This window comes from Schistocerca americana, chromosome X (genome assembly GCF_021461395.2).
Source record: "Schistocerca americana isolate TAMUIC-IGC-003095 chromosome X, iqSchAmer2.1, whole genome shotgun sequence".
Lineage (NCBI taxonomy): Eukaryota > Metazoa > Arthropoda > Insecta > Orthoptera > Acrididae > Schistocerca > Schistocerca americana.
Genome location: NC_060130.1, coordinates 985,024,421 through 985,096,509, shown reverse-complemented (window position 1 = coordinate 985,096,509; position 72,089 = coordinate 985,024,421). Strand labels below are relative to the sequence as shown.

General features: G+C 41.9%; 1 pseudogene; it reads right to left on the bottom strand.

The window, feature by feature from the left end:
• Nucleotides 1-22,701: 22,701 nt before the first annotated feature.
• On the bottom strand, nt 22,702-22,864 carry LOC124557436 (annotated as a pseudogene).
• Nucleotides 22,865-72,089: the final 49,225 nt, after the last annotated feature.

The following is a 72,089-nucleotide window of genomic DNA, read 5'->3' as shown; positions in this document are numbered from 1 at the left end:
AATGGAAAATATTTAATTCTGTAGTAATGCAGGGAATGAAGCCATAGTAATTTCAATGTGCCATCCTCCAAAAATTTCCATGGTGATCCCAATAAAACTTGAATATTGATCGTATCTACAATAGTCTAGGATTTACTACTTAAGTGAAATTCACAAGTTTTGTAACAAAGACCTCAATGCTAAAATATGTACGTTTTAGTCGATCTTAACTATCGACATTTAATATAGAAGCGCGTCATTAAATTGAGAAATGTTGTAAATATCAACTCTGTAACTTTATTTGTTCAAGGATATAGTAAATTTAATTTATCAGTATTTTCAGTTGAGCATCCGATCATCGTTTCTTCCACACAAAACACCCCAAAAAACGATTCAAATGTCTCTGAGCACTATGGGACCTACCATCTACGGACGTCAGTCCCCTAGAACATACAACTACTTAAGCGTAACTAACTTAGGGACATCACACAGCACCCAGTCATCACGAGGCAGAGAAAATCCCCGACCCCGCCAGGAATCGAATCCGGGAACCCGAGCGTGGAAAGCGAGAACGCTACCGCACGACCACGAGCTGCGGACACCGAGCCATGACAGCATAAGAAGTTTTTCAATCATTAAAGGGTAATAGAATATTTGTTGTAAAGTTTAGTGCATTATAGTTACTTTTGTTCTTTTTTTATTTATGAGAAAGCACATTGGTGCAAGGCTACTGGCCGTGACATCAAATTTAAGAAGGAAATTGTATTGGTTTTATGTAGAAGAATTTAACGTTTATTGTGTAATGGATATAATTGTTACTTTATTTAGAACGTGAAAGTGATCAAGCTTAAATTATTTCAACATGTTAAAACGTAAAATAATATAGAATAAGCTGTAGCCCATCAGATGGACGGCCTCAAGAAAGAGAACTGCCCTAGTCAGTTGAGCGAAATAGTTCGGCGTGCGGGAAAACGCAGCCGGGGACGGGCAGAGGGACAGTTCGGCTGGAGACACCAAATGGTATAGTTCGGATTGAGACGCAAAAGCGGACAGTCGGTCTTTAGGCAGGTAGGAAGCGTTGTGTGGTATCGCGGGACTTAGTCTCTGAGTTGTGAGCAGCCGCGCGCCTGATGTGAACTCTAACTTTGCGCGTAGATAAATTGTGTTTCCCGATGAGATTGTGAATGATCGAACCGTGTCAAAAGGATATGCGCTCGAGTGTAACAGTAACTCTAAATACGACCAATTTCGCTATTAGTTTGCTTTCTGAATAAACATTATTCTAACTAAATCGCAACTGTGTGGCCTACATCAGTAATGGGTCGTTAATTTAGTTCGCCATATTGTTATTACTGTTATTATATGTTCTGTTAACTTTGTATTTCGTAAACTGGCCATCAGCCAGACAATTTAACCAAAGGGTCAAAAGTGTTTAATGTAGGGCGTGTAAAGCGACACGTTGCAGTTCAAGCCAAGACATTTCGACGGAGAAGAACCGCATGTGAGCCCGAACATCTTTGGGATGTTAGCTCGAAACTGGGGGCGCGTCCGCGATAGGAATTTGGAAAGTGTTAGTTGAGCGATAAGAATCCTGCAAAGTGATGGAAGAGGATTGGATTTTGGGATGTGTTAGTTGCGAAATATGATGTCTGGAAAGCTAAGAATTGGAGTTGAATTCCGCGAAGTGTTTAGAAAAGTATTATCTGAACTTCGATAGGCAAGACCTCTCGCAAAAGTTAAATGTGAGATCCGTTCAGGACTGATTATTAGGTTTCTTTAATAGTTTTGAAATTGCAATTGTAATTCTCACAGTTAATGACATTCTGTGAGCTAGATCCCAAGTCTGTGGCAGTTTAGGCAGTTTGCGTGGGGGGTCTGAGCTAGGAAATTTACAACAGTTGTGTGCACCGAATTTTAGCAGTGGTTAGGAGTGATAAAAAAGTAACGCGGAAGAAGATGAATCACCTTACCACAACTGCCATAGACGGTATTTTTCTTTAACACTGATTATCATTATTTCACTTACTTTCATCAACTGGAAAACTCAGAGAGAGTCGAGCCCATACGGAGACTTACCAGCAACCGTTATTCCCGGGAACCATTCGCTACTGAAACAGGAAAAGGGGGAGGTGAAACAGGCACATGAAGTACCCACCGCCACACACAGTGAGATGGCTTGGGTAGCATAGCTGTAGATGCAGATGCAGAATGTAGTCTTATTACACAATATTTATGATTTATTACACTGCTAGTAACACAAACAAAACTTTTCACTGTTTACGGTTATCAGTACGGCCTACACAATGTGATCAAAAGTATCTATACACCCACCAAAACATACAGTTTTCATATTAGGTGCATTGAGCTGCCACCTACTGCCAGGTACTCCATATCAGCGACCTCAGTAGTCATTAGATATCGGAAGAGAGCAGAATGGGGCTCTGCACGGAACTCACGGACTTCGAACGTAGTCAAGTGACTGGGTGTCCCTTGGGTCATACGTCTGTACGTGAGATTTCCACACTCCGAAAGATCCCTAGGTCCACTGTTTCCGATGTGATAGTGGAGTGGAAACGTGAAGGGACACGTACAGCTCAAAAGTGTACAGACCAACCTCGACTGTTGACTGACAGAGACCACCGACAGTTGAAGAGGGTCGTAATGTGGGTTCAAATGGCTCTGAGCACTATGCGACTCAACTTCTGAGGTCATCAGTCGCCTAGAACTTAGAACTAATTAAACCTAACTAACTTAAGGACATCACACACATCCATGTCCGAGGCAGGATTCGAACCTGCGACCGCAGCGGTCGCTCGGCTCCAGACTGTAGCGCCCAGAACCGCACGGCCACTCCGGCCGGCGGGTCGTAATGTGTAGTAGGCAGACATCTATCCAGTCCATCACACAGGAATTCCAAACTGCATCAGGATACACTGCAAGTACTATGACAGTTAGGCGGGAGATGAGAAAACGTAGATTTTATGGTCGAGCGGCTGCTCATAAGCCACACATCATGCCGGTAAATGCCAAACGACGCTTCGCTTGGAGTAAGAGCGTAAACATTGGACGATTGAACAGTGAAAAAACTTTGTGTGGAGTGACGAATCGCGGTACACAATGTGGCGATCTGGTGGCAGGGTGTGGGTATGGCGAATGCCCGTTGAACGTCATCTGCCAGCGAGTGTAGTGCCAACAGTAAAATTCGGAGGCGGTAGTGTTATGGTGTGGTCGTGTTTTTCATTCAGGGGTCTTGCACCCCTTGTTTTTTAGAGTGGCACTATCACAGCACAGCCCTACATTGATGTTTTAAACACCTTCTTTCTTCCCACTGTTGAGGAGCCATTCGGGGATGGTGATTACACCTTTCAACACGATCGAGCCCCTGTTCATAACGCACAGCCTGTGGCGGAGTGGTTACACGTTAATAACATCGCCGCCCGTAGTACCCGTTCGGTTTGAGGCGTCATGTCACGGACTGAGCTGCCTCTCCCACCGGAGGTTCGAGTCCTTCCTCGGACATGGGCTTGTTCTTAGCATAAGTGAGCTTACTTTAGTTTAAGTAATGTGTAAGTCGAGGGACCGATGACAGCAGTTATGCCCCTTAGCAATTCACACACATTGGAACATTTGATAACAATTTAATGGACTGGTCTGCACGGGGTTCCGGCCTGAATCCTATAGAATACCTTTGGGATGTTTTGGAACGCCGACTTGGCCGGCCGGAGTGGCCGTGCGGTTCTGGGCGCTGCAGTCTGGAACCGAGCGACCGCTACGGTCGCAGATTCGAATCCTGTCTCGGGCATGGATGTGTGTAATGTCCTTAGGTTAGTTAGGTTTAAGTAGTTCTAAGTTCTAGGGGACTGATGACCTCAGCAGTTAAGTCCCATAGTGCTCAGAGCCATTTGGAACGCCGACTTGGTGCTAGGCGTCACCGACCGGTACCGATACCGCTCCTCTGTGCAGCACTCCGTGAAGAATGATCTGCCATTCCTCAAGAAACCTTCCAGAATCTGCTTGAACGTACGCCTGCGAGAGTGGAAGCTGTCATCAAGGCTAAGGGTGTGCCAACACCATACTGAATTCCAGCATTATCAATGGAGGAAGCCACGAACTTGTAAGTCATTGTCAGTCAGGCGTGCGGATAACTTTGATCACATAGTGTATCTGCTATGAGCATGTGTTTGATATACTCTGTAAACAATCACTGCGCGTCTACAGTGCCCACCAACGAAACAGCTACTCGTATGGGTAAACGAAGCGAAGCTGAGGTGGTACAGAAGTCCGGAGAAAACCGAAGTTGCCTTGTCCCTTCTTCTATTTTCCATACTGCAAATTACACATCGGTGTAAAACGATGTAATCATTAGGGATAATGATTATGATGAGCGTTTATTAGTGTAATAACGTGAGTGCATCGTGTGCTCGATCGACCGGCTGACTCATTAAAGCTGTTCTCTTTGCGCCTTAATGGTGCGGTCTCCCGCACCTGCATCTGCGGCCGACGATAATTATAAATACACCTCTCCAAATTGCTCGCTTATGGCCACGAATTGAGTTAAATCATCCTTCACAATTATAAGCCCTGCGGATGAAGTAAAGACCTACTTCGTGCACGTCAAAATGACTACCACTATCCTCTAACACCGGAAATTGTGTCGCTAAGGAAAAAGCAATCGACGTTTTCGTCTGCTGCGACCTTTCTTGCCGAAGTGGTAGAACGAATGGTGTATTTCATTTGTTCTGTGTCGTCATGTATTAGTTAAATACCTTATACTTAAGAAACTAGTTGATATATTGGTTCCGGGACTGGATTTGTATTTGAGTATATATTTTAGCAAGTAGGTCAGCGGCTGCAGTTCGAAAACACATCGCGTACATCGTCATTTTTTCGGCTTTGGCGCGTCCTTTAGCTGCCTCAAAGTTCATGGAAGTATGTTCCGTCTCTTCAACTTAATGAAGGGCAGTTTTTCTCTTCTCTTTTTTGCCACACGGGTTCGTTCTTTTATTTATGAAGCATATTCAATGGCTCGCAATAGAAGTTTGTTTCTATGTATATAATTAAAGAATAATGTAGTATTTAGTAGTATGCTACTATATTACGTTTTCTCAAGTTATTCCTTTAGATCTCAGGTTATAAACAACTTTTTTCAGCACAAATTTCGTTTGACGATTTCCATTGTTGCTGTTCCCTGGAATCGTTGGGATATTACTATAGACAACGCTTTCTACACTGAGGCGACAAGTTCCGGAGGATAGCGACATGCACATATGCAGATGGCGGTAGTAACGCTTACACAAGGTATAAAATAGGAGTGCATTGGTGGAGTTGTCATCTGTACACGGGATATTTCTGTGAAAAGTTGGCCTACGTGATTATGGCCACAGCACGGCAATTACCATCCTTTGAACGCGGAATGATAGTTGGAGCTGGACGCACGTGACATTCTGTTTCGGAGTGTGCCGAAGCTACCAAATGTCAGGGATAACCTCTCACCACGGCAACGCAGTGGCCGACAGCCTTCACTTAACGACCGAAAGCAGCTGCGTTCGTGTAGAGTTGTCAGTGCAAAGAGACAAGCAACACTGCGTGAAATAACCGCAGAAATCACTGTGGGACGTACGACGGACGTATCCGTTAGGACAATGTGGTGAAATCTGCCTTTAATGGACAGTGGCAGCAGACTACCGCCACGAGTGCCTTGCTAACAGGACGGCATCGCCTGCAGTGCTTCTCCTGGTGTCGTGATCAAATTGATTGGATCCTAGACGACTGGAAAACCGTGGGCTGGTCAGATGAGTAACGATTTCAGCTGGTAAGAACTCATGTTAGGGTTCGAGTGTGGTACAGACGCCACGAAGCCATGTTCCCAAGTTGTCGACATGGAGCTATGCAATCTGGTGGTGGTTCTACATTGGTGTGGGCTGTGTTTACATGGAATGACCTGGGTCCTTTGGTCCTACAGAACCCATCACTGACTAGAATTGTTCGGATACTTGGAGACCATCAGCAACCATTCTCGGACTTCATGTTCCCAAACAACGATGGAATATTTTATAGATACGTACTACGTCATGTCACCTGGCCACAGTTGTTCGCGATTGGTTTGAAGAACATTCCAGACATTTCGAGGGCCACCGAGATTCCCCCATGTGAATATCATCGAACATTTATGAGACTTAATCGAGAGGTTGTGCACAAAATCCTGCACCATCAACAACTTTCCCATTCATGGACGGCTGTAGAGGCAGCATGGCTCAATATTTCTGCAAGGGACTTCCATCGACTTGTTGAGCCCATACCACATCGAGTTGCTTCACTACGCTTGGAAAAATGAGGTCCGAGACGATGTTAGGAGGTATCCATTACTTGTGCTTTTGTCATCTCTGTATATAGAGTCCAGAGTGATTAAGTTCGGAGACCGTGCTGGCCAATATACTGCTCGTTGGCGACGAATCGATCTCACAGACCTTAGTCTAGAACATGACGTGCAAGCAACGCAGTACGTGCCGGACGGCCATCGTACTAGTATCATGTAAGTATTCTGGTCCGTAATGGTAATTGCACCAGAAGACGATGCAGAATTCGTGTGATGAAGATGAAATATACCTTGCCATTTAGGTTACCATAGACGAAATTATGTCCAATAACTTGCAGAAAGCATATGAAACCAAAAAATTTTTTCCATTAACGTTGATGTCCCAAACGTCTACGTCATTGTGGGTTTTCACAGGACTAATAATGCACGCTCTTTGTATTCCACTAACCTTTCTTTGAGAGGAATGAGTTATAGGGAGAAATACCATAGAAGAAGACGTTCTGACTGGAGAGTATTAGCTGCTGTGTACACAAACAAAGATATACATCGTTTTGGAAACCATTCTGATACTCGTCAATCCATTACAGGATTGGCACCAACTTAAATTTCATTTATAAATGATTTAAATTCATCTGAATCTCATTCCTAGCCAGTAAATTAATAAATATTTAATGCTGGTAATAAGTAAGCTCGGCGACAGCAAGATTTCAGCTAGCTAGTCCTATAATGATTCCTTCTTTCTTGTAGTGGTGGTTTTACATGTGATATTTTCTGTAGTTTACATCTGATGGTGATGAGCTAAGGCAAAAAGAAATCTGCAGCGCAGTGACTTGGACTCCGATCAAGCACCCCTGGAATTTTCGGCATAGCTTTCAGAGGTGACAGCCAGGGGATGGGGAGAAGTGTCCAGTCATGGCAGGTACAACGCTACTGGCCAAGCTCTGTTTAGCTCGGGCGCCTGGGACTCGACTTCGGGTAGTTGTTCTCGTATTTTGTCTTGCACAATATGAGATCCCAGTCTCTGTCCAAAGAGCCATAAGAAATATCATGATAACCATTTGAGCTTGTGGAGATATTCGGCTATTACAGATTGTGCAATCTTGTCAAAACAAATTTCTAAAGAACTTCGTTTCCTTTTTCGCCAGGCCTGCAACACAGGACACGTCATAATACGACATTCTGTAATAAATAATCACAAATAAGATAAAATAGTTCAATTAGTAATGTTTCTTTTTTACTGCGAGCCTGTTCGGCTGTAGCGCCATTCTAAAGTAAATCTCTAGAGGTTACATTTGGAGAGTCAACTTAGTTTATAAAAGATGTACAGTTATGCTCAAAAGTATCCGAACGACCCGAATTGCATTTCGCCTGATTCGCATGTAACCCGCATAAGGCAGCTGTCAAGCAGGTCCTCTAATCGCTCCTTGGTACAGTCGTTTGACTATTGAAAATGGTTCTAACATGTCAGCACTAGAATACACTGCTCAGTGTCGCAATAACACAAGATGAAAAGTTATACCACGATACTACAAATATCAGGGAAAACCTTATCACGGATAAGACTGTCCTTAAGGCTTGAAAGCTCACATTTATTACAATAAATGACATACCCGAAATGTTACCACTCGCATTATTACTTCAGATAGGGAATGCACGTAGTAAGTTCGTCGTATTCTCGATTTCCGCTTCAAAGTAACACACCGTACTTGTTATTTAACACAAAATGACATTAAAAATTTAAGTTATTCACGAGCAGCTAGTTCAGAATATGTATGAACTTCAAATGACACGACGAACCTTCGCGTTCTGCATATGGATTCAAACCCAGCTCATGCAGACTAAGCAAAGATTTCGCGACTGACGGAAACTAACAGTCATTCCTGATTAGGCATACAAAGAGTGATATACCTCGATTTTAGACAGGATAAGTTAGAAAATATCAGCTTTAAATTACATAACGTAAACATTTTTAACAGACGCGAATTCCTACCCACCATCTCTTGTCCCTGTTAAGGAACTACGAGAGATGTTAAATATTGCTTCTTCACAAGTAACTTACTTGAAATGCTGCGAGGTAAAGCTTTGTGTTGGAGAGGGATTCGCACCCAGAAACTAATCGGATATCAATTGCGTTTTTTTAAAATAGGAACCCCCATTTTTGTTACATATTCGTGTAGTACGTAAAGAAATTTGAATGTTTTAGTTGGACCGCTTCTTTCGCTTTGTGATAGAAGGCGCTGTAATAGTCACAAATATATGGCTCACAATTTTAGACGAACAGTTAGTAACAGGTAGATTTTTTAAATTAAAATACAGAACGTAGGTACGTTTGAACATTTTATTTCGGTTGTTGCAATGTGATACATGTACCTTTGTGAACTTATCATTTCTGAGAACGTATGCTGTTACAGCGTGATTAACTGTAAATGCTACATTAATGCAATAAATGCTCAAAATGATGTCCGTCAACGCATTTGGCAATACATGTAACAACATTCCTCTCAACAGCAAGAAGTCCGTCTTCCGTAATGTTCGCACATGCATTGACAATGCGCCGACGCATGTTGTCAGGCGTTGTCGGTGGATCACGATAGCAAATATCCTTCAACTTTCCCCACAGAAAGAAATCCGGGGACGTCAGATCCAGTGAACGAGCGGGCCATGGTATGGTGCTTCGACGACCAATCCACCTGTCATGAAATATGTTTTTCAATACCGCCTCAACCGCAAGCGAGCTATCTGCCGCACATCCATCATGTTGGAAGTACTTCGGTATTCTGTCATGTAGTGAACCATCTTGTAGTAACATTGGTAGAACATTACGTAGGAAATCAGCATACATTGCACCATTTAGATTGCCATCGATAAAATGGGTGCCAATTATTCTTCCTCCCATAATGCCGCACCATACATTAACCCGCCAAGGTCGCTGATGTTCCTCTGGTCGCGGCCATCGTGGATTTTCTGTTGCCCAATAGCGCATATTATGCCGGTTTACGTTACCGCTGTTGGTGAATGACGCTTCGTCGCTAAATAGAACGCGTGCAAGAAATCTGTCATCGTGCTGCAATTTCTCTTGTGCCTAGTGGCAGAACTGTGCACGACGTTCAAAATCGTTGCCATGCAGTTCCCGGTGCATAGAAATATGGTACGGGTGCAATCGATGTAGATGTAGCATTCTCAACACTGACGTTTTTGAGGTTCCCGATTCTCGCGCAATTTGTCTGCTACTGATGTGCGGATTAGCCGCGACAGCAACTAAAACACCTACTTGGGCATCATCATTTGTTGCAGGTCGTAGTTGACGTTTCACATGTGACTGAACACTTCCTGTTTCCTTAAATAACGCCACTATCCGGTGAACGGTCCGGACACTTGGATGATGGCGTCCAGGGTACCGAGCAGCATACATAGCGCACACCCGTTGGGCATTTTGATCACAATAGCCATACATCAACCCGATATCGACCTTTTCCGCAATTGGTAAACGGTCCATTTTAACACGGGTAATGTATCACGAAGCAAATACTGTCCGCACTGGCGGAGTGTTACTTGATACCATGTACCTTTACGTCTGTGACTATTAGAGCGCCATCTGTCACAAAGCGAAATAAGTGGTCCAACTAAAACATTCATATTTCTTTACGTACTACACAAATATGTAATAAAAAATGGGGGTTCCTATTAAAAGAAACGCAGTTGATATCCGTTTGACCAATGGCAGCGCCATCTAGCGGGCCAACCATAGCGGCATCTGGTTTCCCCTTTCAAGCTAGAGGAGTTTCGTTCTTTGTAATTTTTTCGTTTGATGCATAGTTAGTGAGATATTTGGCCCAGTCACTATCAATGGACCACCCTGCATATCGGATAACATGTCAGTGCAGCGAAATTTCATTTGTGTGTTGCGCTTGGTGCAAGAAATATTTGTCGTTTGCTTGCTTCTGTGATAGGTTTCACCCTACTGAATGCGAGCAAGCTCACGAATAGACTGTCAATAATTGGAATTACGCAATAATACAATTGAAATATGTACTTTTGCATTATGTATCCCGGTGAAAATAACTGTAAATAGATTATATGCCTACTTACTTGTTACTCGCGCTTCTCGATGCTTTCCTCAAAAAAATGAAAATAAAAATAAAAATAAAGAGAGAGAGAGAGAGAGAGAGAGAGAGAGACAGAGAGAGAAAACAAAAATGTATTTCAAATATCAGCTCGGTGACGCCATGTTCGTCTCGTAATGTAAAGCTAGGATAGTTGATAGGTAATATCTCGTTTTACTTGCGATATGTATGGCTACAAGATTCTTTCTCTTCTCTCTGCAAACAACCAGAAGAGAATACAGTTGCTTATTTTGTTGATCGCTAACAATTGTCTGTAAAGCAATAAACATCCTTAACAGCTTTCCTATCACTCATTGCTGCTGATGCACATCATGAATGGATCAGTATGAATGGAATGCGAGATGTTTCATCACGGAGAATATAGACATATATCTCGGCGTCTTGTGTTCACGGTAATATGAAAATCTCAGTAAGAGAAGACGACAACGGGATACCGGTGATGCAGGCAATACTACCCAACTATTTCTGTCGACTTAACAGCATGACGACAGACAAACTGGCATCTCAGTTTTGTATTTTGATCATAATTCGTTAGCCTTCTTGCTACCTCGTTCTAACACCTCGTGGCAGCAGGCTTAGTATTTAGCTTTTTGAACACCAAGCAATTACACACAATGACAGTAGATGGAAGGATACAAAGAAACAATAAAACTCATGAGTGTGGATCCAGTTTTTCATTAGAAGACTAAACAAGAGGGAAACATTACGAAAGCAATGAATACACTGGTTAGTATACATTATTTGTATAGAGCTGATGATGAAAAAGCGCAGATCTGGACAGTGCCTGCATCTGCACTTTATTTTCTTCTTGATGGGCATAATTTTTAGTTTCTTCTCTTCTGAATTTTCAAATGAAGTGATCATTACGTGGCACAGAATAATTAGTTAACTTTGTTTCTTATAGCTTTTATTCGCACCAACATTTTTTCTACATTCTCGTGCAATTCATGAAATTCTACTTGTATGATCACAATACTGCACATACATGCAATCGATTTCGAGGTGCAAAGAGTTTGTTATCTTACTTTTCGTGACAGGTGGGCAAAGTTGATTTCCAAAGACTTTTTATTGTACTGAAATAATTTTTTGTCATAAAGTAACAAGGTAAGTGTTTTATTCGTATATATTTTGTGGGAAACTGTAATCGTGATGAAAGATTATACACCTGAATTTTTGACACAACTGGTAGGAGAAAATGCTGCATATTAACCCGCGCCTCCTCTCCGTATTCTCCTATGACACACGCACGGGAAACTCCTCACATACCGCTGCAGAGCTGTTCCTAGCACAACTGCGTATTGGCAACATCGTCACAAATATTTGGCAACACTGTGACAGTGCAATCACTTCTGAGTATGGTACTGAACTGACTCGCTAATTTCACTTGATATTCCCTTTCCATTTGAATGACTCACGCTATATAATCCTCATGTAAACAAAGACACTGAGACAGAAAATTCAATTTTTTGGATAAAGAAATGCTATTATTTACATAAGTGACAACTTTTATTACCTTTCGCAATGCGTTATGAGGCTGAGCAAGCAATACCATGATGAGAGTAGCTCCGTGGTACCACCCGTGTCTTGTGCCGCAAAGGCTAAATGAGTCGTCAGTTCTAAACGTGGTAGGGGCCATCGTGTGTGAGCTTTTTTCTGATTTATTTCATGGAGATGCGAATTTCCAGAAAAAATTCTGTAACAAAATCAGAAGAAAACCTTTACACATCAAGGCCTCTTGGTAGCTCTACTCAGTAAGCTGTGTTAATGGTCATAGATCTCAGCTTTCTGACTGCCAAGCTACTTCACAATACAAGCGCCTCTGAAGAAATTTGAATCGACCGTCAACGATACGAATTTCAATATGTTTCTTCACTTAAGACTCTCATGCCAGGGTGTTAAGTATGAAGGAAATGAACCTCTTGATTACTCTGTTCTAAATTTTCACAGTAGCAAATAGGAACTCTCTGCAGACATTTGCTAACAGCTCCTCTAGCAACTTACTTTTTCTCTGGGTAGCTTGAAATATGGGCAATTTTGTCACCTTAAATCCAATTGAATATTTTAAATATCACTTTTGAACAGCAGTCACTTAACAAGCAATTTTTCTGAGAAGCTATAGAACAGGTTCTGAAAGGTATTGACACAATGTTCCGCATCCATTTACGATAGGGAATCAAAGAAAGAAACCAAACACATTACATTGGATTTACTCTCTGTGTCTTGACTGACACATATGAATCCATGACAAAAATCTCCTGTGAAAGGAAAAAGAACAGGATGTGACGCTTTAATTATAGCGCAATGGATCAGAAACAATTAAGTTAATTCTGTGCCACGTTGATGTATTGCATACTAGTGTAATAAAATACTCATAAAATAAAAACAGTTTTTTGCCTCTATTGCTATCGAGTGTGAAATACAAATCGTAGACATATTTTATGGGTCATCACTCAACAAGATTAAAGCATTTTACACCGTCGAGAGTGAGGAGTGGAGCAGACGTTGTCAGCAGAAGGCGAGGCAGCGCAGTGCCTCAGCGCCCGCCAGTAAGCAGCAAATGGGTCGTAGAGAACTCAAGACATGCAGTGTTCAGAGGCAGATGGTCGGCCAAGAAATCTATCGCTAAAATATTGTTGAACCAAACCGTTATGACCAATGTGACAGTAAGCGAAATATATTGTAGATTCGCTTGAATTACACTCATAGCTCCAGCACCGAGAAGAAAGGGGCGATAAAAATTTTCGACGTTTGCTTTCGGTTGCCAGACATCGTATTAGCTAGTCCCACGTTTTACCCCAAGACTACGGTCATAGTCAAGAATGATGTATTCAAACTGCAGTCAAGACTTCTTCCGGGAAGTGCCGCAATCTACAGTGTTGCCAGATCGAGTACATTGCCGGACATAGAATTTTGAGGGGAACACGACTGTACTGTCCACCTTAAGTGAACGACACAGCGGTCAATTATTTTGTCTGAGACTGTATCTACAACACATATTGCACGCTGAAGACCCAGAAGAATTAAAAAAACAAAATTAGTTTATGAGAGTAACGTTAACTATAGCGTTCAAAGTATTCATAGTATTGTATACGTGTGTGTGAACGACTTCCAATGCCAACTCAAGGAAGACAAGGATTCACAGCCTAGCTTCAATATTATAAATACGCCCCAGTTTGTGGATGAACTCAGGTTGACAATCATTTCGAATATTTAGCAGTACTGTACGCATTGGTTTTAAACTCGTTTTCAACCAATGATTCCCACAGCTAGAGGAACACTACTTGTTATTCGTCTTAGACAAAATAATTATGAAGTGCTGTCAGACGAAAAATCAACTGGCACAAACTGTGGGAAGTTTGTTTTACAACTTCGTACCTGGGTAAAGAGCTTTTCTTATTTGAGATGCCTGTGAACTTTGCTGCATAAGACGATTTAAGAAGAAACTAAATTCCTTCACCTACGACGATGTTTAAAGAAATCGTCTTAAAGGCACTAAATCGTGGTTTGTGAATCGTTTACCGGCCGTACTCTGCCGCATTTCGCTGGTTGGAAGGCATAAAATTTACTGAAAAATTTTACAGAAGGAAAAGGGGGAAGAAATATCTGCCACTGGAAGGTCATGTTGTTTTATTTCAATGATTACAAAAATGGTTCAAATGGCTCTGAGCACTATGGGACTCAACTGCTGAGGTCATTAGTCCCCTAGAACTTAGAACTAGTTAAACCTAACTAACCTAAGGACATCACACACATCCATGCCCGAGGCAGGATTAGAACCTGCGACCGTAGCAGTCTCGTGGTTCCAGATTGCAGCGCCTAGAACCGCACGGCCACTTCGGCCGGCAAATGATTACAAAACCAGGTAAAACGAACAATGAGGTTGTCAGTATAAGCACATTACTGTTGTCAGTATGATGTTGCACTGCCCAGGGCCTGTAATGATAAACGGCCCATTTAGGTCAATGACCAAAAGGCATTAAATGTTCTTCAAGCACATGTGTTCAAGCAGTGGTATGAAGAAAATGATAGTAATAATGACGGTAATAATCGAATCATCCGGTATCTTCACACTTCACAGTGGATTTTCTCGAACTAAGAAATTTGCTGAATTAATGAAAATTTCAAAATGGGTTCACATCGAGGCTAAGATGCCTAAAAGAGTTTTTACATCCTGCTGACATGAGAATAGCAAAATCTCCGCGTCAGAAGCTTGCTTCTAGTTCACCATATAATAGACTCGCATTTTTTCCACTGTGAATAATTTTGTAATCTAAGCACATCATCCGCTACAGCACACTCCTGGGGCTGGGAAATGTGGCCACAATGGTCTGGTGGAACGAACTGTCACAGGTGCAATGCGTGGGTTCAGGCATTTACTTTTAAGAGGCACAAACCGATTTACTTTAGCTCTGGTAACCTCAAGAAAAAGACGTTATAATCCAGAATCCGCATTAAACATCACGTTCCTTCATTCCCAACTGAACAGAGCCGGTTTACTTTGGGAAATGACATAAGCGGAGGTCATGGTAAACACAAATACTGTCGCCAGTAAACGTACATTAGAAAATTTTATTTTATTTGATGAACCGATAGCCTTTTAAAGGAACAGGGCTCTTAATTTAACTGTACTTCATTGAACTAGAGACGTCGAAAAATTTGGTGCTGGACTGTGATTCGAATTCGTATCTCCTCTTTCGAGGATCTGAATCTCTCGGAACAGTATAGTTCAATCGTTTTGTTCCCTTTCCCAAGACTGCAATCTTCTCTAGGTCTCCTCCAAAGGTAAGTATGTGTGTCTCAATCCTGATCTAGTACAAAATTATTAATAATTTCATTTCAAGCCCTATCATGTGGGCACCGGCGTGCTAGTGAAAATTAACTTGCATTTTTAATGTCTGTTCATGTGTTGCCAACAGTCGCAATAGGTGTCGTTATTTCTGGTCACGCACACATCTTACTGTTGATGAGTAAGCAATTGATACTTCGTTGATGATAAAGAAGGACGGTAGCTGTGCGGTTCGATTGTCGCTCAGGCGCAGAAATTCAAACACCTAGCAGCTGGTAAGAAAAACCGATATGTAACATTTGATTTTACTTACTTAACAATCCGATTACGTGTTGGGTTCGTATCTCCGTCACAGAACTTCACATAATGCGCTTCATCTTTAAATACATGCACACTTTGTTACTTCTGAATGGAGGTATATCAGACATCTTTCGTGGTTAGTTAACATGGACGAAAGGGTCTTGATAGGAATCCGGGTTTCTTACAATAACTGTCGTCTTTTATTTTCAAGTTTGGATTTGGTTACTGATATTGGCGAAAATTTCAGTAATTCATGACTCTTCATGGCTAGTCATCACTATGATATCATTAGATCAGATTTGATTAGATTAATACTTGCTCCATATATCATGTATACGACATTTTGTAATGATGTGTAATGTGTCATTTTAATGAAAGATTTATTTACACACCATGATTCGATTTCTTTACAACAATTCTTTACTCTCTCTCTCTCGTTCTTTTTTATTTTTATCTCCCTCTCCCTCTCTCTCTCTCTCTCTCTTTCTCTCTTTCTCCCTCTCTCTCTCTCTCTCTCTCTCTCTTTCTCGCTTCTCTCTCTCTCTTTCGCTCTCTGTCTCACCCACACAAACATTCCTTTTTGATTTTCATATGTTTGTTGTGCTCGACTATCGGTGAGGCACGAGTCACCAGCTATCGTTAGTTCCCAGCCCGTTGTAGGATCACATCGGTTCGTCTTCTTCCTGCTGATGCTGTAACTGAGATTTGGCAACAAGGCAAGGTATGTTTTGCAACTCTGATCGACGAGTTACTTCCTGGTGTGCACCGAATTGAACGTCATTTCTATTGAATAATCTGCGTTATTATCGCTTGAGGTGTAACAAAAGATTGTAAATTTACGGTTTTGAGCCCAGGAAAGTCGTTGCACGTGGAAATCGCAACTATTCTCGTCCTTTAAATAGCGGTTTACGAGTTCTAGCCACTGTTGACCTCTTAAAAGGAAGCCAAGACACATACCACTTCGCCCGCTCTGTGATTACGTGCTGACCTGTGAAAAAGCGTCTATTATGGTTTGCCGTTCTAGTCTTGCTAACTGTAACGTTTTGAAGCCTTCTGTGAAAGAGCTACAAGCAGTCAGATCAAACATCGATAAGGAAATTGTGAGAAAGTACACTACTGGCCATTACAATTGCTACACCACGAAGATGACGTGCTACAGACGCGAAATTTAACCAACAGAAAGAAGATGCTGAGATATGCAAATGATTAGCTTCTCAGAGCATTCACACAAGGTTGGCGCCGGTGGCGACACCTACAACGTGCTGACATGAGGAAAGTTTCCAACCAATTTCTCATACACAAACAGTAGTTGACTGGCGTTGCGTGGTGGAACGTTGTTGTGATGCCTCGTGTAAGGAGGAGAAATGCGTACCATCACGTTTCCGACTTTAATAAAGGTCGGATTGTAGCCTATCGCGATTGCGGTTTATCGTATCGCGACATTGGTGCTCGCGTTGGTCGAGATCCAATGACTCTTAGCAGAATATGGAATCGATGGGTTCAGGAGGGTAATACGGAACGCCTTTCTGGATCCCAACGGCCTCGTATCACTAGCAGTCGAGATGACAGGCATCTTATCCGCATGGATGTAACGGATTGTGCAGCCACGTCTAGATCCCTGAGTCAACAGATGGGGACGTTTGCAAGGCAACCATCTGCACCAACAGTTCGACGACGTTTGCAGCAGCAAGGACTATCAGCTCGGAGACCATGGCTGCGGTTACCCTTGACGCGGATGGATCCAGGTTCTGTTTACAGCATCATGATGGTCGCATCCGTGTTTGGCGACATCGCGGTGAACGCACATTGGAAGCGTGTATTCGTCATCGCCATACTGACGTATCACCCGGCGTGATGGTATGTGGTGCCACTGGTTACACGTCTCGGTCACCTCCCGTTCGTATTGACGGCACTTTGAACAGTGGACGTTACAAATCAGATGTCTTGAGACCCGCGGCTCTACCCTTATTCGATCCCTGCGAAACCCTACATTCCAGCAGGATAATGCACGACCGCATTTTGCAGGTTCTGTACGGGCCTTTCTTGATACAGAAAACGTTCGAATGCTGCCCTGGCCAGCACATTCTCCAAATCTCTCACCAGCTGAAAACGTCTGGTCAATGGTGACCGAGCAACTGGCTCGTCACAATACGCCAGTCACTACTCTTGATGAACTGTGGTATCGTGTTGAAGCTGCATGGGCAGCTGTAGCTGTACACGTCATCCAAGCTCTGTTTGACTCAATGCCCATTCGTATCAAGGCCGTTATTACGGCCAGAGGTGATTGATCTGGGTACTGATTTCTCAGGATCTATTCACCCAAATTGCGTGAAAATGTAATCCCACGTCAGTTCTAGTATAGTATATTTGTCAAATGAATACCCGTTTATCATCTGCATTTCTTCTTGGTTTAGCAATTTTAATGGCCAGTAGTGTAGTTTCGGCTCATAGTACAATGGTGAAAGACTTACAATGCTGCACAACATGTAGCTCCTCTTTCCGCTGATGACAAGCAAATTTTGGGTTTCTAGGAATACATAACTTTATTTACCCGTATGGTTTCTTTTAGTGTTGTTAAAACAATAGTAAACATGAGGGTGAAATTAATCGTCAACGATGTATGTGAATTTTCTGATGTTATCTATAGCATTCTGACAATGCACATGCAGTTCATTGATCACATGCATGTAGAAAACTTTTTCAGAGTTACAGCTGTCATACAAGGTTTGAAGAAGAATAAAATGCCACTACCACACGACAGCTAATGGAGAAAATACTTTTCTTACGTATTTTGCCACGTTGCGCTCTCCCCATACATAACACAAAAGTTTCGAGATGCATCTGTTGCCTGGCCGTCTATTAAACCTGGAAAGAACAAAATGTCGCAGTAGTTGGTCCTTTTTCCACATGCGACTATTTTTTTTTTTTTTTTTTTTTTTGAGAAGTGAAGGGAATTAGGTTCAAAGTTCCATTAATCATACAATGCAGGCTTTTGCGGCGGGTGTCGTCTTCAGTTGAAACTTCCGGGCTGAGAGGCCGTGGTCGATGTATTAAACTTCCGCCTAACGCTTCGTCTCCATCTGCGGGACACATCTTCTGAGGTCGTCCAGCTACTGCCACTGAGGCTCCAGGTGTTGTAAATCTCTATTACTTCTCTATACATGCGCGCATGAAAATGGAATGTTCGTGCTAGAACGCTTGTCTCATTAAATTTAATTTCCTGGTTCCCATCTCCAAAAACATGCTCAGCTGCGGCCGGTTTTTCGATGTGTCCTAAGCGACAGTTTCGTTTAAGTTCGGGTAAGTTGGTGTTTACACTTCTTTTCGTTGTTCCAAAATATGCTTGTCCTCAACTGCATTCAATTTTGTATACCCCAGGTGTTGCTACTGGGTGTCAGGCGTCTTTTGCAGTTCTTACTGCTGCGGTTTTGCTAAACACCGTAGATTATCACAAGAAGATTAGTGACGTTTTGGATCAAACTACGTATAAAAAGCTTCAGAAGGATCCTACAACCAAAATGTGAGAGTTACCAATCAACTGGTAAAACAATCTTCTCTTTATATATACTAAGATGGTATTCTTTCGGACATGTCCGAAAGAACAGATACCATCTTAGTATATATATATATATATATATATATATATATATATATATAGTTACGGCTCACCGGCCACTTGACCACGTTCTACTTCTGTGCGAATGCGCAAACAGTGCCGAACTCTTACGGGAATCGGCAACGCGATGCGAATAATGAATATAATGGGCGGGGGACACTACGAATGTAGTGCGGGACAGTAGGTTGAGAATGTGGGTTTCGCGGGAGGCGTGCCAGAGATAAATGCCTGCAGTCGCGCTATCCTCTGTGTCCTCGGTGGCTCAGATGGATAGAGCGTCTGCCATGTAAGCAGGAGATCCCGGGTTCGAGTCCCGGTCGGAGCACACATTTTCATCTATCCCCGTTGACGTATGTCAACTCCTGTAAGCAGCTAAGGGTGTTCATTGCATTGTAATCTTCTCTTTCTTCGGATGATAAAAAACAACTCCGCAAAACGGAAGCTTATCCACCCAGACTATATGGACTCTCAAAGGTACATAAACCACAGGTCCCGGTGAGACTCATTGCGAGTGCCATAGGATCTCCAACACAAGAGGTGGCCAGATATCTCGCCTGCTTGCTGCAACCATACATCGCCAGAACGGACAGTTACATTAAAAACTGGGCGCATTTTATTGAAAAACTGAGGGAGATTAACGTCAGCCCAAGTGATATTCTTGTGAGCTTCGATGTAGTGTCACTGGTTACCATTGCGCCTCTAAACGAAGCTATTTCATATATAGAAGATATTTTTCTGACTGACATAATGGCTTTAATTAAACACTGCCTGACGACAACATATTTCCTGTACAAAACGAATTCTACGAACAGATCGACGGGGTGGCGATGGGAAGCCCTCTCAGCCCAGCTGTTGCCAATTTATTTACTTACTGCTATGGATATGATTCGTTTGATGGGGTGGTAATCAGAGGTGTTGGAGAGAAATTTTTCAGTGTCCGACATTATGCTACGAATGTGAGTATACTTTGTGACTCCCATCCGCATAGGAGGATATGGCAAATTGTAATAAAATCAAACCGAATTTATAAAGAGTTTCAGGTAATGATTTTCCTCGCTTCTGATGGCTATTTCCTGCTCTAAGAAACAGTATTTGCATCATGTGATGTAGGTAGTGTAACAAGGTTCGCAGTATGTCTACAGGTATATGACCCTCAATGATGCAGAAATTGAGAACCAGAGTCATTGGCTGAGAGTATCGCGAGATCGATGCGAGTAGGCATTTTGCTGGCGTGGCAGATTGTCGATAGTGATGGTTTGGGCCATGAGTAATTGGTTAAAATGCGTTGATATTGCAGAAAACCCGTTAAAATTACGAAATTGATAGAGAATACCCAAACTGTGGATGAATAAGGGTACTTACGTACTCACCTGGGTGCACGAAAATCATTCCATTCCTCCACTGGTGAGATTGACTGCTGATAGTCCATACTCTATAGGTTTAAATCCTGCATAATACCCCTTGTTCCACAAATCGTTATGAATTCTAAGTCATAAAAATAAAATACGCAGTGTTCAAAGATTTGGTGCTCATGATGACCATCACCTAGGACGCCGAAACAGTGATGATATACCTGGGTGCGGTATGCCCTGCCAGTAAGAGGATTAAATGCTCTTGGTTTCTTCAAAACCGAACTCTGAGTCATCTGCTACCCCGTCACTGTGGAACATGAGTTTAAAAGTAGAGGACACCATGCAACATCCAGCTTTAAAAAACAAAACGTGTGACGGTGTATAAAGCCATTGTCATGCACTGCTTGGGTGTGTTGCATCAGAAAAACAATGTATGAGATTGCTTACAAAATAACAACACACAAACCCTCTCTTTTGATTGATAGTCTGTAGGATATGGTCCTCCTACATTACAGGTGACAAAAATGTACACAGGTCTGTGCAAGCGACTTCGATCACTGGCCACCTACTCGAATGGACTAGTACGTGTATATTTAATAGGATCAGCATGTTTACTTGATGTCACCAAGCAGGCGGTATTTGTTTTCGATATATCGGATGAGAGAAATTCAGTAATATCTTATCTAGTTTTCTACCAAGTCACGTTAGTGAAGTTTTTATAGTTCGTAATTTTACTCCGTTGTACCTTATAAAAATAACGAGGAGAGAGAGGGAAAGAGCGAAACAGAGAGAGAGAGAGAGAGAGAGAGAGAGAGAGAGAGAAAGAGAGAGAGAGAGAGAGGAAAGGAACGAGAGAGAGAGACTGTGATGACAATCAAGTCTCTGCACCTTTGCACTGTCATATTTGTGACACAGTAACCATAGGAAGATTATAAGGGAAATAAGGACATGTGCAGGGTGATATTTATAGACATTTATTCGATAGCGATGAATTGTAGGTGTCACGCTTCTGAATTTCCTTGTACAGTCCGTGTATACTGTGAGTGGCTGTGAATTTCTTCCTGTACGTTAGTCTGCTGTTTCTCTCGTTGTGATACCCCTCTACCTACTCAGTGATAGGTGGAGGGCCACACAGTCTTCTAACTAATGGAACACCGCTGTTGGAACGTGATGGGATTTCAAGAGAATTAGAAGGGATCTGTGATTTGGTACAGGACATATCTTACTCGTGGAAGTCATGTGGATTCAAGATGCTATATATCGAACACTGGAAGATTCGTGACAATACGGCAGGTAAACAATACCCTGCCGAAAGGGGAGTTGAGGGGTGAGCTCCATACCGCTTCTTCTGAGTGCTGTGGGCAAACATATTACAGCTTCTCACATACGTCTCACAAAGTGACTGCAATGAGAAAATTATGAGCTAATAGGAATATTTTTAGGGAGAGACAATAAGCAGCAGAAGTTCCATCTTTTGTTTGCTCGATAAATAAGAGGCAGCATTCCTCCATGCGTTCTTTGTGTCTTTAAAGGGTTGGAGTGACATCTTAATAGGTAGACTAAATTTACGTCCAAATCTCTATGCTTACTTCGCAAGCCATCGTTCGGTGTGTGGCGGAGAGTACCATGTACCACTACTAGTCATCCATTTCTATTCGAATAGCAAGTAGAGAGACGGAAACAGACTTTCTATATGCCTCCTAATGAGTGATAATTTGCCTTATCTTCATGGTCCTTACGCATAATGTATGTTGCTGGAGGCAGAGTCCTTCTACAGTCAGCTTCAAATGTCGGTTCTCTAAAGTCTGTGAATAGTGTTCCTCGAAAAGAACATAGTCTTCCCAACAGGGATGGCCGTTCAGCTACGTGGCGAGTGTAATTATTCCCCATGTAAAGTCATTCCCACGATCAATGTAGTTAGCTAGCCAATCAATTTGATATCAATGACGTGCCGCTGGATGGGTGGAAGCGAGGACTAGAGTACCACCAATATGATTTAGGGGTAGGAACGGTAATCATGCTTTTTTTTTTTTTTTTACAGTGAGATCATTTAACGAAATTTCAATCTTCCACCTACACAGGGAGAGTTGACCATCGTAATATAATCAGCATTATTACCGAAAATATTAAGTGATACGTAGTATAAACCTGATACTTACAACTGCTCTGTGCTGTTACCTTAAGAGGCATTGTATGTGATGAAGCATTTGGTTACTTTAAGAGAGTTCGAAAGGGAGGAAGCATCCTGTGACGGAGGTAGAGCATGCTGTTAGTATTCCGTCATGAGCCAAAAATTAATTTAATATTCTAGTCCCGTGATGCAGGATGTAACAGATATTAAGCTGATTAGAACAGAACTTTTTACCTGATGAGAGAATACTTAGAAGAAATATAGAAAATGGCTCTGAGCACTATGGGACTTAACATCTATGGTCATCAGTCCCCTAGAACTTAGAACTACTTAAACCTAACTAACCTAAGGACAGCACACAACACCCAGCCATCACGAGGCAGAGAAAATCCCTGACCCCGCCGGGAATCGAACCCGGGAGAAGAAATATAGACTAGGCCATACTGTTACAGGATTTTCACAACAAGTAATGATAATTCAGCGACGCGAAAAAGCGTGCATGCCCCGATTTCTTCTGTCTTCAAAAACAACTCGTTTAAAAGGCAGAAATTTACATTTTGCCTGAGAAATTCTCGGTGTATGGTCAGCAACATTGCTGTCTCGATTTGGTAAAATGGGATTTTTAAACTGGGGAGAGTCTATGTCGGGGTGGAATTTGAGTTAGTTTCAATTAGATGTATACATCCAAGGCTCAAACGTTTGTCTTGGAGTGCACTGTTGCGGGTGGCACGAGTAGGCACAAGGCCTCGGTCGATGGAAGAACCAGAGTGGAAGAGGAGCAAATAGCACTAAGGGTAGATGACACATCAGTAACCGATGGGCATAGTGTGGCAAATCTATTTAACAAGTACTTTATATTCGTTACTGATAGAATGGGATTGTCAGGATCAGTAAATAATGCCCTTGAATATCTGAAACTAGCCTTTGCAAATAGCTTCAGGTACATGAATATGTCACTCACTTCACCAAAAGAAATAACTTCCATAATAAAATCTTTAAAAACAAATCATTCTAGTGGTTACGATGAATTATCAACAAATTTAACTAAGGCATGTTCTTGTGAGTTTGGTACAATTCTAAGTCACTTGTGTAACCAGCCAACTATAATTGGGACATTTCCTGACTGGCTAAAACATGCAGATGTTAAGCCTCTATTCAAGAAAGGGGATAAAGAGATACCATCAAACTACAGACCAATTTCACTTTTGCCAGCATTCTCAAAAATTTTAGAAAAAGTAATGTACAGGCAGCTTCTCAACCATCTGACCACAAATAACATATTATCAAGAAAACAGTTTGGATTTCTGAAGGGTTCTGATATCGAGAAGGCTATTTACACTTACAGTGAAAATGTACTTAATTCATTAAATAACAAGCTACAAGCAGCAGATATTTTCTGTGATTTGTCAAAGGCATTCGATTGTGTGAACCACAACATCCTTTTAAATAAATTACAATTCCATGGTGTCACGAGTACTGCTGCAAAATGGTTCAAGTCTTACCTCGCTAACAGGTAACAAAGGGTGTAAGTGCAAGGGACTAGTGAATTAAGACATCAGTCATCATCAGAATGGGAAGAAATTACATGTGGTGTCCCACAAGGATCCATTTTAGGGCCATTGCTTTTTATTGTGTACATTAATGATCTGCCATCAGTTTCACTGCCAGAAGCAGAGTTCGTTTTGTTTGCAGATGACACAAGTATTGCAATAAATAGTATGTCGAGTGTAGTTCTAGAAAGATCTGCTAATGATATTTTCATGGATATTAATAAATTGTTTAAAGCCAACTCACTGACATTAAACTTCGAAAAGACTCACTATATGCAATTCAGAACCTGTAAGAGGTTTCCACCCAGCATATGCATAAAGTATGAAGAAGAACAGATAGATGAGGTTGACAGTCTTAAATTCCTGGGATTACAACTTGATAATAAATTCAGTTGGGAGGAGCACACCACAGAACTGCAGAAACGCCTTAACAAATCTGTATTTGCAATTCGAGTGTTAGCAGACATAGGCGACATAAAAATGAAAAAGCTTGCATACTTTGCCTACTTTCATTCCATAATGTCAAATGGTATAATATTTTGGGGTAACTTTCAAGTCAAACAAAAGTTTTCAGAGTCCAAAAGCGTGTAATACGTATTATTTGTGGAGTAAATTCACGGCTGTCCTGTAGAAACCTCTTCAAAGAACTGGGTATACTAACTACTGCCTCTCAGTATATTTACTCCTTAATGAAATTTGCCCTAAATAATATATCTCTTTTTCCAACAAACAGCTCAGTTCATACATACAATACCAGGAACAAAAATGATCTGCACAAGGACTTAAAAGCACTTACTTTAGTTCAAAAAAGGGTCCACTACTCAGGAACACTCATCTTCAATAATTTGCCGGCAAACATAAAAAATTTAGTTACAAATAAAGATCATTTTCAAAGGAGCCTGAAAGACTTACTAGTGGCCAACTCCTTCTACTCCATTGACGAATTTTTTTAATAGAAACAAATGATGTATTGTATATATTCATACCATTAGTATTGTTATTTCAGCTTTAAAAATATATTGACATGTTCTACATCTACAAGGGTCTCCTCAGCACGGATATATGGAACGAAAAATTAATCTAATCTAATCTAATCTAACTTACCCTATGACAACCGATTAGATGCAAAGAATGCTCCGACCTGTCGGTTCGTCCCTACGACCTCTTGGACAAGTCTCGGCGGCAGCGCTCTTTGCGTGGCTGACTAGGGAAGTAACCAGTATGCAGGGTGAGCGGCGACAGAAGCGGACTCCGTGTGGTGTGAGAAGATTCTATATGACAGGTGTTTGCGCTGGACGATTATTCCGACCATGCAAACTATTCGGCTGACTGCTTGGTGACAATCTCTCTGACCTCTGAACGTTCGGTGGGGCCGGCGTGTGGTGTTGCGAATGGGCGTGCAGCTGCAGACGTGGCTGATGCGTGGGTGGGACTCTGAAAACCGTCGCCCACGTGACGAGGCACCGACTCGGCCGGCGGCACGGCCGCACAGCCCAGCAGTAGGCGGACATTGCTCTCATCGCGATCGCGGGTGTCTGTGGCAGGCTGGATTTTTTCATCAGATGTCTTCAGTGAAAACATTGTGGTGGAGGATGGTGCTTGTGTGGTAAAAACGTCGGTGCGTACAAGATCTCGGATATATGAAGCTCTATGATCTATTCATGGTGGAAATTTAATTACTTGATTTCCAAAATGTCTGTGTGTGATTCTAAGTCGTTGAAAATATGTTTTATTGCGAAGAATAATCATCATAAGCTGGTGGTGAGTGTCTATTTGATTACTATAAATTCTGAGACAACAAATTTCATAAGGTAGTGCAAATGGACTATTTACCTCTATTTTTGATATGGAAATTGCGTCGGCTCTCCCTTTCTCCCCTGCATTAGCCAATAAAAACACAGCATTCTGAGGAGAGACGAATTACTCCGTCTGCGTGTTTGGAGACGTTGATTCACACACACAAACAGGAAGCAGTCTCTTGAGAGAGACATAGTCAGTAAGCGAGTCTGGAACTCCCCGATCAACAGAATGCCGCCACATTATGCTTTGCCTGGGGCCATGACATCAAAGGAGGCCGACATCCGGTTTGTTTTCGGTGTTATTTACTATCATGATCCGTATTTAGGACATTGGGCGGTTTATTACGCCGAGCCTGTGAAGGAGTACTTCGAAAATGGCTAAGCTGGTCGAATGCTCAAGTGCTACAGTCGTGAGCATCTACGGAAAGAGGTAGAAGGTCAGTGAAACTACCACTAGGCGCTAAATGATTGGACGTCCACGACTCTTCACAGAACGTGCGGTTCGCAGTCCTGTCTGCTCGTAAAGTATGACGGATGGTGATCTGTGTCACCTCTGTCGAAAGAGCACAATGCTGGTGCATGCACAAGTGCTCATTGTATATTACCTAAACATCTGACTCTGCTGCGGGACCCCTACGTGTTCACTTGTTGGCCCAACGACATCCTCAGTTACGACTGCAGTGGGCACGGGATCGTCGAGTTTGGATCGTGGATCTATGGAAAAGCGTCACTTAGCAGGATGAATCACATTCCTGCTGCACTAGGTCGATGGTTGTCTCCACAACGCTGTCACCCACGCGAACGGCGGTTCGAAATGTGCACCGCACCAAGATCGCTGGCTGGTGGGAGTAGTATTATGCTGTGGGATACATTCTGCTGTGCTCGCATGGAACATCGAAGACACATTCACAGCTGTGGACAACCTGCATTCCTTCGTGCCTGATATCTTCCCCGCCGGCGATGTCATTTGGCAGCACCATAACTGAGGAGTCTCAAAGCCAGAATCGTGCTGCGGTGGTTTGAGGAGCATGATAGTGTACTCACGTTGATGTCTTGGCCATGAAATTCACTTGGTGTGAATCCAATGGAATCCATTTGGGTCGCTGTCAGGTGTAATCACTGCGTACACAAATCAGCGGCCCACTGTTTAAGGATATTACATGCCTTGTGCATGGACACCTGGTGCGACATACTCCCTTTAACATACCAACAAACATTCGAATCCATGATACGCAGTACAGGTGAGGTATTGCATTACAAAAATGGACCAACAAGTTATTAAGCAGGTGGTCGTGATGCTGTGGCTTGTCAGTGTAGTTGACTCCTAAAAATATGATTGTTTACATGCATTAAGTCTTTCTGCCAATTCCTGTTACCATTATAGTCTACTGTTAACGGCGAAGGACTCAACAGGCTTTCTACTCGGATGTTCCAGAGGCTAGCCCTGACATTGGCACATCCTTAGGTTCCCGAATTTTCAGTAATAGTATCCCCTACTCGATGTCCACTTTCCATTACTGTCGAATACCCTAGCAATCTGCGCAACTCTGAATCCGACCCTACACCGTCCTCAACAAGAACTTTCATGTTCTGCCTTCTTACTTGGCAATATCGGCTATTCTTATGAGTCTTCTTGTGATCAAAGTTTTCGTGGTCGTGCGGTAGCGTTCTCGCTTCCCACGCCCGGGTTCCCGGGTTCGATTCCCGGCGGGGTCAGGGATTTTCTCTGCCTCGTGATGGCTGGATGTTGTGTGATGTCCTTAGGTTAGTTAGGTTTAAGTAGTTCTAAGTTCTAGGGGACTGATGACCATAGATGTTAAGTCCCATAGTGCTCAGAGCTATTTTTTTTTGTGATCAAAGTTTGTATCTCCATTGATTCCATCTTTATTCGGTCTATAGCGTTCTACTCATGTAGTCTTGTCCAAATGATCTAACTGTTCCACAGAGCTTAAGATGAAACTGGATTTAGATCACTCTTTAACAATCATCTTCTCCCTTACGTATGTAGGCATGCTTCTGATGAGCATCCGAATTAGGCGAATCTCGTAATTGATTCATCCACTAACTTTCTCCTATTTAAATACCACTCGCAGGGTATTTTGTATACCCGCCTCAGTATCTATTGTAACTCGAATGTAAACTTCTGCTGCTCGCCTTCTGACCAGTATTTGTTTTTAAATTGTTGTAAAAAATCTGACCAATTCTTAAAATCATGTTTGTGAAGTACCGTGCAACTGGCCGCATCGGACTTTAGACATCGATCACAAACCATATTTTCTTGCTATTGTCCCACGTATACGGCAATTTTCCCTCAAAAATCCTAAAAAATTTTCCTGGGTGTGGTTCTCCTTCTGGTTTGTAACTCGGAAACCGGTTAGCCATGTAGGTACTGTTAGATAAACTAAATTCCTCATACCATTCGTTTGGCAAATACAGTCTACCCTTCTTATGTTGGCGCAAACCCAGCAAACCGTTTTTGCATGTTACAGATTTTGCTGATTCTGTAGTACCATTCAAACAATCAAAAACGACTTTATTGCCACTCTTCTCTACATTAATATTACTGTCAGTGTAAGGGCTCCTAGTCACTAATATGTCCCAAACCCGTTTACACTCTTCCTGGAAACGCAGCTCTGCCCGTTCCACTCGTCCTAGCAGTGCTGCGTTTTCTATTCCGTGATCCTCTCTGCAGTATGAACACTTTCCGCTACTATTAGCTTTTAACGAGCTTAACAGTTTACAATTTACAGTAACTTGTACTTTTAATTTCTCTTTTTCTTTATGTTAGTCCTCTACACGATTAGTGATTACTGCCATCTCTCCACTCGGAGACAGTGCCTGTTCATCGTTGCCAGTAGAAGCGTCCTTAATACAAGCAAGAAGTTCATTACTTACGCGGTCAGTTTGATAGACAATCTCTTAGAGGTGAAATACATTACTTTAATTTTATCCAAATTTTGCAGCTTAAAACGTGACTGTATTCAAAACATTGGAGGTATGAATTAAACAACGCCTTCAGTCACAATTTTTTCGTGCTTTATTAACTGCACGATGCATTTCGGACCCTGTGGATCCATCGTAAGGTGTAATTTGTCTTAATAAATGTTTTATTTCTTCTCCTGAATGAGGTGAAGTGCATATTCCTGTCACTAAAAGGCGTAATGTTAAGTTACGAATTTCGTAAGTCGAACGCGGAAAATATGTGCAATGTTGTCGAAAATGAGCAGTGTAAACTTACCACATCATCTTAGGAAAGCATTTTTAACGTTTTAGTACCGGCAAACATTCTTTTCTCCGTCGTTTTAGTACATGTCACTTCATTCAAGATGTACTTTTGCACACACATGCTTATAAAAACTTCACAGATGTTTTTGTACATGGTGTTGTCAAAGATGAATTTATTCGTATTGCTACAGATATAACTATGAAACAATTGACATATGCAAGAAATACCTTTAGAATAGGTTTTTAAAATTACTGAAATAACTATGGCTTGCAAAATCTGTTTGTTCATTTAACATAGCTTCTGGTTTCTTGATTTTGTGGCGGTATATCTCCAGTTGTTCTAACAGACTTACATTACTGTTACCAATTTCATCCCGAACTATGAATTTCACACTCGCAATCTCCTGCATCAAATTAGGAGTATACTCTTTCATTCGTGACTTCTGTTCTCTTGACTCGCGATTGTGGTCTTCTGGTCTGGAATGCGTATTCGCAGCCTGAGTACTTAAGCTAGATAATACAGATTTTAAGCTAGTTAATTCTGATTTTGTCTCTGAACTCAAATTCTCTGTTTTCCTATTCATTTCTTCATTTGAAGTCTTCAGACGTGTTATATTGTGATTAATTTCTACGCTAGAGGTCTTTAAACTGATTATATTCAGGGTTAATCTATACGTTACAGGCCTTTAAATTGGTTATTTCTAGATCAGTCGTACCTAATTCTTGGCTGAAACTGGTCTGGCCTGGTTTATTATTCTAACCTAAAAAAATGTGTTTGAAATCTTATGGGACTTAACTACTAAGTTCATCAGTCCCTAAGCTTACACACTACTTAACCTAAATTATCCTAAGAACAAACCCACACATACCCATGCCCGAGGGAGGACTCGAACCAGCCGATTCTAACCTACAAAGGCCGGTCACCCATATCGACTACGCTATTTTCTGACTAATTATTGTGAATTGAAAATATATATCTCTTCTCCATACGACACACAGTTATGGTAAACCATCGGTCACACTGACAAAGTTAAGCCAGCTTCTCTGACACGGTACAGGACAGTTGTATTGTTTGTCAACCTGAATGGCCCCCACCGAATAAACTTATATTGACGGTGAATTGGTTCGTGGTGTAGCTTGGAACCCGCCACTAGCTGAAGTTCCAGTAGGCTGTTGCTACCCGATCGCCACGATCGGTTCTCGTCTACCGCGAAGTCAGTTCTTGGATCAATCCCAACAGGAAGCGTTGCTCGATGTGGTTGACAGTCGGCGTCTAGCAGCGGGACGCGGTGACGCCGGGAAGCTACTACCTAGAATGCTAAATTTCGGTATCGACAGCTCGCAGCTGCTACCACACCAACGCCGCATCTCTCAGTCGCTGCTCGCTGCATCGGCTGTGCCCGCTGCCACCACCAGCATGCAGCCGTCACTCGCTGGCCGGATGACGAATGCAGTAGTCTCCATTGCACACACCTACGCTCTTCTCCACTCTTGCGTCAATCAATGTCTATTCTAGCTTTCCTTGTTGTCTCTCTGTACTCGTGAGCTTCTTCCCTGCGAATTTGTGCCCGCACATCCTGTCACGATCGCCACGTGCAGCACCCTTGCCCCCCCCCCCCCCCCCCCCTCTTTCGGATATTATTATTTAAACCGACAACACCGGTATACGTCTTCGCTAGCATTTAGATTTATTTCGTGAGTTTGTGTAAGTTTTTGCTATCGATAAAATCTTCACAATTTAACTGAACCTCTCTACTATCGACTTAAACCCGTCTCGTTCATGATGGCGGGGTAACAACGTCTTAAAATTCAGACAACAGCGCTGAGCAATTCTTGTCGTGTATATTTGCTGCAATAGCCTCGTCACCTTTATAGTCTATGACTGCTTGTAATACATTCAGGAAGACACATCCTGATTATATTCTTCTAAAACGACAAATTCTCAGTGCTGTATATTGTCGTTGATAGTCTATTTGGCTACAGATGTTCTGCTCCGCTGGTCGTATTTCCCAATTGCGACTTTCAGTATGAACACTTTCCTATCTCAGAACATAGTCCTCTTGGGTGACGACGATAAGCATCTGACATAACAGAAATGGAATCACCTGAGTCAGCTATCACCGAGACAGGTTGGCCGTCGATAACGACTTCTCTAAGATTTACTGATGTCTTTGTTACTGTATTACACGCACAATTTGCATCTGTGGCGGCCTCACATCCATAGATGATCACGTTGTTCCGTTTTCCTGAAGTCGGTGGCTAAGCGATCGGCTGGTACATCTGTACAGCGGTGGGTATGGTTACGGCGTGTTGAGCAGGGGCCTTGTTTAGGATACATCGATGAGCTTCGTCAACAAGTCGATTATAATTGTCTTCAGCTGAGCGGCGTGAATAAAACTGTTGCGATGGTTGACGACTGGTGGCGTAGTAGTCGTCAAAAAGTCTTCTCATTCCGCAGCAACGTACAAACATGTCCAGGGCGTCCACAGTGGAAAGATACCGACGTGTTTTCCTCAGTCCACCAAAGGTCTGTTCTGCGACGGCCGGCCGGGGGGTCCGAGTGGTTCTAGGCGCTACATTCTGGAGCCGCGCGATCGCTACGGTCGCAGTTTCGAATCATGCCTCGGGCATGGATGTGTGTGATGTCCTTAGGTTAGTGAGGTTTAAGTAGTTCTAAGTTATAGGGGACTGATGACCTTAGACGTTAAGTCCCATAGTGCTCAGAGCCATTTTTTTTCTATGGGACGTCGTGTTTGGCGTAGATGTAGATTGTACCTGCTTTGGTTAGGAGCTGGGTTGTCGTATTGTGGGTGCAGTCCTAGCTGGCCGATTCCATTCTTTTTGGAGCGTTCGGCTGTTAGCGAAGATTGGTGCTATAAATCAATACACCTCTTTTTCAAAATTATCTATTACCTCCTGACTTATGGGCTCGACGTTCGTGGTTGCTACTTCCTACTTGCTCGATCCGTTTACAATCTGGCACCACTTGAAGAATGCTTCAGATTTTGTGACATCCATTATCAAATGAGTTTCATATACGTCTTTTGGAGCTCGTTTCACCAAGTGTGACTTTTTTCGTATTCTGTCATATACAGGGTGAAATTTTCCGGAATGAGATTTTCACTCTGCAGCGGAGTGTGCGCTGATATGAAACTTCCTGGCAGATTAAAACTGTGTGCTGGGCCTAGACTAGAACTCGGGACCTCTGCCTTTCGCGGGCAAGTGCTCTACCAATTGAGCTACCCAAGCACGACTCACGCCCCGTCCTCACAGCTTTACTTCTGCCAGTACGTCGTCTCCTACCCCCCAAACTTAACAGAAGCTCTCCTGCGAACCCTGCAGAACTAGCACTCCTGAAAGAAAGGATATTGCGGAGACATGGCTTAGCCACAGCCTGGGGGATGTTTCCAGAATGAGATTTTCACTCTGCTGCGCAGTGTGCGCTGATATGAAACTTCCTGACAGATTAAAACTGTGTGCCGGACCGAGATTCGAACTCGGGACCTTTGCCTTTCACGGGCAAGTTTCTGCAGGGTTCGCAGGAGAGCTACTGTTAAGTTTGGGGGGTAGGAGACGAGGTACTGGCTGAAGTAAAGCTGTGAGAACGGGCGTGAGTCGTGCTTGGGTAGCTCAGTTGGTAGAGCACAATGAAAACACTTTTCAATACGATTTTTTCTGTAGAGACAAAAATTTACACAAACAAGTTTTAAATGGGTAGCTCAGTTGGTAGAGCACAATGAAAACACTTTTCAATACGATTTTTTTCTGTAGAGACAAAAATTTACACAAACAAGTTTTAAATCTTTTACCAGGACAAAACAATATTATTGCAACACCATTACTTCAGTTACTATAAGGGGTTCAAAAATGACTTCACTGACTTGAAAACAGAGGTTAAACCGGTGCCGGCAGGTGTGGCCGAGCGGTTCTAGGTGCTTCAGTCTGGAACCGCGCGACCGCTACGGTAGCAAGTTCGAATCCTGCTTCGGGCATGGATGTGTGTAATGTCCTTAGGTTAGTTAGGATGATAAAAACCCTATCACATCAGAATGTTCTTCTGTAAACAGCACGGAAGACGGAAATGTAGGATGCATTTAACACTGTCTTAGGTAGCACTCGAAAACTGTGCTCTGAGTGGGTAATCATCTGCTTCCAGGTTGTGCACACGCTGTAAGTGAAATGGATTGATAAATACTCACGAATGACTTTTCTTACATATGTCTGATCTGACCCAACAAAGTTCAGGTAATGATGATGATGTGGGTAGGAATCACAAAGACTCTATAATATTGAGATCTTGGGAACGTAGTGGCCAGGAGAGATGCGAAAATTCATCCTAGGGCTCACAAAACCAGTCGTAGTCGTTGCGACCTGTGTGAATAGGGGCACTGTCTTCTAGGAACAGAGTATCACCACTGACAAACAACCATTGTACCGTGGGATGGACCAGATCAGTCAGAATGGTCACATAATCCTTCACAGTAATGTGACATTGAAGAGGAACAACGGGGGCCACTGTGTGCCACGATGTGGCTGCCATAAACATCACCTAACCCACTCTATCTTTCACTCCTAGGACGTAAACTAGGTTACACCCTGTAAACAATGAAACACGACTCATCCGACCAAATGACTTCCTTCCATTGCTCCATAGCCCAGGTTTTATGGCTTGAGCAGCAGGACTTCATGTCACGGCTGGTATGATCACTGATGAGTGATTTTGGAATTCCATCATTCCATGCAATTATCTGCATCTGGAGCTCCCTTCGTGTTGTTTGGATGCTGACAGAGCTCGCGAGTGTGACAGTCAGTTCTGCTGTGAGTTTTGTAGCTGTCATCCTCTTGTTTCTCGTCACAGACCTCTTCAACAATCGGTTGGCACGCTCACTCAACACACACTATCATCGCATTGTGACTTTGCGGAGGGTATTCCTCCGTTTTAATTTATGCGGTAGAAACCTTCTGTATATGTCTCTTGAAATACGAAATATTTCAGCTGTCTTTGTTACAGAAGCACCTGTCATACAGGCACCATCAGTTTGCCCATGTTCGAATTCACTTAGCTCCAACATAGTGCGCTCACATTTACACAGAACGCTGTTCTGAACACGACCAACACTTGCTGCGCGGGATTAGCCGAGCGGTCTCAGGCGCTGCAGTCATGGACTGTGCGGCTGGTCCCGGCGGAGGTTCGAGTCCTCCCTCGGGCATGGGTGTGTGTGTTTGTCGTTAGGATAATTTAGTTTAAGTAGTGTGTAAGATTAGGGACTGATGACCTTAGGAGTTAAGTCCCATAAGATTTCACAAACATTTTTGACTAACACTTGCAACGTACTGATGACATTGCACCAGTGCCATTCGTCTTTGGCAACAATAGCGCACCCTGTAGGCTTGGCTATCATCAGCATTTATATGTCCGTGCTTGCATATCTCGCGGAATTCATATATTTCTGTCCAACCCGTGTATGAAACGTATGGTACAGTATTCATTCTGGATTTCTGACGTTGTGCTTTAGTCATTAATGCAATAGTTTTGTTCTTTCACCGTCAATGACGAGCAGTTGTAATATTATGAAATGACTTTCTTGTAAATGATTAAAAACGAATATGTAAATTATGTAAAGTAGACACTCTGGTAATGACAGGGAGCTTGCTTTTTTAAAAATCAGACAATGGTAACAGAATCTGTGGAATGTGAGAAGTGATATGAACAGTCGGAAGACAGCTGCGACATACTTCAGGCACCATGCTGCAGCCAGCCGCTCTGGCCGAGCGGTTCTAGGCGTTTCAGTCCGGAACCCCGCGGCTGCCATGGCAGCAGGTTCGAATCCTGCCTTGGGCATGGATGTGTGTGATGTTAGTTCGGTTTAAGGAGTCCTAAGTCTAGGGGACTGATGGCCTCAGACGTTAAGTCCCATAGCGCTTAGAGCCATCCACGCTACGACGAAAATAGCGCGCCCAAGAGTGTGCGAGCATGGCAACTGCGTGATGGCAATGTGTTTGGCAAGGCATTGTCGGTAAGGTGGGTGTGAAGTTTGATAGCCGCAGCACAATGGCCAATAATGAAGAAACTTCCAGGAGATTACTAAAGAAAAAAACTTTCTGGCTACATTGTTTTGAAAAGTTATCCACAGCTGAAAACTGAGCCTCAACCAAGTAATTTTTACCACCAAAAGCTACATCATAACATCAGCTTCAACTCACTGGAGACTTCACCGTCTCAGACGGACAGAACTGTAAGAGACTTGCCTATGTCATAGAACAATTGTTTGGATAGCTGACTGAATGTGTTAAAATCTAATCTTTATCCTGAAGTACATAATTTATCTGACACATTACTAGCATAAGGAGGATCCTTTACCTATCACCTTAACAAAAATGTATCAAAGTATTAAACACAGATAAAGACTTTAATAAAAAATATAAATATGTCACAAAGTAAATTTTAACTTTATTTATTGCACTGTGAAAGTACTTCTGGCTGGTTAATGAAAATTATTACGTTTTTTTCATGACAGAATATTAATTACCATTAAAGTAGGTGACTTCGTGACACTTTTAGCACTTTTTGTAACAGAACCTTTTACGAGTATGTACTGTAACAATTAATTTCTTCATACATGGAATTTTATAACATTTGTCCTTGAACTTTGATGAAAATAAAGTTTTTGTATGCAGTGAGGTACTCAGATTATGGAATACTTTTGTTACAAAGTTAACCCCCCTCCTCCCCCTCCCTCAGCAATCAACCTAATGTCTAATACAGGAAAAGTACAGTGAAATTCATCTGTCAAAAATATGGGCTGACCAAGTGTTCGCCGGCTGAAGTGGCCGTGCGGTTAAAGGCGCTGCAGTCTGGAACCGCAAGACCGCTACGGTCGCAGGTTCGAATCCTACCTCGGGCATGGACGTTTGTGATGTCCTTAGGTTAGCTAGGTTGAAGTAGTTCTAAGTTCTAGGGGACTAATGACCTCAGCAGTTGAGTCCCATAGTGCTCAGAGCCATTTGAACCATTTGAACCAAGTGTTCCATTAGACCGCAATGTTACAACATTGTTACAACCTCCCTCGGTTTTATGTGTTCTGCAGCGCGGGATTAGCCGAGCGGCCGGTGGCGCTGCAGTCATGGTCTGTGCGGCTGGTCCCGGCGGAGGTTCGAGTCCTCCCTCGGGCATGGGTGTGTGTGTTTGTCCTTAGGATAATTCAGTTAACTAGTGTGTAAGCTTGGGGACTGATGAACTTAGCAGTTACGTCCCATAAGATTTCACACACATTTGAACAGTTTTTATGTGTTTTGTTTTAAAAATACAGTCCATTTCACTAACTGAGTTGTCAGTGGAGCTGACGGTCATGTAAGGAAGATTTACCGGATTCCCTGTACTGTCATGGCATTTCCCCTTGATGAGAGGACTCATAATGGGTGCACTCGGCCTCGTGAGGCCAGCTGAAGAGCTACTCGACCAATTTATAGCGGTTTTAAGGTGAAGAAGCCCTACATTGACTGGGAGAGGAGTCTGCTGACCACATCCCCCTCCATGAAGCATCCGATGACGCTATTGGCGGAGGATGACGTGGTAGTCGGTCAGACCCCATTGATTCGTATAGAGCCAGAACGCAGAAGATTAGCTTTCACCTTTCCTTTGCATGAAAATACAAAAACATTTGCCACAGGGTTTGCCAATTTGTTGAGATCTATTTTCCTACTTTTCTTAAAATGCAAATATTTATAGGGTTGTACGCATAGAAAAAAAATAAGAATAGAAAATTAAACTAAATTAAGTAAGTTAATCAAACATAATTATTGCTCAGTTACTTACGCATCCATTAAGCGGAACCGTATGAGAAAAGAACAGGTCGCAACACTTAGATTAACACAACATTCTCTAAAAAATGTAATTAGTTGAATCTGTCAAACACATACATACAGATTCAGAGGCATGTAAAAAATAGAATCATGGCACATTTAATGTAGTATTCTGAGCAATTGTATGCTATATTTGGAAACAAGGCCCCAGGGCGACAAAAGTCATAAAGGATTTTCTGATGCTATAGCCAGAAAAGGAATTGCAGTCTTTTCTAAGGATAATAAGTCAATATGGAAGGTTTGTAACAAAATTTGCCGAAATTTCACTACCACTAATTCGGCTCTAACAGGAAGGGTAAAATTTCGATGGTCAGCATTGTGTCAAGAAGCATTTAGCCAACTGAAGGTATTGTTAACAACTGGACTGGTACAGTTTTTCTTAAATTATGAGAAGGAGTTTATACTCTCAAGCAACATGAGCAATTATACGCTCAGGTGTGAAATGAGTCAAGATGAAGTTGGGGCAGAACGTACAGTTGTCTATACACCACAAAAGTACAGTTATTTTGAAAGAACTTGTTCTACAACCGGGGAGAAAACGCTGAGTTTCCTGCATGGTACATCAAGCTTAACGCGATATCTGTATGGAAAGAGATTCAACGCCATAACAGATCATGCAGCTTTGAAGTATCTCTTGGGATTAAACTACCCGTCAAGTGGGTTAATGCTCTAGGAATTTAAACTCAGCTAATTCAATTTTAAATATAATCATCGACCTGGCAAGAAATACAGGAATGCAGGTGTTCTCATTTAAAAGCTTTCTGAGTTACAAAGAGTGTGAGCCACTACTGCGAAATGGCAGAAAGCACAAGCTCAGAATGACAGTTGCAACCTATATGCAGTTTAAGTACTCAAGCATTGAGCATTACAGGCTGTTGTATATGCAAACATAGTTCGGACTTTATGTTGTGGAACCATAATTCAAAATAAAACATTGTCTTTTTACTAAACCACTCACATGTCTTCCTAATTCCTTTAATGATGTTCGTTGTCTGCAGTTTCACTTGACATACTATTTATTTCTGCAGGTACGTGTGCTGTCACAAAGCCTGTCCTATAATCTAAGGAAATAAGTTTTTTCTCTTTCCAATGGCTGAAGAAAACTTTTGTAGATTTAATCTTTTATACAGAATGGTATGCACATACTCGTATATCGTATATCTTCAATCATATCAACTGCCAACATCTCTTCAAATTTATCGGTAGTAGCAGAAAATTTCGAAAAAAATTTGCAAACACGCTGTTCCACCTGCAAATAAAATAATGTTTTGACCATTTCAGGTGCAACGCATGTACTTGTATTTTACATCACATACAGCAGCGTTATGAAAGAACACACTGCTAAAGAACTATATGTTGCATGTCGATCCGGGTTGCATTACTTAAGGGTGGATGTAATAGATTTTGGTTCAAAAAAATCGGTTTTTCGAAAATATTATTTTCTTGATTTACACAGTTTAATATATGATGTGTGTGAATTTTATCGTGATAGCAGCTTTAGAAATGCCTTTAAAGTGTTAAACTGATTAACTCTACACTGGCGGTCACTCCCATCTTTGCTGCTGTAGCGGAATTTTTGTCAGTGTTAAGGCTAGTTGCTTTCGATATATTTGGCTGACATCTATATCTTTGCCGGAAAACTTTCCTGCATGTGGTTTATTCTCGTTTTGACAATACTAATACATATTAGTAGGTGGAAGGTTGAATTCGCAAACCTTTACGTAGAAGTCAAGATTTATCCAAAATGGGTGGTGGAAAAACTGTGTTTAGAAAACGAAGGTTTCATGGAAACTGGTTTACCATCAAAAAAGAGGAGGAGGAAGCAGTTCGAAATGAAGAAGCTCTCAGCTTCAACATCGAAACTTGGGACAGCAGAATTGTACATGGGCGTGGATGATGTTGATATGGATTCCACTGGATTCAGACTTATTGATTCAGAGCTTCTCTGCCACGCTATTTATGTATCAGCAATAGAAAAGTTGGAATGTCTTCGGCACATCCAAAAGAGGCTTGCTGGTAGGCTTCGTCGCTTGCTGAAAGAAAAGAATGGTGAAGTATTTGACGATGAAAAATCACTAGGTCGGAAAGGCAGGCTTACTCTGAAAGAAATTCATTCTCTTCAGTTATTTTATGAGAGAGCTATCAGGAAAACACTCATAATTTAGAGGCAATGAGGCGTGCTGTGTGGGCAATTTTTTTCCACAAACTATTCTCTGACCAAACACCAACGCACAATCTGTGTCCGAAAGACGATTGGTGTAAGTTCAGCAACAGAAATGAGAGGTATTCACATAAACACTCATAACTAGACCGCGGATTTTAGGTAAAAACCTATTTTGTTCCTGAGTTCCTATTTGCATAAAAATTTGTACTTATGTGTTTCATGGCTATTTACACTTAATAACGTTAATTCTATAGGACCTAAAAAAGCCTATTTCGACATTAGTGCCTATTTTTGCCTATTTTGGCTTTAATATCCTAAAAAGTGCCTATTTCATCTTATAAGACAGTGGCTCCAAATTTTTCCACACCATACGATGGATGGAAAAAAATATTTTCTGCCCAGCATGCAGCAAGGTGGCTAGTTGATATGCGCTCATGCTTCATATTTGCCTAACACTTCGGTCTTTTTTTATATTTTTATATCGCTATCCCTGTTAATACCAAATACTCTTTATAGGTGTTTTATTATTCATATGTAGAAAATAGATCATGGATCTTTAGGTTAAAACCTATTTTTTTTCCTAAGCTCCAATTTGCATATAAGTTGGTACTTATGCGTTTCATGACTAACTAAACTGAATACCGTTAATTCTATAGGACCTAAAATTGCGCATTTCGACGTTGACGCCAAATTTTTCCTATTTCGGCATCAAAATCCTAAAAGGTACCTATTTCGTTAATCTGACATAGAGTTCTTGTGTTTTCAAAGATTAGAAAAAGGAAGTAAACTTAGGGCTTTACGTCTCGTCGAAGGTGAAGGTCGTTAGAGACTGTTTACAATTCCTTTGCTTGTCTTACTACCAACAGCACTCGGCACGGTTGAATGGTCATCCATCCAAGCACGCGCCGAACACGACAGTGCTTAACTTCGGTGAGCGAATGGGAACCGGTCAAAGATTTGAGTTACACGTTAGAATCGAACGTGGGAGTACTAAATGTTATATTTGAAAATATTTCGTTCATAGGATTCTGACCAGCTGTGTATTTTTGCAAAGAAATGGTTTCATAGGCCTTAAGCTGAGTACGGATTAAAAAATCACAATGTTAATCGTAGACACCCTCTATAGCTAAATTACTACCCTTCGCGCATTTTCTCGCTGCTGTCCACAGGCAGTCCTGTCAAACTACTCTGTTTCGTGAAAGGTATTATACGTGAATTTTCCGGTTCGAAAAATAATTTGCCAGTAGTGAGATGTTTTCATCTGAAGCACCGATAGATTCAATTTGCTTGTTCAGAAGGGGCGGCCATCTGTCAGGTGCCATATGTCCAGCAACAAGTACGGTACTTCCCCTACCGCTCCCATGCACCTCAGTAAAAAAAAAAAAAAATAAAAAAAACAGGTCATCGTTCACTTTTCCCCAGCAAAAACAAATCAGTACATTGTGTAGCGACCGACGTGTTAAGTGTTACTGACCTTCTAAGTGCAAAATAAATTCTAGTTTCTGTGTGAAAATACTACGCCATGGCGGAAACAGCTAGTTCAAAGTCTACTCATATAAGGCAGTAGCTGCAAGATTTTCCGCATGATACAACAGATGGGAAAATTATTTTCTGCCAAGCATGCAACAAGGAGGTTAGTTGATGTTTTTCTTAGACTTCTTATTTTCCTGTCACTTAGGATTCTTTTTTATTGCTATCCTTTAGTAATATGAAATACTCTTTATATACGATTCTAAACTGCATTTCCCTTTTCTCTCGTATTAGGTTTCGAGTGTTAAGAAATTTCACTTAACTCATCGTGCAGATGGAATCGCACATAAAGCTAATGTTGAACGAAAGTCAAAATTGAAGCAAACTCTTTTAACTAATAAATCTAGTGAATCCTCCAAAATAAACAAGTTCTGCAGTGATTTGTGTCATGCACTTGTGGCAGCAGACATCCCCTTTTGGAAATTAGAAAACCCTATTTTCAGAGGTTTTCTTGAGAAGTACTGCCATCAGTCTATTCTTGCAGAGTCAACTTTATCTAAGAATTATGTTGATTCAGCTTACAATGCTGCACTGCACAGAATTTGAGAAGATGTTGGAGAATCTTGTATATGGATTCCTGTGGATGAAACTACTGACAGTCTTGGCCGTTACATTGCAAACCTGATTATTGGCAAGCTAGATCCAGATGCTCCATCCGGGGCTCATTTGATTTACTCAAAACGACTTGCGAAAACTAACCAATAAACAATAGCACAGTTTGTGAACAATGGGCTCAAGGTGCTATATCCAAACGGAGTGGATGAGAATAAGGTGCTTCTGGCCGTCACTGATGCTGCTGCATATATGATAGCAGCGTTTCAACTATTAAAAGTTTTCTACCCATTGATGCTGCACGTAACTTGTGTAGTGCATGGGATCAACCGCATAGTAGAGCAAGTAAGGCTACAATTTCCTAAAGTAAATAAAGTAATATCTATGGTGAAAAATTTTTTTGTTAAGGCACCATCAAGAATACAGGCATTCAGAGAACAGCTTCCAGATGTCCCATTGCCGCCAGAGCCCGTTGTCACCCACTGGGGCACGTGGCTGATAGCAGCAGAATACTATAGTACGCACCTCTCAGCTCTCCAGAAGGTGGTTGAAAATATACCGGAGGATGCTGCATCCGGTAACTGCGGCAATGGAGTTACTCAAAGATTCTTATTTAAAATGGGACTTATCTTACATTAGGACCCACTACACATTTATGGCAAGAATAATTTCACAATTAGAAGGCTCAGGGAGACCTATCTACGACAATATTTCTTTGCTTGAAGAAGTCAAACTGAAAATTAATGAAGCGTCAGGTGAAGTAGGGGAAAAAGTACAGACAAAAATGTAAACGGTTTTGGAGAAGAAAACTGGCCTGAAGGAGTTGTGTGGAGCTGCCGACATACTTAGTGGAAAATCCAGCACTCCTGACTGCAGCATTCCTGTCCAACGTGTGCCGAAAATGAAGTACGCCCCTGTCACATCTGTTGATGTAGAACGTTCTTTTTCAGCGTATAAATTGATTCTGACTGACAGGCGCCAGAGTTTTTCACTAGAGAACCTAGAAAAGATTTTGGTTATTTATTGTGAAGCCAACTATGGTCAGAATATGTGAAAGTACAAATGTATTAATTAAATCACTGCCCTTTTTTTTACGGAGGTCTTTATTTTGCAGGAACTCAAAAATATTTGGAGTTATGTTCAACATTAATGTTGTAGATTGCTGTGCTCTGTAACTGTGTAAATATTCATTCTCCTTGTTTTAATGACTAATAAGATGTTCATACTGTCAACACTGTGTATTTTAATTTTTTTTCTCTGCATCATTTTTATTAGAGCCTATTTTAGGTTTTATACAGCCTAAATGAACTACAGAAGGAGCCTATTTTAGGTGCCTAAAACACACTTTTTTACGACCTGAAAATCCATTGTCTACTCATAACCAGAACCTGTTATGAATGCAATTAAGCGCACATTCAGGTTTCTTGCCAACCCTGATTTATTGTGGAAGTGTGTTCACGGAAAGACACAAAATGCAAACCAAAGCCTCAATAATATAATTTTGATTAGATGCTCAAAAGGACATTCTGTGGACTTGAAGTGATGAAAATAGGTGTCTATGATGCAGTTTTATGTTACAATAACGGAAATAATGGCAGAACTGTAGTGCTGAAGAGAGTTAGTATAGAACCTGGTGTGTTTACAGCAAAAGCATTTTACACCATCGATGACGAAGAAATTGAAGAAATGTATGATGAAATAAAAGAAGTTATTCAAATTGTGAAGGGAGACGAAAATTTAATAGTCATGGGTGACTGGAATTCGAGTGTAGGAAAAGGGAGAGAAGGAAACATAGTAGGTGAATATGGATTGGGGGACAGAAATGAAAGAGGAAGCCGCCTGATCGAATTTTGCACAGAGCACAACATAATCATAACTAACACTTGGTTTAAGAATCATGAAAGAAGGTTGTATACATGGAAGAACCCTGGAGATACTAAAAGGTAACAGATAGATTATATAATGGTAAGACAGAGATTTAGGAATCAGGTTTTAAATTGTAAGACATTTCCAGGGGCAGATGTGGACTCTGACCACAATCTATTGGTTATGACCTGTAGATTAAAACTGAAGAAACTGCAAAAAGGTGGGAATTTAAGGAGATGGGACCTGGATAAACTAAAAGAACCGGAGGTTGTACAGAGATTCAGGGAGAGCATAAGGGAGCAATTGACAGGAATGGGGGTAATAAATACAGTAGAAGAAGAATGGGTAGCTTTGAGGGATGAAGTAGTGAAGGCAGCAGAGGATCAAGTAGGTAAAAAGACGAGGGCTAGTAGAAATCCTTGGGTAACAGAAGAAATATTGAATTTAATTGATGAAAGGAGAAAATATAAAAATGCAGTAAGTGAAACAGGCAAAAAGGAATACAAACGTCTCAAAAATGAGATCGACAGGAAGTGCAAAATGGCTAAGCAGGGATGGCTAGAGGACAAATGTAAGGATGTAGAGGCCTATCTCACTAGGGGTAAGATAGATACCGCCTACAGGAAAATTAGAGAGACCTTTGGAGATAAGAGAACGACTTGTATGAATATCAAGAGCTCAGATGGAAACCCAGTTCTAAGCAAAGAAGGGAAAGCAGAAAGGTGGAAGGAGTATATAGAGGGTCTATACAAGGGCGATGTACTTGAGGACAATATTATGGAAATGGAAGAGGATGTAGATGAAGATGATATGGGAGATATGATACTGCGTGAAGAGTTTGACAGAGCACTGAAAGACCTGAGTCGAAACAAGGCCCCCGGAGTAGACAATATTCCATTGGAACGACTGACGGCCGTGGGAGAGCCAGTCCTGACAAAACTCTACCATCTGGTGAGCAAGATTTATGAAACAGGCGAAATACCCTCAGACTTCAAGAAGAATATAAAATTCCAATCCCAAAGAAAGCAGGTGTTGACAGATGTGAAAATTACCGAACTATCAGCTTAATAAGTCACAGCTGCAAAATACTAACACGAATTCTTTACAGACGAATGGAAAAGCTAGTAGAAGCCAACCTCGGGGAAGATCAGTTTGGATTCCGTAGAAACACTGGAACACGTGAGGCAATACTGACCTTACGACTTATCTTAGAAGAAAGATTAAGGAAAGGCAAACCTACGTTTCTAGCATTTGTAGACTTAGAGAAAGCTTTTGACAATGTTGACTGGAATACTCTCTTTCAAATTCTAAAGGTGGCAGGGGTAAAATACAGGGAGCGAAAGGCTATTTACAATTTGTACAGAAACCAGATGGCAGTTAAAAGAGTCGAGGGACATGAAAGGGAAGCAGTGGTTGGGAAGGGAGTAAGACAGGGTTGTAGCCTCTCCCCGATGTTGTTCAATCTGTATATTGAGCAAGCAGTAAAGGAAACAAAAGAAAAATTCGGAGTAGGTATTAAAATTCATGGAGAAGAAATAAAAACTTTGAGGTTCGCCGATGACATTCTAATTCTGTCAGGGACAGCAAAGGACTTGGAAGAGCAGTTGAATGGAATGGACAGTGTCTTGAAAGGAGGATATAAGATGAACATCAACAAAAGCAAAACAAGGATAATGGAATGTAGTCTAATTAAGTCGGGTGATGCTGAGGGAATTAGATTAGGAAATGAGGCACTTAAAGTAGTGAAGGAGTTTTGCTATTTGGGGAGCAAAATAACTGATGATGGTCGAAGTAGAGAGGATATAAAATGTAGGCTGGCAATGGCAAGGAAAGGGTTTCTGAAGAAGAGAAATTTGTTAACATCCAGTATTGATTTAAGTGTCAGGAAGTCATTTCTGAAAGTATTCGTATGGAGTGTAGCCATGTATGGAAGTGAAACATGGACGATAAATAGTTTGGACAAGAAGAGAATAGAAGCTTTCGAAATGTGGTGCTACAGAAGAATGCTGAAGATTAGATGGGTAGATCACATAACTAATGAGGAAGTATTGAATAGGATTGGGGAGAAGAGGAGTTTGTGGCACAACTTGACCAGAGGAAGGGATCGGTTGGTAGGACATGTTCTGAGGCATCAAGGGATCACAAATTTAGTATTGGAGGGCGGCGTGGAGGGTAAAAATCGTAGAGGGAGACCAAGAGATGAATACACTAAGCAGATTCAGAAGGATGTAGGTTGCAGTAGGTATTGGGAGATGAAAAAGCTTGCACAGGATAGAGTAGCATGGAGAGCTGCATCAAACCAGTCTCAGGACTGAAGACCACAACAACAACAACCATCGACGAGAGCAGGGTCAATAAAGCTAACAGATCAGTGTCTTAGCTGCAAATATAGGCCAGGAAGATTCGAAGAGGAGAAAGGGAAACCTGTTGGATGAGGAGCATCAATACGGAGGATTTTAAAACTGAGGTAAAATTATTACATGTAGAAGTATTTTCTTTATTTCACATTTTATTACGTTATTAGAAGCCTTTTCTCAAAAAGCATACGCGCTAATGCTTTGAAATTTTCAGGAACTGTTCGAAACGTGTTGCTGTCTCCCTGGAACTAAAACACACGACATCCTGCAATCACATTCTGATTTTTAGGTGACTGTACGTAGAGAAAAAGTTAATTTTGGATGTGCAAAATTAAAAACTCTGTTAATGATATAGTTTGTTCCATTAATTAATTACTTTAGTTCAGTGGTCTTACAAACTTCTCAGGATACTACAGTAAAATTGTCAGATTGATCGCATGATTAGAATTTGAGTTATGGCTTTTTATAAAAAAGACAATAAACAATTAAAAGTTCAGATTTCTGGTAAAATATTAATCCTGCATATTTTATTACATTTATCAGTTAAAACACAGCTCTTTTGTTTTACACATGCAAGATTTTCGATTTGTACGTTAACAAATATGGCTATAATGATTTTTTAAATAAATGTTTATATCCCTCCTTAACAATAAATTCCGCCACTTGACATATTATAGTTTTGCTTAAATTTTCTGGGAGCCCCCACTGCCATTTAAAAGTGCATGTCTATTCCCATCCGATAGCCTTCTATCACGTCCGTTGTTAAATTTCTGTCTGCAGTCTCATTCCTGTTGGCCTTCTCGATCACGCGTCCTACACTACGGCTGACGGCATTCTCTCCGAATGTCGCTCGATCGCCAGCAACAGGTACGCGTGACTTCCATAGAAGAATTTCCCTTTTATCTGGGACTCATGTCAGCACGTCTGTTTCTTTCTATTCTGTTGCAGTTCGTACGATTTTAGTCAAGTTGTTTGGGAATTCTGTATTTACCTCCCTCGAAACCTCAGAAGGCAGCCCTCACAAAAATGCATCCTATGTCATCAGCTGATCCCCTTGGAGGAGAACCTTGCTAGTGTCATCATTCTTTGTTAACTCTTCTTCATCTTGTCCACAGAGTTATCAATAGACTCCCCCTGCTTTTGGGACACATTGTTCAGCGTGTCCCGTTAGTACGTACAGCTATTCTTCTTTTTTATCGTTGCAACAGCCCCGACATTAGACTGTCTAATGTTGGTGCACTGCGTAGCTCTTCATAATAAATTAAATACTCTTCAGAGTCTCATACTAAATGTAACTTCGTAGCGAGCAAATGTTGTTCCTCGGACCAATATCCCATTTTAGTGGTTGTTAACAAGTTATCCATGAATACTAACACATGCTCCTCTGCTTTATTAGAAAAAAAAAGACTCTGCAATAATGGTATTAGTGTCTAGGATGGATGTGAACGTAATGGATGAGGACTGTTCCCTCTTATCATCCCTCAATGCCTCTAACTGCTTGTATAAATCTGTATTGTCTGCCTGCATCTGTACACTTTTATTTAGTATGATCTCAAGGTCTTTTAAAGCGGTAACCTTCTCTACCCCCAGTTAAGACACGGCAAAGTTTGTTCCTACAATGCAAGGAAAATATATGACAGGAAAAGAACCAACGCCGAAACCATATTTGCACTGCACTAACGATGATGAAGTACCGTCGTAGACTGATGACCCAGAATACCACACACTCGTTTCTAGCAGCATTTCTGATACCTAACTGTAGCGGTTCACGTTGGTGTCTGCTAAGTAGTCACCCAAGAATTGCAGAATGATCATCTTGCCATCAGGGTGTTGAGGATAGGTGACCTCAGAGAATGGGTAATGCTGGGTAATGCTGGATCTGTGGCAACTGCAAGACCAGACGATTGCCATCTTTTATGAGTAACTCAGTCTGTACAGAATCTGTATTCAGGAACCACTGAGGCTTCAGAATACGTCGTTGGCAGTGTTGGCAGCAGGAGGCTGGCGCGGTCTTGCTGAGTAGGCAGTGTCAGAATAGCCTGCCACATAGAAGCAGCCTCCCTCTAGTGCTTCCGCCAGGCCGGGAAATCATCATTCGCAGTGGGCGTGGCGCAGGTCGAACTCAGGACTCTGGAGAGGTCGGAGGAGCAGGCACTGACTGGTGAGCGCTGAACAGACCCACTGTAGTGGACCCACTTCTACGCCAGAGAGAACTAAACTTTGGCGCTACCTGTTCACATCTAGTATCCAGTGCGAATGGTGGAGGCAGCCGGCTGGCATTGAGACTGCATCGGCACTAAACTGGAATCAATGTCAAGGCTGGAGTTAAGGCGCAGCAGGGTGCCGGTGGCAGTCACATCAGAAGCCCACTCTGACGTCAGGACACGAAAGATCTAACTCCGGGTGGCGAGACGAAGTCTCCCTTCAAGTGATCTTAGGTTCGGCTGTAGGCATCTTGTGAGAAAATGTCCTGCTTGCTGTCATGTACTCATGACAACTGCTGCTTCAGGCACTGCATGAGGAGCAGCGGGCCTGTTGTAAAGCAGCTACTGGAGTGCACGACGATGAGGTAGCAGCACTACAGTCCCTGCCACTAGATTTTCCTTACTGGCGGCCTACTTGTTGTTCGGTCTAGCGGATGCCGCAATGAACGACCCAAAAGCAGCAATTGTCTGAGCCTATGCCCACTAAAAGGAAATAGTTCGTGATCTACGTTAAAACTATCTTTTTAGAGATATTTTAGCAAATAATTTTTTCGCAACTAGTTCCCACAAAACATTTATATCTGTACAAGATCTTTGTACCGCACTTCAGATCCACAATCTGTGCTGGACATCATTTGTTTGTTCGTGGGAGATAGTGGATTATGAATTTTTAGTTTTGTGGTTTGTTTGTATTATCACAAGCAATTAAAACATATTTTTTCGTAACATCCTCACCTATTTTATTTCTGGTCGCTGATAAACAACAAATTGGTCAGGATGTATAAACAAGCCATACGAAACACACAGTGTTGTACTAATGATCGTAGCTTTTCACAACGTTTTGAGACAGCGAAACAAGTTTTTCAATAAATGAAAGCTGTAAACAATGATGCGAGTATTTTGTTTACCTTCAATACTACAAAAATTTTGTCTACCGAAATTCTGAAGCTCTTATTGCCGTCTTAAAAAGAATTATGTTCTTTATTTAAAACGATTCTACAGCTTCCAAAATAAAGGGGATATGGAACTACGCTTTTCAAAATATACATAGAAACCTGTTTGAATATAGGCAAGGAACTGTCGAAAATTTGGAGTCTAGACTGAAAGCAGAGCACACTTTCCTTCTCATCATTTTATATTTAAATTTCAATGCAAATGTAAGAGTGCTTTTCCGATAAACGTAATTTCCCAATTTTTCTATTTTCTGCAAAGAATTTCTCTGCATTATTTATTGTGTGAAGTATTGGCGTACTCTTTTGTAAACGCTCTCTATGATGTAGAAATAGATCACTGCATTGGGAAAAAATTCTTGAGTTTCGGTAATTAAAAGTATTACGAATATTAACTGAACAAACAACTATGTCCATCTTTGTATGTTATCGACCATTGAAAACCTTTTTTCAGTAGCTTCAAAACAGTTAACGAAATGTTAGAGATGTTGAGTTTACGCTAAATTTGGATAGAAGAGACGCCTGTTACTGGATATTATCATTAGGTGGAATATAAAATTTATGAGGCAATCCTGTTAATTTGCACCCGTACACAGACGGCTGTATATTCATTATCCGAGAATCACTTAGCCGTTGTTGAGGCACTGCTTTGCGGAGGCAGCACAATCAGGAGAGAACCGCGGACAGAGGGAACGTTTGATTTCGGCGACGGCTAAGTTTCGGCACAACTTGCGCAAAAGCGAGATCTCAGCCTCAGAAGTAATCCCATTAACGCATAAATATGAGAGCCGTCAGCTCCGCGTAAACGCTTTGTAAGCACTGCTGCCTTTCTTCACGCCCTCGGCTTTACACATTGTGAAAGCGTTCGAAGTGAATTAATGATTAAACGCTTAAACATTTACCGAGCGCCGTGTAGCGTGAAGTATTTATGGAACGAGCCTTTCTCCCTCACTTTGAAAAATAAATTTAAGTGAGCGTGGGAAACGTCCGAGCAGCTGCGGAACGCTGACCCGCAGTCAATACGGCGGGATGTTTTATAAATGAAGCGGCCGCTTGCCGAGCCGGGGGATTTGACGCAGCGGCGAGGCACACGATAACCTCGGGCCGCCTGTCTCAGGGCCAGGCCTGTCTAACAAACGAGAAATACAAATAGAGGGTGTTCCTAGTACTGTGTTTCCAACTGATTCGTTCTAACGCCCTTGCTACAGTACATGGTAAAGCTAGAAAGTTACCCTCAACTGGAAAGATCGTTTCAGCCCTACAATGCTTTACTAGGTATGCTGCCATCGTAGGTCATATGCACATGCCTCCTTCCGACAATGGAATTAACTACCTCCACCTGCTGTAAGGGACGCAGAGTTTAACAAGGCCTACAACTCATGATCTAGCTTCCTTTTTTTTAAGGTTCAAATGGCTCTGAGCACTATGGGACTTAACGTCTGAGGTCATCAGTCCCCGCCGGCCAGAGTGGCCGAGCGGTTAAAGGCGCTACAGTCTGGAACCGCACGACCACTACGGTCGCAGGTTCGAATCCTGCCTCGGGCATGGATATGTGTGATGTCCCTAGGTTAGTTAGGTTTAAGTAGTTCTAAGTTCTAGGGGACTTATGACCACAACAGTTGAGTCCCATAGTGCTCAGAGCCATTTGAACCATCATCAGTCCCCTATAACTTAGAACTACTTAAACCTAACTAACCAAAGGACATCACACACATCCATGCCCGAGGCAGGATTCGAACCTGCGACCGTAGTAGTCGCGCGGTTCCCGACTGCAGCGCCTAGAACCGCTTGACCACCGCGGCCGGCTCTAGCTTCCTGATTTTATTTTGGGGAACACTGGCTATTGTCATTTCCCACTCAGTTACGTTTTTTTATTAAGTTTAGTTGCATCAATTATGAATCTTTTATTATTACTATCATCATTTAATGGTCGTGTACTACAAAATTGTTGTCTTGGCTTGCTATAGATGACTGCTTAGATGTAACAAAGGGTCAGTGGCTCTGCAAATCATGCAACTTGTGGTTAGATAATACAATAAAAATATTTCTGTAAGGTGTCCTGGCACTATTGATAAAGTCACAACAGGGTTCTAACAGTTGTCAGATAATTTGATTACAATAAAATAAAATTGTAGTACATAATTTTATCTTCCTCCTACATTTCTTCTTCAGATTACATGAGCAAATGATTATTGCAAAATGTATATACATGCAAACAAAAAAACAAAATATTCTGGGAGGATACGAAGCACGAATTTGTGATTTGGTCACGTCACTGTAAACAAAGAAATTTGGACACCTCATATCAATAAAACTTAGAAGTTACTTACATCAGTTAAAACTCCTAACGCCACAAGACATCCCACCAGATAAGACATCAGACCACTCCGTCAGGCATAACTGAGCAAAGTCAGAGGCAATCTTTCCATCAGATCAGTCGACGGTGTGAAAGTGGGAATAGTAAGTTAGAGCGGAACGAAACGCTAGGTATCCACAACTTCTACCGTTCTGCTATAGTAATTTTAAATGAATGACAGTGACGTTTCCGTTCATCCACCTTTGGTGATGTTACTGGAATGTGGAAACATCAGGGAGCTTGAAGGTTGCTTGGCGCAACTATCAAAATGTGCTTTGGTAACAATGACGTTTATTGGAACTGTTGAAATAGTATGGATTTGTTTTATTTGGTTTGAACTCGGAAAGTGTGTTCAGGTCGACGAGAGTTGATCATAAGCGTTAATACATTTCAGATAACGGAATTCTTCCCCAAAATGCAGTGGCAATTAGTTACTGGACCTTTTCATCATTTGTATTACAACTACTGTATCTATGGAAAGGAATGAAAGCACTTAGAATTACTAAATGTTACGGAAGGTGCTGATATTCATATGTACACATAAAAAACAATGTACTTCATTGTAAGTCGCCATTCGCCAAATAATAGCACATCTTTGGAAAAACCAGTAACAATAATTTTCGTATCACCCTAATCACATCTCACAGCTTAGGAAAAGGCGAAACAGAATCGGAATTCAAAAGGCTAAAAGTTGCTACCGTTGTTACATAATAGTTCTCGAAAGCAGGTTACTGTCTAGGGAATGGAAACGACACATCTTTTCAAACCATGAATTGTATCCTTCATAGCTTAATAATACATATTCTGAACTGTCACATCCAAAGAAGCAAGAAAATTGTGTATTTAAAAAGGAAAATATCCAGGGGAATATTTGCACCCATGACAGGAGGGTACTACATAATATATAAATTTGTAGATTATAAAAATACAGAACACAAATCGGAGAAGAGAAAATATATAGGAAAACTGTTGGTAAACATTCTGCTCATAAGCGTACCAACAGAAACGGGGAAAGACATAGAACAATGTGATAACCACAACACAGTCATAAAGTCCACGGCCTTTGAGAGAAAATCTAAGAAGCTAACGACGTGTCTCTCACCAGACCCAATACGTGGGGAAAAGCAGCTAGACCATATAGCAATAAGCAGAAAGTCATCGAAAGGAAATAATGAACGTTAGAGTTATAAAATCCGCAAATATCGAATCGGATCACCACATCTCTGTAGCTAACATTAGGATTAGGCCTGACGTACGCAGTAAACACAAGAGGCAAAGTAAGACCCTAAAATACGACCGTGATAAACTGCAGCCAGAAAAACGAAAGGCAGGACTTCAAAACCAGGACTTTCAAGCATGGAATGATCTTAGAAATGGCATCATCCAAGCAGGAATCAGAGCGGCACCACCTACCACACGTAAAAAACACACACGGTAGAATGGTCAATGTGACAAGGCTCTACAAGAAAGAAATCATGGGAAAAGTGGAATGCAACGAGAACAGAGAAAACTTTCTACAAAAGAGGAGAAAAGTCACCAGAATTTTTAAGAGAGAGAGGAAGCTGTTCATCATGAATGAGCTACATCACATCAATGAAGATTTCACGAGGCATAAGATGCGAAATTACTACTGACTGTTTAAGAAACAACTAATCAAATTTACACAGGCAGCATTACAGCTAATGACCCCATAAACTAAACAAATGGCCCATTTTAAGGTCTCATCTGGAAAGAGCGTTGTGTCCCACATGGATTGACTTTGTGCCTTGCGACGCAAACCCCTCTCCGAACCCTATTTAGGAGAAGTGCCTTGAGAGGTCTTGGCAGGTAGTACATGCTTATGCAGCCTATTTCGTATCGTTTGTGTTGACACCTGTACTCCTGTTGCTGTTTGGAACTGCCGTCGTATACATGTAGCATTGTGCTGATGATTCTTGCTTGCTATTGTACGCTGGTATCGGTTCTGCATACCTGCTGCTTTTCTTCCACAGCCACTTATGCGACAATCGTCAACTGATCATTTCTCCAGAAACTTGTTCCATATTCCAGAGACATCGCTTTGACTCACAGTGGCATTTGTTGCGACGTCCTCCTATTTCATTCCCTGCTTCTCCTAATAACACACAGCACAAATACTGCACTGAATACAGGTGACACGGACACGATTGTCATAGACTGCACATACTGACCTCCACCGTAGAACATCGTAACGTGTTTTTGGTTCACAAGGTTCAATATTGCAGTTTTAACAATATGCAACATTTATTTTGACTAATGTATTTTCATAATGTCAATAAAAATATCAGTGACACTTTTTGAGTTTTTGTTGTTGTTGTTGTTATGGTCTTCAGTCCTGAGACTGGTTTGATGCAGCTCTCCATGCTACTCTATACTGTGCAAGCTTCTTCATCTCCCAGTACTTACTGCAACGCACATACTTCTGAATCTGATTAGTGTATTCATCTCTTGGTCTCCCTCTACGATTTTTACCCTCCACGCTGCCCTCCGATGCTAAATTTGTGATCCCTTGATGCCTCAGAACATGTCCTACTAACCGGTCCCTTCTTTTTGTCAAGTTGTGCCACAAACTCCTCTTCTCCTCAATTCTATTCAATACCTCCTCATTAGTTATGTGATCTACCCATCTAATCTTCAGCATTATTTTGTAGTACCACATTTCGAAAGCTTCTATTCTCTTCTTGACCATACTATTTATCGTCCATGTTTCACTTCCATACGTGGCTACACTCCATACAAATACTTTCAGAAACGACTTCCTGACACTTAAATCAATACTCGATGCTAAAAAATTTCTCTTCTTCAGAAACGCTTTCCTTGCCATTGCCAGTCTACATTTTATATCCTCTCTACTTCGACGATCGTCAGTTATTTTCCTCTCCAAATAGCAAAACTCCTTCACTACTTTAAGTGTCTCATTTCCTAATCTAATTCCCTCAGCATCACCCGAATAAATTCCACTACATTCCATTATCCTCGTTTTGCTTTTGTTGATGTTCGTCTTATATCCTGCTTTCAAGAAACTGTCCATTCCGTTCAACTGCTCTTCCAAGTCCTTTGCTGTCTCTGACAGAGTTACAATGTCATCGGCGAACCTCAAAGTTTTTATTTCTACTCCATGGATTTTAATACCTACTCCGAATTTTTCTTTCGTTTCCATTACTGCTTGCTCAGTATACAGATTGTATAACATCGGGGAGAGGCTACAACCCTGTCTCACTCCCTTCCCAACCACTGCTTCCCTTTCATGACCCTCGATCCTTATAACTGCCATCTGGTTTGTGTACAACTTGTAAATAGCCTTTCGCTCCCTATATTTTACCCCTGCCACCTTTAGAATTTGAAAGAGAGTATTCCATTCAACATTGTTAAAAGCTTTCTCTAAGTTTACAAATGCTAGAAACGTAGGTTTTCCTTTCCTTAATCTTTCTTGTAAGATAAGCCGTAAGGTGAGTATTGCCTCATGTGTTCCAATATTTCTACGGAATCCAAACTGATCTTCCCCGAGGTCGGCTTCTACCAGTTTTTCCATTTGTCTGTAAAGAATTAGAGTTAGTATTATGCAGCTGTGACTTATTAAACTGATAGTTCGGTAATTTTCACATCTGTCAACACCTGCTGTTTTTGGGATTGGAATTATTATATCCTTCTTTAAGTCTGAAGGTATTTCGCCTGTCTCATACATCTTGCTCACCAGATGGTAGAGTTTTGTCAGGTCTGGCTCTCCCAAGGCCGTCAATAGTTCTAATGGAACGTTGTTTACTCCCGGGGCCTTGTTTCGACTCGCGTCTTTTAGAGCTCTGTCAAATTCTTGACGCAGTATCATATCTCCCATTTCATCTTCATCTACATCCTCTACATTTCCATAATATTGTCCTCAAGAACATCGCCCTTGTATAGACCCTCTATATAATCCTTTCACTTTTCTGCTTTCCCTTCTTTGCTTAGAACTAGGTTTTCATCTGAGCTCTTGATATTCATACAGCTGGTTCTCTTTTCTCCAAAGGTCTCTTTAATTTTCCTGTAGGCAGTATCTCTCTTACCCCTACTGAGATAGGCCTCTACATCCTTACATTTGTCCTCTAGCCATCCCTGCTTAGCCATTTTGCACTTCCTGTCGATTTAATTTTTGAGACGTTTGTATTCCTTTTTGCCTGCTTCATTTACCGAATTTTTATATTTTCTCCTTTCATCAATTAAATTCAATATTTCTTCTGTTACCCAAGGTTTTCTGCTAGCCCTCGTCATTTTACCTACTTGATCCTCTTCTGCCTTCACTACTTCATCCCTCAGAGCTACCCATTCTTCTTCTACTGTATTTCTTTCCCCCATTCCTTTCAATTGTTCCCTTATGCTCTCCCTGAAACTCTGTACAACCACTGGTTTAGTCAGTTTATCCAGGTCCCATGTCCTTAAATTCCCACCTTTTTGCAGTTTCTTCAGTTTTAATCTACAGTTCATAACCAATAGATTGTGGTCAGAGTCCACATCTGCCCCTGGAAGTGTCTTGCAATTTAAAACCTGGTTCCTAAATCACTGTCTTACCATTACATAATCTATCTGATACGTTCTAGTATTTCCAGGATTCTTCTACGTATACAGCCTTCTTTTATGATTCTTGAACCAAGTGTTAACTATGATTAAGTTATGCTCTGTGAAAAATTCTACCAGACGGCTTCCTCTTTCATTTTTTATCCCCAATCCATATTGACCTACTATGTTTCCTTCTTTCCCTTTTCCTTATCTCGGATTCCAGTCACCCCTGACTATAAAATTTTTGTCTCCCTTCACTACCTGAATAATGTCTTTTATCTCATCATACATTTCATCAATTTGTTCATCATTTGCAGAGCTAGTTGGCATATAAACTTGTACTACTGTAATAGGCGTGGGCTTCGTGTCTATCTTGGCCACAATAGTGCGTTCACTATGCTGTTTCTAGTAGCTTACCCGCACTCCTATTTTTTTACTCATTAGTAAACCTACTCCTGCATTACCCCTATTTGATTTTGTGTTTATAACCCTATATTCACCTGACCAAAAGTCTCGTTCCTCCTTCTCCGAACTTCACTAATTCCCTCTGTATCTAACTCTTAACCTATCCATTTCCCTTTTTAAGTTTTCTAACCTTCATGCCCGATTAAGGGATCTGACATTCCACGCTCCGATCCGTAGAACGCCAGTTCTCTTTCTCCTGGTAATGACGTCCTCTTGAGTAGTCCCTGCCCGGAGATCCAAATGGGGGGCTATTTTACCTCCGGAATATTTTACCCAAGAGGACGCCATCATCATTTAACCATACAGTAAAGCTGCATGCCCTCGGGAAAAAATACGGCTGTAGTTTCCCCTTGCTTTCAGCCGTTCGCAGTACCAGCATTGCAAGGCCGTTTTGGATAGTGTTACAAGGCCAGATCAGTCGATCATCCAGACTGTTGCTCCTGCAACTACTGACAAGGCTGCTGCCCCTCTTCAGGAACCACACGTTTGTCTGGCCTCTCAACAGATACCCCTCCATTGTAGTTGCATCTACGGTACAGCTATCTGTATCGCTGAGGCACGCAAGCCTCTCCACCAACAGCGAGGTCCATGGGTCATGGGGTTTTGAGTGTTAACTATTAATTTGAGACCAAGTGACAGTTTTGCATCAGGTCTTTTTTCTTGGGTGGCGTTGAGGTGTCAGACGGTATATCTGGGTGGTATCTACTGATAATATCTCAGAGCAAAGTCCCAAGTGATCTCCCAGAAGTCGTTTATTGTAGCCAAGTGTGATAGTAAGTGTACGCATTTCCTGTGGAGGTCCTTTCATATAATTTGCCAGCTTAGGTTCTTTATCTTGCAAGAATAACCGTTAAACATGTAGTGATATTAGATTTCCTGCTGTACGCAAGCAGTTGGCGTAACCATTTTACTGTCTGAGCACGACCCATGCGCGAATCAAATATTCATTAGCACTAATGTTTGAAACTGCTATTTCCGGATATTACCATCATAGGTTTTTCCACTTGGAATGTGGGATTAGTACCGCTAAAGATATGGAATCGCTCAAAACGGTGGCTTAGCGCGCCAAAAGTGACGTATATCACATTATTAAATACATTAGGTGAATTTACTGATCGGAATGAAATTATTGAAGGTGAAAGGACGTGAAACGATATCGGTGCAAATCATTCAGAGATGCTGAACCCGCCCTTTAATGAGTGTGTAGTTACAGCTTTTGTTAGAGACTGGTACTGAAGCCGTAATTTCCTGTTTATCGCAAGCAGTAGTCTTAAGCAATTAGTCTATCTGGCTCTCCATCAAACTGTTCCTCATCAGTGCCATTACCACGTTTTCCATGAGAGAACATCTACTAGTAGTGTTCAGAAATCATAGATGGGAACATAATGTACAGTGTGAGTTTGACTGAGGTTTATTGGTGTGCTCAGATAGGATAAGGCGATTGCTTGTGAAATCTGTATATGATTTCTGGTGTGGCACGTATTGTCAGCACAAATTTTCAAGCATCCCACCATCAGTCCATCTTCATTAATTTCGTCCTCATCAATCGATTCATCAGATTTTGTTCGTTTCATAATCAAACTACTTCAGCAATTTTTCGTGCTGTAGTACAACGCTCTCCTTTCGTGCACTAAGAACACAATGTTACTACTAATGTTCCTTACTGGACTAATCGTTTCTCGACTTACGTTTAGTTCAACAATATATGCAAAACTCCGTGTCCTATTGAATCATAAATGTGGGGTTCTTCTGACTGGCACCTCCACTGTACTACTATCGTTCTGGCCTAAGATAAAGGACGTTCTCGTTGTCTTTCTTGTCTCTATACCTAATAACTTAGTGACAGTGTCGCTTGTAGCGTCGTAAGGGGAAACGCGTTCTCTCACTGATGCCAGGCTGGGGTTTGGGGTAATCTTCGACGGATACGTTGTATAATTTCTTAGGTCATCAAATATATAAACTCATGAACATACTAATATTTCCGTTCATGAAGCCAAACGATTTTCTATGACTGACCGTTGTGTACATAGTTCCGCGTAGTCAGCGCGTACACAACTTTCCCACTAGAGCGCGCCCCGCTAAGTACAACAGCGCAGGCGCAGCGCTCGTCCGTCTCCACACTACGAGATGACACTGTCTTAGAGACAGACCAAATTCTGCTTCCGCCGATCCGCGTATTAATATGTAACGCAGCCAATGAGATTGCTGCTAACGTAGAACCTATTCTCCTCGCGGATCACACTCGCGCAGTGATACCTGAACGCTCGAGGTATTGTAACGAGTGTACAGACCTCCGATTATTCAGTCTGCATCAGTCTGAATTAGTCTGTACCAGTCTATAGTCAAGTTTCAGTCTGTGCCTAATAAGATTATCATATTCCTGTACATAGCCATGAAGAGAAATGTAGAGACACTTTGTCAAGTATCAGAGATATGTGAGAATAAGAGTAACGTACCAAGACTAAAGGAACTTCAGATTGTCAATTGTAAACATCATCCAGAATCAAGTCAAGTAATTTCTATGCTTTTTATTATTTTAATAAATGTGTGTGAAAATTAATCAAGTTCTGTTTAAAGCTGGTCACCGTCAATCTGCTACTCTAAGCGTGCTAGTGGCATTTCTATCGTCTGACCTAACGGCAGAAGATAAACACGCCACGATAAGACCACGAGACATATTGCTGACACTCGCCTACTTCGTTAGAGCGACAAGTCAAATAATCTGATGGTGTGTGTACTGAGGGTCTTACAGTACGCACACCACACTGAGCATGGCCTTTTTTGTCAGTTACGTGTAGTAGCGTTGCTTACGCAACACTGTTGTAAATTTCTCTAGGTTGACATTCTTACCATTCTCCTCGACAAGTTCCACAACGGTACTACTTCAGGTACCTCCAGGAGGGCATTTTCTATGATTTTACGTTTGACGAGACATCTTACACTGTTATTAACTTCCCGTAGCTGGCTACGTTTGCTGCCCTTAAGTCAATTCTATCTTCATCTTCGTGTCTCTAACTGCGTCAGAGATAAAGCGGAATATGCTGCACAAAGGCGAAGTTTCCCAGTTAGAATCACGCTCTTTATACAAACAATGACAATACCATGTTGGTTTATGCAGAATTTAAAACTTTTTACCACCATTTCTATTCTAACATTTTTGAATACGTAATTTAGAGTAGTAACCCTGTTTCATTTTCAGACCAACTGTTAAGTTAAAAAGTGTTTTGCTTCGGGATGTGATGTTTCGTACATATTACTGGCAGTGCTCATTGTCAATTTTCAACATTAAATATCATTGACCAAAACCGAGAAAATACCAAGGAAATCATTCCATGACCATCATATCTACTCCATAAAACTTTACTGTCACCAAACCACATGTAGATAACATCATTCGCCAGGTATTGACCAGTTTCATTGATATTTCTATTTACCACCGCATCGCTAACGGAGGAACTGGCGCACGTCTCTCATTTGAATCTGTTGAGTAGAAATTGTGGATTCCTACAATGATATCTCGTTATATCGTACGGAGTCGTCTCACACCGACAATAAGCTTATACTGCGAAACTGGAAAGTTTTTCCTGGCAAGTCAGACGTCACAGACAGATGGATCAGTGAATTGTCTCATGACTCTACGCCACATAAAACTGCGTCGTTGTTTTTAACATAGCCTGTCTCCCCAAACTGGAGAGAGTCGTTGCTGGTTGAATGTTAGTTCCCGGACTATCTGGGAGTCGTGCAACGTTGTAGGAATCGCGCTGAAGTTGCGCCAGGGCCAATGTCTTGTCGGAAAATGAAGAAACTGAATTTAACTTGGGTCCGTATATAAATAAAGTGAATGACATTAGCAGGCACTATGAGATTCCCATCTACTTCTTTCTTGTAAAAATGATAAGCTGGCTTAGCCCTTACGCTCTTATTGCTTCATTCATAGTTGTTTTCTCATTTGTTTTAGATTGTAAGACTCCTCGCATTTCTATCATATAGATATTCAGTTTCTGAACGTCAGATCACGTGCCTAACTAATAAGTATCCGTGTTTGTGCTTACTGATCTGTAAATATTGCCAAGCCTTATTGTGCAGGTAATTAACTGTTCTGTATAACTAATGTGTATACAATTACTCTGTTCAGATGGACTCACAGATTTTTATGATAGAAGTAATGCTAAACGCAAACTGTTACAGAAAATAAAATAGCCTCTCACACATAATCAAACTAAGGTGAGCTACAATTACAACAAAAATTTCCGTGATGTCACTGGGTTCACTTCTGTTCACAAGGTACATAGGAGAGTGCATTTTATGGTTAACATATTTTAAGCCATTGTGTTAAGACCTCTTTCTCTAGTGATTAATATCGTCATGTTAATGCAGCAATGATAAATATTATACTTATTAGAAAAATTGGATCATTTTAGAGGTAATGCTTAAAGTAGCATTCAATTTAATCACGAAGAAAATGGTTACGAATGCGACTGTTTGGTAATTCAGTGGTTAATAAAACCCACCTTATGTCACGAAATGAATGTTGAGAAAGAAACATACAGTTTAAGTAAAGAACTAAATGTAGAAAATTTTGATTTACAACATTCGCGCAAGCAACCCACATTTGAAAGTTCTGAGCAACTGTCAGATTTTTCATTCAGTATAACTCGTCTAGTGTACACTCCCAGCTGCTTCAATTGCTATTTTTGAACCATGTAACTAACTTTTTACAGTGCCAAATCAGATTTATCAATCTTAGTGAACCTTATGTACAGGGTGCCCATAAAGTCCCTTTACAACTTCAAAATTTTATTGCAACGACAGTTGTTGAAATATTTTAACAAAATTTCTTTTGTTGTAATCACTGTTTACTAAAGTTTTATATACACTAAAATTTTGTGGTTCAGATACTCTGTTGCTGGAAGGAACTGAACCTCTATAAAATGAAAACTCCTCAAGAGAAGGCACAATGTGTGTCCTGGTTTATTGAGACAAAATCGGATGTTCAGACTCAACGAAACTTCAGAACGAAGTAGGAAAGAGATCCACCATCGCGCCCTTTAGTCCATGAAGGACACAAAAAATTATGGAGAGAGGGACAGTGTTGGATAAAGGGACGGGCGGGTGACCGAGAACATGCGAGGAAAACATCGATCGCGTTTTAAACATCTTCACTCGTTCACCTACGAAGGCCATCCGCACTGCTGCCAGACAGTTGCAACTACCACGTTCAACTGTGCAGAAGGTCCTCCACAAGAACTTACCGTTGTACGCCTACAATGTGTAACTGTTACAAACACTTGAGCCAAATGACAAGCCGAAAAGGACATAGTTATCACTCAGCATGCTGGAACGCCTTTCAGAGGATGAAGCATTCCTCAAGCAAGTTCGTTCCAGTGACAGGGCATATTTTTATGTTTCTGGGACATTAAACAGACACAATGCAAAAATCTGGGGATCTGAACACCCCCATGTGACTAGGGAGCTTCGCCGGGATAGTCCAAAAGTGAATGTGTAATGTGGAATCATGTGCAGCCGAATAATTGGCCCCTTTTTCATCAACGAGTCAACAATTACTTACCTAGACCTTCTGAGCGAATATGTAGCACCACAATTGATTGACTTACAACCAACCATCATTTTCCAGCAGGATGGTGAACCACCACATTGGAGACTGCATGTTCGTCGGTTCCTCAATGAAACATTTCCAAACAGGTGGATTGGGAGGGATGGGCCAATTTCTTAGCCACCGCGTTCGCCAGATATCACTCCCTTGGACGTTTTTTATGGGGGTAAGTAAAAGATATCGTGCATCAAACACAGATACCGGACATTGCTGACTTGAAGCAAAGGATTCGTAATGCCATTGCCAGCACTGATGACGCTATGCTACAGCGAACATGGCAAGAAATCGAGTACCGTATTGATGTTCTTCGTGCAACTAAAGGCACCCATATACAGGTTTATAAAACAGTCAAAAAAACTTTTATTAACACTGATAACAATAAAAGAAATGTTCTTATTTTCGGATAGGAGATACGCGAAAAGGAGAAATGACACACTTCTTAGACAGTTTCTTAAGTTTAGGATCAATGAAATTAAACAAATATTACTTAGCGCACCATTTACAAGCATACGTGAAGGAAGTAGTTTCTTACGAAATTCAAGTTTAGTGGAGTACTACTAGTGCAAAAAAAGTCTTTTAACAAAATCGTATCACTGAAGTAATTGTCAACGACTTCTCAGACCATGAAACAGACTTTATTTAACAGTTTCGTGTTCTACGGACGCTGTACATTCAGCTGAAGTTGGCGGCAAAATGCGAGATTTGGATGGCTGCCACTTGGAGATGCATTTCCAGTACTCATGGTATGAGTAAAAATTGAAACATATAGAATGGTTATGATATCATCTGGTGTGGTAATAGTATAATGAAAGTTATTCACATTAAGCTCAACACAGAAAAACCAAGAGGAGCAAGGATTACTGAAGGAAAAAAGTGAGATGTAGGACAAAATGGAAACCATATTTGTCAATCAGAAACAGGTCCGATGAAGATGTTGAACCTTATTACAAAGCATAAAACAGAATTCTGAAGGATGAGATTGTCATACCACGCCGTATGTAGAGGCGATATCATTTTAACATTTAGGCATCACATAAAGACAAATATATAAAGTAAATGAGATAAAAATTGATACGAAAAGGTATTAGGTTATAAGTAATTAAATATGAATGTTAACTGCATTTAGGTTCCAGACACGGCCAAGTGATGACGATAACGTAATGTGGTTACTTAGGTATAGTCGCATTTTTCCGCAATATTTGCATCCCAGTGATTGGTGGCATTAATGTATACCTATATCTCCATATATACTCAACAAGCCACGGTATACTGCATCGCGTAGGGGTACTTCGCACCAATATTATCCATTTTCTGTCCTATGTCATTCGGTACAGGGCCGCGGAAAATTTACTGTCCACATGACTCTGTTAGTGTTCTGATCTCTCCTGTCTTTTTCTCCTGATCCCTACGTGAAATATACGATGATTGTATCATAACAGTTGAACTGCCTTGTTTGAAACCAGGCTTTCTAAATTTACCTAACAGCGTCTGACGAGAGATTAGTTGTCTTTCTTACAACTATTCCCATTTAAGTTGCTCGAGCACTTCCCTAACACTTTCGTATGGTACGTACCGACGTCTTCCTATCCCAGTAGCGCGTCTCGTAATACACTCAAGATCTTGATAAAGACTCCAAATACTGAAACAACGTTCTAGTATTGGTAGCACTTGCGTCTAGTACGCGCTTCCTTGTAGAGACGCACCACACTTTCCCAGAACCCTCCCAATGATTTTCACTCTTCTCATTCACTTTCCTCAATACTGATTTTAAGCGATCATTCAGTTTCAGACTGATTCTTAGTATTTCTCCTACGTAATTACGCTGTATGATGAGTCCAAGACGTTCAGTTGATCTTATAAAAACTTCCTGATAGGTTAAAACTGTGTGTCCGACCAGAGCCGAACCTCGGACCTTTTCCTTACGCAGTAGACCCTTCACCGAATGAGCTATCCATGTACAACGTACATCCCGCCCCCTCCTTTCTTCCAAATGCACACTCCGTTGAATCAGATACTATCGTGTTCTTTCTTTCTGTTATTACACGTACTGTAATAGTTTACATAATTAACATTTAAAGAGAACTGTCATTCATTACACGAAGAGATTTCAGAAAGTAAGTTTCACGTGGTTATGGCAACCAAGTAACTTTTATTGAATGCTGCATTAAAGTTTAGAGTGTCACAGGTACATTACACAACTTTTCAACGCAGTCGCCTATTCTCTGTAATCAACGATCGCACCGTTCTACCAGTCGTTCAATTCCTCTATGAGACAAATCCGCGCCGGCCGATGTGGCCTAGCGGTTCTAGGCGCTTCAGTCTGAAACCGAGCGAACGCTACGGTCGCAGGTTCGAATCCTGCCTCGGGCATGTATGTGTGGGATGTTCTTAGGTTAGTTAGGTTTAAGTAGTTCTAAGTTCTAGGGGACTGATGACCTCAGATGTAGTGCCCCATAGTGCTCAGAGCCATTTGAAACCTTTTACAAATCCACTCCTTGGTCATACGATCATTCGAGATTCACTGAGAGAGTTCCCCTTCGCCGGAAAACCTGTGACTTCTGCGAGTCAGTTACTCGATGGTCTTAACATTGGTCTAGATGATGATGGCCTTCCTTCCCGGTCGGCATCGACCACCTCAGGGCAGCCCATATGAGTGCGGCTGGGCTCGGCATTGTTTTTGGTCCACATACCGGCAGAATTTCAGGGCGAAACTGTGTGCAATTTAGACATTTGTCCATAGAAATCTTACTGTCCCGCGCAGCCCAACTTTACCGTCCGTTTCCAGTGCCGTGCTATTGCACTCGAACGCTGTGAGGCACCTGTTAACCGTACCGAAGCAGAACTGTTCTCCATGGAACCCAGACCATGTATTTTAATAATTTCACACTCGTGTTCCGCTATGATTTTAGTGTGGGACGACATGTGTAACTTACTTCTTGAAGATCCCTCGTACGAAATGAAAATTCTGTCCAGGTATTTTTGCATTTTCTCACAATCGTCCAACAACGAAACCGTCGTGCAGACAACAGAGTCGGTAGTGAACCACTTTTTAGTGTTGGTGATTCTATATCCTAGGTCGTTTATTAGAATTGGGAGTATTATGCTTCCTTGGGCCACAGGCGATATCACTTTCCTTTCTACTGAATATTCGGCTTCCAGTGTTGCGTACTGGAATTGTTACATGATAAATACATCAATAAATAAAAAAAAATTGAAAGTTATCCAGATACTTCATATGATCGTATGTTTTTAGTAATCAACGAAGTTGCAAAGTGTCGTGCGCCTTTCAGAAGTCTATGAGGACGCAATCTAGCACCTCCCCTGCACTTGTGGTTTGCAAGATGTGTAAGAACAACGCAATCTCCGTTTCACACAAGTAGGCTTTCCTGAATTCGTGCTGATTCCTTGAGAGAAATTTGTTTTTCGCCAGAAATCTCATAGCGTGTGAACTTGGAATGTACACTAGGATCCAGCAACAGATAGACTTCAGAGATTTTGATCTGTAATCCTGGCCATCCCACTTTTCACCCTGTTCGTAAGTAGTAATGACCTGCGCTGTTATCCAGTAAAAAAGCGATATTTGCCACATAAGATATTTTCAAGAAATAAATTTAAATTTATTGGCTTTTAGATCATGCCCATTCAGCCATCTCAAAAATGGATAGACGATAGATAATATACTGGAGACGTTTTTCTTGTCAGTTACGACGATACTTCAGGAAAACACAACACCTAATCCCCGAGCGGAGAAAACCCCCGACCTGGCCGTCAATCGAACCCGAGTCTCCCCGCTTATCAATCTGCCGCTCTGACCTCATAGTTACCGAGACGGACAAAAGCAACTAATTCTGCAGCATATTCAAAGAACAATGTAAATGGAATTCTCTCAGGGCCTGGTGCCTTCTTCGCTTTAAGCTGACTTGTTTGTTTTACAATTCTGGTAGTGATAATACAAATCTCTTTCATTTCCGAGTCTGCGCGGTGGTCAAATGTTGGTGCTATAGTTTCATAATGCGTAAGTATCGTTTTTAACATTCCTCCTTAGTGTCTGTAGCCTCCAATTTAAATACCAGATGGATCCATGAGAGACTGAATGGAAGGTAGGATCCTATCTTTGAGTTTACACATGATCAAAGCTTCCTGGGATTTTCAGATAGATTATTCGTCAGGAAATATTCAGAAATTTGTTTTAGACTTCTAATGTAGCGCTTCTTACTGATGTGTGAGTTGCTATTACATTTTCTTTATCAGTTTATCTGCAGCATTATTTGGTAAACACTATAGTGTTTTAACATATATTTATTCACAAATAGTTTTCATCATTGATCATCTTTACAGTGCAGGCACAAACATGGAACACGTAAAAACTCTGAATATCAACGCAAATTACATTTTTACGAGAAATATGAAGTGTACTTACGAAAAATATTGTGACAAACTTTACATGTCATTCATACTATTTAACCAGAAAAGACGCCTATACTGGCTTTCAAACGTCAGAAAAAGGTACTTCACGCCATAATACTGGATTAAGCAAGCAGAAAACATTGAAAACATAAACTCATGTTACAGCAGTAAGTGCACAGCACCATTGCTCAGGCACAAGAGCATCCAGCACGTTAACACAAATGTGTTGATCAAAAATGCTACAAGTTAAGGTCAAAGAACAAAGCCAAAAATCAAGGTCAACGAACAAGTCAGTGTAAAAATAAGTGATGTACATGTACGCTGAAAAAAAATTACATTTTCTGAAAAATAGCATTCTACATTATAGAGAAAGTGATTCACAAATTGATAAAAAAAACGCGTGATCCATATCTGGCGCTTATTCAAGCAGTTATTAGGGTTTAAATAGACTAACAGAGTCGTTTGATATCCTCCTGAAGGATATCGTGCAAATTCTGTCCAGTTGGTGTGTTAGATCGTCAGAATTCCGAGCTGGTTGGGGAGACGCGCCTTCAGTTTTGGAGAGATCCGGGGACCTTATTGGCGAAGGTATAGTTTGGCAAGCACGAAGACAAGCAGTAGGAACTCTCGCGGTTTGCTGGCGGGAATCATCTTGCTGAAAATACAAGCCCAGGATGGCCTGCCATGAAGGGCAACGAAACGGGGTGTAGAATATCGTCGAGATATCGCTGTACTGTAACGGTACCGCGGATGACCACCAAACGAGTCTTGCTATGAAATGAAACGGTACAACAGTCCATCATTACTGGTTCTCGGGAAGCATGACCGGCGACAGTCAGGTTGGTATCTCACCACTGTCCGAATATTCTCCAGATACGTCTTCAGCCTGGAATCTCATTTTCTGGAGTAGAATGGTCTTCAGTTTTGAGTCCCACGTGGAGCTAAGGCCTGATGGCCAGGGAAGACGTGTCTTGAAACGTACTGGGCTGCAGTGGGATACCAACCTGACTGTTGCCCACCAAGCAGCCCGACAACAAGGACGGATGGTCTGGGGTTCCATTTCATTTCGTAGAAGGAGCCCTTTGCTTGTCTGAAATTGTAACCATTTGTTTGTCTGTACATGCACGTCATTTCCGTCCTATTCGGATAGTTACTTTGTGGTTCGTCTGTTTTTCGTTTTGGCTTAGAGTGTACCTAACGCTCTTCAAAATCCGTGATTAACAGATCCCATGGTCCCGTTGTAACTTTGGCTATGAGAGTTCGGATGAAATCCATTGTGTAATTTCTAGTACGTGTCTCGTTTTTACTCCGCTCAAACATCTGACCAAAATAATTTACAGAAATTAAAAATCACTGCACACACACAGAAACAAAAACATGCACAAACACACACACACACACACACACACACACACACACACACAATAATTGTTTCCTTCTCACTTCCTAACAGAAGCACGTAAAGAAGAAAACAAATTAAGCGCGTTGTATAAACTTGGGGTTGTGGACACTTGACTCGATAAGGAAAGTATATAAGAGGCATAGAAGAGTTGGGAATTCATTCCAGCGACAACACGGACGCAAAATGGGGATATTAACTGACATAAGCGACTTTGAGGAAGTACTGGATTTTATGACACAGCGTCTCTGACCGAGTACGTCGAGAACGGCAAAGCCGGTCTGCTGCTCTCTTTCTGCTGCCATGAACGTCCCTAGAAAGTAGTGGAAGGGCGGTGAAACCACGAGTAGGCGTCCGCACCTCGTCACAGAATGTGGAGGCTGGAGACTTACCAGCTCTGTAAAGTGAGATAGAGAGCGATCTGTGTCAGATATGTCAGCAGGGTGCCGCAATGGTGCTAGCACAAGTGTTTCGAATCACAATTTGCAGCGTCCATTGTTCAACATGGGGCTCCGCACTAGACGGTCCTTAAATTTTCCTACGTTGATCCAACAACATTGTCAATTACGAATGACGTTGTCGCGGAATCATTCAGATTGGGCCTTGGAGCAATGGAAACGTGTCATATCGTTGTATAAAACAATTACCATTTTACACCAGTGGTCGCTGGTGTCTTCGGCGAACGACTGTTCGAAACACGCACCGCGCCACGGCTGTGGGATGGTGGCGGCTCTGTTATGCCATAGGAAACATTCAGTTCGGCTTCCATTGTATCCGTGGTAGTATTCGAGGGCACTATGACAACTGTGGTCTGCATGAGTGATACTGCAGACCATCTTCGTCTTTTCATTCTTGATGTCTTTCGCAACGTTGATGGCGTCTCCAGCAGCATAACTGTCAATGTCACGGGGCCAGATACATGCCGCATTGGTTTGGGGAGCATGAATGTGAACCCACTTTGATGCATTGAGCACCAAATTCACCTGATATGAACCCGATGGAACATTTATAACGTAGCATCTGGCACCATCTCTGCATCCACAAACCACCTTGAAGGTAAAGTTGCCAAAGCCCAACAACCTAGCATCAATTTCGTTCAGAGCCTGCCGCAAAAAGACGTAGCTGGTTGGTCACAGAAAGTAGTTCAACTTCCGTTATTCGGCTACATTCGCCAGACAAGAGTCTTTGAATAGGCTTCGGGGTTGGTTTGGGTTGTTGTTGGGGAGGAGGCCACTCAGCAAAGTCATCCGTATCATCGGATTAGGGAAGGATGGGGAAGGAAGTCGGCCGTGCCCTTTCAAAGGAACCATTTGCCTGGAGCGATTTAGGGAAATCACGGAAAACCCAAATCAGGATGGCCGGACGCGGGATTGAACCGTCTTCGTCCCGAGTCCGAGTCCGGTGTGCTAACTACTGCGCCACCTCGCTCGCTTTTGAATAGGCCCCAGATGAAGTAGCGAGCCCATACTTACAGCTGGACCTTAAGGAGACAACACGCTCCTCCAAGAACGTCATAACCTGTAACGAGGGCACATCTACCTTTCCTTTCACCTGCTAATTTAATGATAGTAGAATGCTTGGATAGCCAACGGCCTTCCCGCAGTGGTAACATCGGTTCCCGTCAGATCATCGAAATTAAGCGCTGTCGAGCTGGGCTAGCACTTGGATGGGTGACCATCCGGTCTGCCGAGCGCTGTTGGCAAGCGGGGTGCACTCAGCCCTTGTGAGCCAAACTGAGGAGTTACTTGACTGAGAAATAGTGGCTCCGGTATCGGAAACTGACATTCGGCTGGGAGAGCAGTGTGCTGACCACATGCCCCTCCATATCCGCATCCGGTGACGCCTGTGGGCTGAGGATGACGCGGCTGCCGATCGGTAGCGTTGGGACCCCATGGCCTGTTCGGGAAGAGTTTTTTTTAGTTTTAGAATGAATGGATTATCATCACCACAGATGGTATCAATTACGCAGTCTTAGAGGTAACTGACGAAATGTTTCACTGTCGTTGCGATGATTCGCCACTCTCTCTCCTTCTCTCTCTCTCTCTCTCTTTGTCCCTCTCTCTCTCTCTTTCACACACACACTCACACACACACACACACACACACACACACACACACACACAGAAACTTTCTCGTATTCGCCACCTTATCTCATTTTCTTTTATGCCAAAATTTTTCTTTTATTAAGTTATCCAAGCTATGTCTGTTACAATTTATATTTTGTTTATGTATGATAATCTGCTATATCGTCTTTGCTACCATTTAAGTACCTGTAATGTTCAATCGGGGTGCTGGAACTGTCGGTACAGTTGATGATTATTGTGACTGGAATTCTACAGAGGGTCGGGAACAACAAGAAGGAAAACTCTCAGTCTGGGCCGCCCAGCCTGTTGTCGTCAACAACGGATCGCCAGTGCGGACCCAAAGAAGAGACACAAGGGAAGGACGAGCGGAGACGACTCTGTATATAAACAAATCTCGAGACAAATACACCACAGCGTCTGGCGTCTTCTTTTCCTTTGTTTTTGTTTCAGTTCCCCTGAAAGTGGCAAGGCGGTAGCGGATAAAACCGTGTTTCAGCCAACGGCTAAACAAACATATACGATGATATAAAATACATAAAAAGAGATTACAACAACCGATGATTCTTAAAAACACTTTTGTTTACAAAGTTTATTTACGAATTTTACAGAAAAACGCATAACAAAATGATGACTTTGGTAACAACGTGGTGGACAATATTGACGATTTTCTATAAACTTTATAGATGATTTTTGTTACACTTAATACAATATCACAAAAGTAATGTGAACTGTGTCGCGGAGTAATGGTGATGCTGGTGATTAATAAAAATTATCGTGGTTCTGACGGTGGTGGAACGACGAGTTTGACTATTGGGCCCCGTGGAGCCGCATGTAGCAACTAAAAGTCAACAGGCTGGAGGAAGTGGGAGGGAGGAAAAAGGAAGGACGTGGAACCTTGTGACTGGGATGGGAAGAAGGGTCATATCTCATGACGTATTTCATCGTAGGGGAGTGGACGTTGCTTCATATTTCGATGATAGAGGAGAGATAAGACATAAACGTTCGTAAAGATCCGATAAGGATGTACTGACGCCGTGCAGTACCTGTATTGGTGAAGAGTGGGTGGGACATTTCGTACCGAGACTGGATTTAGTGATTAATGTACCGAACAGGCGTTCCTCTAGGAAGAGAGAGGCTGGTGCCACTGCACGGCTGAACTCAGAACTTATAGAGCGGCCACGAGCTTTGATTGTCCGGCAGAATGATGTGTGGCGCCGTCGGTTGATTACTCAAGCGCTCGTCGGTGTAACAGTGGCCAGCGGCCGAGGACCAAGCTCCTGATTGGCTGGCAAATTCGCCGCTCGGTGACACCAGAGCCCTCTCCCCTGGAATGGGGATTTATGGCCGGAAACGACTTGCCGAAGTTTCGAAGTGTGAACTGGTTATATGGTTAGTGTCCCAGAACTAAAGCCCACGGCCAGGTGTGAGAAACCACCAGCGTCCGGTATCATGTTGAGCTGCTGCGTAGCGATCATCAAAAATGGCTCTGAGCACTATGGGACTTAACAGCTGTGGTCATCAGTCCCCTAGAACTTAGAACTACTTAAACCTAACTAACCTAAGGACATCACACACATCCATGCCCGAGGCAGGATTCGAACCTGCGACCGTAGCAGTCGCGCGGCTCCGGACTGCGCGCCTAGAACCGCGAGACCACCGCGGCCGGCAGCGATCATCGTTGGCTATGGTTGTGTAGGTTCTGTGGGCACCTCCACCGCCAAGCCTGTGTCCACTGAAGTAGTCGCTGGTTTCCTGATGTGCAAATTATATCTGTGTGGTTGTGGGACTGGCAATAAAGGGACCACTTTTAGCGATGCATTTGGTGGGCGTGGATGGAGTTGGGTGATACGGTGGCGCTCCCCATACCTCAGTGTGTTATTTGACATACTGCGGCACCCATGGGTGTTAACCACAATTGCTGGTACCCACGCAGTGCAAGTGAGCCTTAACTCCTGTGCCTTGGGGTGATCGTCTGGAGTTCCTGTACCAGGATAGCCGGTGCTGTTGGGCCCAGTGATGGAAAGGTGTTTACAGCTGCTTTCTTTTTAAGTGATTATCAGATGCCAGCAGTGACTGGGCCTACAGTTAAACCTTACAGGAAAGGAGGTCTCTCTAAACTGATACGACTATTTTGACCATACTCCACTTGCAAAGAAATGGCTCTGATCACTATGCGACTTAACTTCTGAGGTCGTCAATCGCCTAGAACTTAGAACTAATTAAACCTAACTAACCTAAGGACATCACACACATCCATGTCCGAAGCAGGATTCGAGCCTGCGACCGTAGCGGCCGCTCGGTTCCAGACTGCAGCGCCTAGAAACGCACGGCCACTCCGGCCGGCAATACTCCACTTGCACATTTTGACAGTAACACAGAGAAAAGCTCAGGTTGGTGTGGTTCCCTACTTTATAGGAAGATTCAATGAAATACATCAGGACACCAAATCGAGCAATGGTGTGGGTTGGTTCGGAAACCAAGGGGAAATTAGGAAAACCAGTCTAGCGATCGTACATTAGCTCATACCACAACACACCAACACACCAAAG